A 55,516-nucleotide genomic window follows, 5' to 3' on the forward strand; every position below is an offset into this window, starting at 1 on the left:
ATTCAGCAATGGGAGTGGGATGAAATGTGTTCTCAAACATCACATCAATGCATCACTCTTCTCCTTCTTTAAGACATACGTCTTCTATTCTACTGTGTGGTCAACTGGAAATATTCTGTAGGAATTAGGGCTGCTTTGTGAGGCTTCTAGAGAGGGAAGTTACTTAAACACGAATAGTCAAGAAACAACGCCAGAAGCAGCTTTCAGATGATGTAATAAGATGAACATAGTTTTAAGTCTATCAATGTTGCTTCTATGTGATAAATAGTTTTAGAGTTGAAAGTTTTGAAGAAAAACGGTTTTAAATGAATGTATATTGTACATCTGTGTATTTTCCTTGGATTTTTTTTTTTTTTTTTCATTCTTCATTCCCTTCCACCTCAGCTCTGTGCTCCTTTTTTCATAATGAGTTTATACATCTTAAATATTTCTGGATTTTTAGGTGCACTTTCAAAGGCCAAATTAGACTTACTTGTACAGAACCAAGGGAGTATGCATTCTAGTTTGGAACAAAAGAAGTGAGAAGGTACATAACTTCCTCTGAAAAGGGAGCTACTTGCCTCTCTGTAGGGAAGTAGCTATTGATGACAAATCACTACTGAAGTATTGTTGCTGACAGATTTCTGCAGTCATTAATTCAACAGTGTGGACTTGCATAATTTAGGAATTTATATTCTGCAGACATCTTAGAGAATAATTCAGGAGGTCTCTACGCTACGAGGATGGAGACCGTGCAGCTTTGCTGGGCAACCTATTCACTGTGCAACCCTCTTTGTGGTGCAAATTCTTCCTTGTGTAACACTGTAACCTCCCATTTCTGTTTGTGATCACTACTTCAGAAAGAGCCTGGACCTGCCTCTTCAGGGATCTATCTGTAGGTATTGGGGGACTGCCATCAAGTTCCCCTGAAGCTGTCCCTTCTCCAGGCTGAACAAGCTCTGGTTTCTCAGTCTCTCCCCTCCAGGGCAAGTGTTCCAGCCCCAAGCAACCTGGTGGTCCTCCACTGAACTTGGCCCAGTTTATCAATATCCTTCTTTTCATGTGGGGCCAAAAAGGGATGGAGTATTCTGACTGTTAAGTAAAGGAAAACAATTTTTTTCTTGGTTTGCTGGCTACATTCCTTTCAATACAGCTTGGTGTGCTGTTGGACTTCCATGCTGCCAGGGTATGTTGACAGTAAAAGTACACTTAATTCTACAATAAACTAAACAGTAATGCCTTATTTTTCTCTAAGATCAGTGTAAAAAAATCTAAAGTTAATATTATTAAAAATACCCCTATCTCTCCTTCCCAGTAACCTAGCTTCCAAAGTCATAAACAACCAGAAATCACACTTTTTGCCTACTGTAGACATCCTGTGTTGATGCATATGTGTTTATATAAAATAGAAAAAAAGATCATTTTTGTTTCTGATGGATCTTTGCTATAATGTCTATTTCTTTGTATATCCATTTTATGACGATATCCGTTTATTTCACAAAATATGGTAGAACTTCTTCAGTGCTTCGTTAAGCACCTGTATTTGAATGACCAGGGTTGTAGCTCTTTGTTTCTGAAATAGGCTGTGATGGTTTTTAGAGTAGGTTAAGAAACCATTCCTTTTTATTCTGTGGTGTGTATTTTCTGGCTGTGTGTACAGAATTACCTACAGAATTACAGCATTGTATGTATACAGTAATTTAAATGGGTAACTGTGGTTTAGCATGTTATGCCATCATTCTCCAGAATACTGTAACACTGTCATATTATAACACATGCATTTTAATGCAGAATATATAATACCTAACACCACCCTGCGTACCAGCTTCAGGATTAGTAGTTTTCATATCATGGTTATTGTGCATTGTGTGTTTTTATCACCTTTTGTTGTTTGTGGTCAGAACTGAAAGGAACACCAAAAAAAAACCCCAAAATAACAAAAAAAAATACCCAACCCATGTCTCTAATTTTAGATTTTAGCTGCAGAATGAATGTATTTACTCCCGAAGACTAAATCAGTAGTTTCTTCGCCATTTATAAATACATTTTAGAAACCATTAAGTACTTGCTTATGATACGTGTTAGAATTTTAATTGCGAGCATATTATTGCTAGACATTTATGATTAAGGTGCTGTGTTGTATGAAGTTACGAATCTGTATTGTTTTCCTAACATTCTTTTGCTAATGTGTTGAAAAATGTCCTTGCATATAGATGACCAACATGCAAATCTTCTTTCAGGACTGCATTTACAATATGTCACAAGAGAGTACAGAATGCTTAAGGATATAAAGCCCTGCTCCTGCAAGCAAGCACTTTTGTAAGTACTTCCCCACAAGCTTGACAATATTCCCAGTGATCTGAATGAGTCTATTTAGCATCTTATGTGAATTTAAGTGTGTTCAGCCATTGCAGAAGTAGGGCTTGTATTGGATTTGTTCTGTTTAAACCCTACTTCTGGAAAAAAGACAACTGGAGAAGCCCCTGCATATGCACAACTGCTGTGAAGGACTAAAAGTAACTGAAAACAGGAATGAATCTAGGTGAGCTTAGAGAAGAAAAAACCAAAGCCCAGGCCATCACAATTTTATATATAAATCGTTGGGGTTTCTTTGCAAGGAGTGCCGGTAATTCACATTGTGTGCAGTGACCTTTTGTTGTTCAAGTCTTCCTTTTAGAAATAAATAAAAATAAATAAAAAACATTCTGAAGTACTAGGGGAAAAACACTTTAGAGAAAACTATCAAAAGCATCAGATAGTGAAGGAAATGCTGGTTTAACACACTTTTCATTTTTTATTTAGCCTGTAAGTTTAACATCCCTGCCAGGATCCGGCTATACAATAACTAAGCACTTTAGCATCTGCAACTTCTTAAACCCCTGTTAAACAGATGTAATTCCTGGCATAACTTAGTTCTCGCTAGCACTTCTTGCTACATTCCACTAAGACCAAACAGGAAATATATTTGCTTCAGTCTAAGAGTTCAAGAAGAAAACGAGCCTCTCTTTTGTAGCATGGGACAGACACAAGGAGACCTTCATTGCTTCATCATTTAACAGATCAATGCTAAAGTAATGGGCAGTACTCTTAGTGTGTCAAAGATGTGACTGCATTTATTGATACCAGTTCCTTTTACTTTACATATTTCCTAGTTTTTTCTCTCACAGGCTTTAGGCACGTGAGCATTAGAACGCTTTCTCTAGTGCCCTTATTTTTGTTCAGTATAGATTCACAATCAACATCTCCAATATACATTTTGTAAACAACCTAAGCTTGGGTTTTAATGTTATTTTTATTGGTTTTGTGTGTGAAAAAATGCAGAAAAATGCCTAGAGGAGTTTTTAAAAGCACTTTATTGTTTAATGTGCAGTCAACACCAACTGTTACAAAAACCCCCTCACAGATCTTACACACACATCTTCAACACAGATCTCATGCATGGTGCGTGCTGTTTTGGGGAGATATAAGGAAATCAGCACGGAAGGTTCAGAAGGAACTTATCCCTTCTTATAAACCTGAAATGGAACCTTTTTTTCAAGGTTGAAAAAATTCATTCGTATTTTATTTATTTATTGTATTTAATTTCTTCTTGTGGCTCTGCCCTTCCTGGTTTGAACCAGGCCTGGAAATGGAAATACTGAAATATTTGCAGAAATGTTATTCTTTAGTCTATTTTTGACTTGGGGAAACCGCAAAGAATTGGAAATCCTAGGAGAAAACCAGGTCTTGCAAAACGTTGTCAGCCATGTTTCCAGATGCAGAGACTAAAGTCATTAAATAAATAAATAAAACCAAGTTTTACCCAAGTTTATGAGCTTTAGCTAGCAGTCATTCACTGGGAAGCAATCGAGTATTTCTTTTGGCTTAAGCAAATCAGTAAAAAGGATGTACTGCCATTTTTACAGCTCTTGATGTACCACCACTAAGCAGCAATACTAATGTACATGATGTTCAGTTAGTATTTCCTTTATTTAATAACAACATTAGTCTTCAGGTCCAGTGTGCTAAGCTGCACCAATTAAATGGTTTTGTTTTTGCCTTTAGTCCATAGGTTCTAGTAAAGCTCACTTGCAACTGAGGCAGTTAAATCCGTTTTCCGTTGCCATCATTTACATAATTGGCAGACATTGTTAAGAAAAATCATTAAAACTTAGCGACATTTATAGTTAACTGGAATCTTTCTTACAAGACTAAGAGGGGCTGAATATTGGCTATTTGACTTTAATATATTATGAAAGTAGCTTTTGTTTCTTTGCACTTGTTCTTACTTCATTTGGATCAAAGCTCTCAGAAACACTGTGCCTGGAAGAAGTAAAGAATTTACCATTACCTCCTTGAAAAAATCTGTTCTATCTGGCATTGAAGTAAGAACATGATCTAACACATAACACAGTTGATGGGATTTCTTTTCAAGAACTGTATGTTATGACCTGGGCCTCTGGCAGTTTCTCTCCATCTCTGAAGCTCTTAGCTTTGCCACACACACCCTTCAAGGTATAAATAATGTTTTTTTTTTTGGCTTCCATATGTGATGAGTGGTCTCTTTTCAGAGCTTTCCATTGCCTCCCCTCAGATGACTGGAGATGATCAGAAGGGGCAACATGGATTAACTTTTCTCTTGGATTTAGTTCCTCTTGCAGTATTGTCAGCCCTCAATGGCCTAAAAAGAAAAGTACTCATTTGAGCCTTGCAGCTCCGATGGGTAGTGAGTCTAGTATCTATTATCTATTTCTCATTTTGGAACTGTGCTGTAGATGGTTATATTAAGTCATAACCAAGAATTAAGGAGAATGATACTTGCAGTAATATACATAAAATTATTAATGCACAAGAATTAACCTGGAAAGATCTTATTTTACAATTTTATAAGCCCACACTGGTGAGACTGGAACATTTCATCCTGTATGAGCTCCAAGCCTCACAGAGGTTTTGCATTTGTTTGGTTTGTATTCGTTATTTCTCAAGGATGTTCAAGCTCCGTAGAAGGTATGGAGATTGAATTGAAGTAGAAAACATTTTAAAAGGGTCTTAATACCCCACCAGCCTATGAAAGGTTAGACATTTTGAAGTAGTTGTCATATACCAGTTGCCCATGTGAAAAATAGGAACCTTTCAGGTTCCCATAAGCTGTCTGGAGAAGCTGTGGCTGCCCCATCCCTGGCAGTGTTCAAGGCCAGGTTGGATGGGGCTTGGAGCAACCTGGTCTAGTGGAAGGTGTCCCTGCCCATGGCAGGGGGTTGGAACTGGATGAGCTTTGAGGTCCCTTCCAACCCAAACCATTCTGTGATTCTATGAATCAGTGGAAAATACTTGAACAAAAATTAGTGTTTTCATTATTACATTAATATAGGAATTAAGTTGTTAGAAGAATAAGCTCCCTGTTTTGGTTTTGAATATTTCTAAAACTATGACTGGGGGTGATTTGAATAAAAATCAGTTTCTGGAAATTAAATGAACCCTTCATACTTTGAGAAAGAATAGGGGAAAAAGAAGTGACAATATATATGTATGTCTCTATAGATGTACACACCAATATGAATAGGGAACACATATTGCAAAATGTATTTTCTCCTTTTTTTTCCAGTACTGTATCAGATAGATTCAGCTTACCCAGTTAGTGTGAGAAATTCCATCAACTTCTTGGAAGAGTTGTAGTAATGCAAGTATGTTTTAAGCAGCTGGTTATAGGAAGTGGACTTAGAAACATTCCATGCTTATCTTGGCAGGTAATCATATGCTTTGGCTTTAATTTGAGATCAGCTGACACTCAATTCTTTGGAATATTTAAGAAAAACCTGAGCTATACATAGTTACATTTACTCCATATTTCTTTTTTTAATAATACAAAAAAAAATAATTTACTGTTTTTTTTCTCTTGTTCATGACTTGTAAAAGTCATGAATAAACAAAATTGGCTTAGTTTTGAGGGAATATATGAACTGAGAAAACATCTCCCGGGAAACATTTCTATCCCCAGTCCGTTACCTAGAAAAGCGTCTTCTCAATGCATCTGAACAAGGAAGTCAAATTCAATGGATGTGAGCAGTGGTTTCTGTTCTCTTAAAGCTGGTTTTATAAGGTAGAAGGTCTAGATGTTGAATTTTTTACCTGCTCAGGTATGGTTTATGTTCTGTGGAAAAAAATTGTGAGCAATATTTATGGAAGAATGTATCTGACAGTTATTTACTTAGCGAATTATTATCTGCAATTTGTTTCTTCTGTTTATGATCTATTTAAGTAGCCTCCACGAAGGAAGAAAACCCTCCAAACCACAAAAGAAATCTATTTAATTAAACTGATATGTTTAAAAATAGATTCTGCCCACAAGAAGTTTTTCAACTTTGGTTGACATTGAGGGGAAAATCTTTACAAGTTTTATTTAAATATCTATTGCTAAAAAAAGGACGTGACATGAGGTCAAATTAAAATGCTGTAATTTGTTTTCTAAGTCAGGATTGGTTTCCAGTAATTATCCTAAATCCAGTTATTATGGTTTTAAGAACATTTTACCCTATTAAACATAATCTTTCCTTTTTACTCTTTCTTACAGGGCAAATCTACTGCCAAACAAGAGAAAAAAAAGTCACATCTTGAAAAAATATAGATGCTTGAGGAAGCCCATCTTATCTTTAGACACATATCAAGATCTTTTTCAGACTGGCATAAGAAATGCCATCAACCTTCACATCTGCAATTCTCATTTCTAAATTCATAGTTAAACAGATGTGGCGCTTGGTGACATAGTTTTGTTTAGTGGTGGACTTGGCACTGTGTGGCTAAAAGTTGAACTTGATGACCTGAAAGGTCTTTTCCAACCTGAATGATTCTATGTTGCCTCCTGACCTTCACTGGGATAGCTTCTCTTTTTGAGGATTGTCATTAGGATATTGAAAAATCAGGTCTTTAACAGGACTTGGATGGGGTTTGGAGCAACCTGCTCTAGTAGAAGGTGTTCCTGCCTGTGGCAGGGGTTGGAACTGGATGATCTTTAAGGTCCTTTCAGTGCAAACCATTTTATGATTTTAATAATGTATCAGGTTTCCCAACTGGACCTGATTGCTACTCCTACACCACTTACATTTTTTTGGAGTGGTACAATAGGAACTAAAAAGTTACTTTTAATATTAAGATTGAAGGATGCAGTTGGAATTGAGTGAGTAACTGCTGACATTTTTTCTATCCATGTAAAAAACAATGTGTTGTGACTTGAATGTATCTTTTTTCCTAGTTGAGAAGGTAACTACGTACGGTGGTACAAGTGTATTGAAGCTTTTACAAGAGTGAGAAAGTACAAAGAACTGATATTCTAGAGTGCAACACGTGAGGGGGCATGAGAGCCTAAGGGATAGTCTCCACTTGGAAGGTGAGAACAGTCCAGTGTAACAAGCAGTGCAGCAACAGCAACTGTGTGCTTTGGTAACAGAGCAGCTCTCAGTGGCTTAACCTTTCTGGAGTTCAGCTGTCCCAAAACGGAAAGCAAGGCACCTTGAGGCCAGTGAATTAGAGTACATTAGTTGAAGGTAGGTTCCAATGATGAAGGCTGAACAAAACCTTTCCATACTCCTCTCATGTACTCATATGCCATACTCATACTAAAATAAGTTTAATAGAAAAAAGCACCCTTCCATGGTTTAAACACAATGGGCCAAGCTGCCTGTCGTTTCCAAAGGGAGCCTATTTTCCATGATGGATTTATTTTTATTTATTGCATTTTCTATCTCAGTGGAAGAACTGTACATTTTCAGTTGTGTGACTGGCTGCTCTTATTAAAACAAGTTCTTTATCTGGGTAAGCCGTCGTATCACTTACTTGAGCACTACTTTTAGAACTCTGGCTTCAATTTATTGTAAAAATGTAGCATACCATACTGGTGTACTAACTCAGAGAGTCTTTTCCAGGTGCAAGTACACTGTGTAGTTGTCAGTTAGAGACAGGCAGATTTCCTGTACTCAGAGGATTGCTCTGTGTTTTACACGTTACTCTGTGTGAAGACTAGCTTTAAAGTACGCTGGCAGAGGTATAGTTCTTCCTGTAATCTCTTTTGCTCTGATGTTGATGAGATTGAGGGAACAATTAACTGAAGCCCTTTCAAAGGAACAGCTCATTTCCCTACTTGCTGTTTCTCAGGAGAGAACACCACTGTTTATTTTCTGTTGATCAGTGAAATGGAAAATGAATTGTTCTCACAGTGCTAATTATGATTTATGTATTTAATTTTGTATTAGATGCTTGGGTAGCTCAGAGGATAGGTGAGAAGATGGTATTTTCATTATGGATAATGTGTTCTTGTCTGATATGGTATTGGCAGTGTTTTAGTGGAAGCAGATGCAAAACTACTGCTAAATAGATTGAATGACTTTCAGGTCCCAGATAGCATTGTAAATATCATAGTTTTGTATCTGATGCTATGATGATATAAACTATTGTCTTACTCTAGAATGGAACCTGGTTTATTTCATTAATACTGCTCATGTTGGATTCATCTCATTTGAATTCATTGAGATGATACAGACCTGCATTTATGTTAGCCATGTTAGACTGTTCTAATGCTGAAGGAGGCAAATAGGAGAGAATAGGCACTTGAGCTATTTTAGATGACTGAGTTTGGAAGAAGAGGAGCTGCATGCTGGACATACTTCTTTAAATTGAGTATAAGAGAACACAAAGGAGCTATAAAGGGACTGTGAAAGAAAATTACTCTAGCTGTCTGCACTTTATTAGCTGGAAAAAGGTGAAACAGAACTAGGCACAGCTACAGGTTGGGCAGAGAAGAGATTCAGAGCAGCCCTGTGGAGAAGGACTTGGGGGTGCTGGTCGATGAGAAAATGAACATGAGCCGGCAGTGTGTGCTTGCAGCCCAGAAAAGCCAACCGTATCCTGGGCTGCATCAAAAGGAGCGTGACCAGCAGGTCGAAGGAGGTGATCCTGCCCCTCTACTCTGCTCTTGTGAGACCTCACCTGGAGTATTGTGTGCAGTTCTGGTGTCCTCAACATAAAAAGGACATGGAACTGTTGGAACAAGTCCAGAGAAGGGCCACGAGGATGATCAGGGGACTGGAGCACCTCCCGTATGAAGACAGGCTGAGAAAGTTGGAGCTGTTCAGCCTGGAGAAGAGAAGGCTGCGTGGAGACCTCATAGCAGCCTTCCAGTATCTGAAGGGGGCCTATAGGGATGCTGGAGAGGGACTCTTCATTAGAGACTGTAGTGACAGGACAAGGGGTAATGAGTTAAAACTTAAACAGGGGAGGTTTAGATTGGATATAAGGAGGAAATTCTTTCTTGTTAGGGTGGTGAGGCACTGGAATGGGTTGCCCAGGGAGGTTGTGAATGCTCCATCCCTGGCAGTGTTCAAGGCCAGGTTGGACGAGGCCTTGGGTGACATGGTTTAGCGTTAAGGTGTCCCTGCCCATGGCAGGGGGGTTGGAACTGGATGATCTTAAGGTCCTTTCCAACCCTAACTATTCTGTGATTCTATGATTCTAACTATTGGTAGAACCTTTGCAGAAAGCCCACTGGTTTTAGCGTTGCTGCAACACTCAGGTTGCTTTAGTCATACCTGTTATTTACTACATTAAAAATCAATTTGCCATTTTTAAAAGGCTCTTTTTTTTTTGGTGTGTGTTCTGTTTGATGCCGACTATAGACCTATGCATCGTGTTCCTAGGGAGTTAGAAAGGCTCAAGAAACAGAGAAAGTACTGAAAAGCTTTCTTAAACCATGCTGTTAAAAGCAAAATTAAAGCATTCAGATATGGGTAACTGTTACTTGCTAATCTCTCTGTAACATAAATATTATCATCACTGAGCTTTGCTTTTAATCTTCTCTGTATCTTACTGAAAAAAGTCATCATCTGTGATATTATTTTCATATGTGTATCTAATCTTAATCCTGGTAAGAGGTCACCAGATAGAAGTTTAAATGCATGGACAATGAACTTTTTTCCAAGTTCAGATGAACTACCCAGCTGAGGCTACTGTATGGATGTGTATAAAGTCATAAACAGGTAGGCCATGTGAGAATCTACCATGTTTAGTGACAGTTTCCTGTATTTCCTGTAAAGCATATGTAATTAATTAATATCAGGGAAATTGTATTAATTTGGCCATCGGTTACTTTGACAAAAATAGTAATCTATTTTGTTTTTCTATTTATACTGGAGGCAACGGGAGAGGACATCCAGGAAATGTTTAGGGTGGTAGAGGTGTAACAACGTTAAATCGGTGCCTACATTATTTGAAGAAAGGTTTGTGTTCTTGATCTCTTGCAAAAGAGATCTTTTCACCAAATCTGTTGGTTTGTTAACTAAAAATCAGCTTCCCCAAGACACCTTGCCATAGAATCATAGAATCAACTGGGCTGGAAAAGAGCTTTAAGATCAAGCCCAACCATTACCACAGCACTGCCAAAGCCACCACTAACCCATGGCACTGAGGCCTTGTCTCCATGGTGTGTGAACACTTGCAGGGACGGTGACTCCAGCACTGCCCTGGGCAGCCTGTTCCAATGCCTGAGCACCCTTTGGGGAAGGAATTGTTCCTAATCTCCAGTCTAAACCTCCCCTGACGCAGCTTGAGGCTGTTTCCTCTTGTCCTATCAATTCGGACAATACACATCTCTGTAGACCACCATTACTACAAGTGCTTCTCATTCAGCATAAGAAAAGGAAAAAAATTTACTCCTCACTGTCATTTCAATCCGTTTTCCTCTGCATGTGTTCAACGCTGAGGTAACACTGGGAAAACTTGTGGGAATCCGTGGGCATCTTCACCATACTTAACTGGCCTTTTGGAACAAATGTGGGAAAGTTTATTACTGGTTCTCTTTTGCTGGCCTGTGTTATCATGTGGTAAAGCCTAGCACGTTGTCTCTCTTCTTCCATACAAATGGTGAGAATGTACTGCAAGGTTTAAAGAAGTGCCAGAGAATCTGAGTACTCCAAGAGCATAATAAGGCAAGTACAGTTTAGACAGAAGCTTAGCTAACTGTGGTCATAGAGAACAGTCAGACAGCACCTTTCCCTCTGCTCCCACAGTATATCCCAAGTGACTGCAGAGACTCAGCCTGTATACTGTTTCAGAAGAAGGTCATATACTGATAGACAGTTCTAAAACTATACACCTTAGACTTCCCACTGGTGAATTGTTGTGAACTGATGTCAATTGTTCTTGCAGAGCTTTTCATTTATCCCCTTGTAGTTTCTTACCTTTAGAATTAAAAAAACCCTTAGGAACTGCAACTGAATCTAGCTAGCAGAACATCATTTCTGCAGCAGAGTTATTAAAGAGCTAGCTCTGGGCTAAATTTACATCTTCTGTGTAAATGTAAAGAAACCACATAAACCTCCTATAGATCTGTTTGTTGTAACAACAGTAACCTGAACACCTTCCACTTTATTTTTCAGTGGAAGGAATGCTAAAGAAATTAAACAAATGTAGTTCCCGTCTACCAAATTAAATGGTGCTTTTTAGAGAGAAATAGGGAAGGGATAGCCTTTATTTTCCTTCAAGATTTCCTCAGCCATGTGATCAAAATGGAACAGGAACTGCTGTAATAATAAAGCAACAGCTTTTTTTAGCTTTTAATGGTGCAGCTTGGAGATTCGCAACCTTGTACTCTTCAGTACCTGCAGACAGGCTGCTGGCTCTCTACAGAGAAGAAAGGAATACTTATTTTCTCCAGACCTGCTGTGGTTGACAGAATTACGACACACTAAAGCAAGGTTATATGCTCTTCAAGATCGTCTTTAGCCTGTAAACTGTTTCCCTTTTCCCTTCAAATGTGCTGTGATTAGTCAGCAACTTTCCCAGCAAAAGTAGATCTATAAAAGAAAAAAAAAACGGGAATGGTGAGGAACAGGAGGCTTCCTGGAGAAACTGAGCAACATGTTGAGTGATGTTAAATGTGTTTAAGGATCTTGGCTTGTTTCTATATAGAATTTGGGGCAAAACTGGGGAGGGAAGGGAAAAGAAGGGTCCATGAGCTTGCATAAATGTTTTCTGCCTTGGTGTTCCTTTTCCATGACAATGATGTCAGAGAGAATATGTTCCCATATGTGTGCTAGTTATTTGTTATTAGTACTGATTCAGAGCAGCATGAAAAATGCCACCAAATGATGGAAACCATTATTTCTTGCATCTTTTATGATGTTTCAGAAACATTTAAAGTCCTCCAATGAAATCAAGTTTGTCCTGTACGTAAGCAGTCTTAAACCACATCATTGTGGGTCAAAGCCTGCTCTCAAGAAATGTTAGCAGAGCCTCAGGTCTCTGGTGTCCCACTGCAGTGCCCTAGCAAGGCTGCCTCTAATTACAATGTACACGAGTAGCATTGCACTCAATTAAACTTAGAGTTAGCATAATTCAGAGCATTCAGAAAAGATTGGGTTCTCACTTTATAAAAGCAGGCAAGACAATGGGCATTCTTAAATTTATTATTTTAGCTTTACCAGGATTAGAATGACCCTGACTCTCAGCCAAGAACATTCCAAGTGAGCTAACAGCAGGAAACACATCCACTGTTGAGATCATCTTTGCAATCAGATAACAATTCGTTTCCATTTGTGTAAGACACCCAGCCTTATTTAAGGACAATATTAGTGTACAGTATGTTCACAAAGTGTTTTAATGTCACAGTGTGAAGGACATGAAAAGAAGTTCAAGTGCCAGGATATATCTACTTTAGAAATTGTTATAAAATAATGCAGTGCTATTTTCGATAATATCATAGTGAAATGTCAGCGTTCATAGTTATTACTCTAACATTAAAATCTAACTTGGTGTTTCTTCCATTTTTCCTGCCAACTTAACTCCGTATTTTTGTCCACTGTTATACGGGTGCCTGTAGTACAACCCCATCTTAATTTTCAAGTCAGAACCGTTGCTTGAGAAGTCAATCAAGGCATTATCAAAGAGCAGTCAGATTTGACTAACTGGAAATCAGAAAAACTGCATTCAGAACCAATTCTGGATACCAGTGCAAAAGAAGCACTCCTTGGCAGTGCTGGGGAGTGGTTGGACTTGATCACCTTAAAGGTCTTTTCCACCCTGGCTGATTCTGCGATTTTGTGATTCTATGAATTTATGCTCATTTCTGCTGCTGCTGAATGCTCACAGTTTTTAGTACAGCTAGTGCTGATCATTTTAGCATCTGAAAGAAAAATATAAGTAAACTTCTAGATCTACAGACAGGCAAATATTGTAGATTACTTTAGATTGACAAACAGGCCTTACTGTTAAATATATCATGTACTATATATAATTGAATGAATCAGGTTTTGGAATCTCTAGTATCTGTTTTGCAATTATTTTGTCTGCGATTTCTCTCTTTGAATGCTCTTGTCAGACAGTCTGAGCAAAAACTCTTGAAGATACAGAGAATACAAACACCCCCCAAAAACCCCACATCTAAAAGTCTTTGTCATATGTGCATGATGTTTAGAAAAGGTAGAGCTCAGATTTTGTCTTTAGGTTTGAGGTAACTGCTGAACTAGCTACTGCTTTTGGTTTGCACTTGCATGTCCTGTGGTTTCCACAGGAACATCTGTCATGTTGAATTAAGTTCTGCACTGACAGTAGTGCTGAGGAAAAAGGTGATAATAGGAATAAAACATCTTGCTACTCAGTTTTAAGCCAAACTTAGATGAGATCAAGACTGTGATAGCTCAAATTGCATAGAATACTACATTGCTTACAGAGTAATGTAATGTAAAGAATGTAATACTTGCATGCAAACAGCGTGATGGCCCATGGTTGTTTTTATGGAATTGTATCAGCTATCCCAGAATATTTGCAGTAAGAGCTTTGGGAATCTCAGCCCTCAATGTCACCTGGTTGCTTAAGTGATCTATTTCACTTGTGCATATTTATAGTTAGAAAAACAAAAGTAGTATTTCAACAATGTGCATTAAAAAAGAAAAAAGGGAGTGGAACTTCAGGCATGGTATCCCTTTTATACCTTGAAATTATACTCAAAGAACATGAGGGGGAAAACAAAATTATGCAAATTGGGCAGCCCCAGCCTTTAAATTCAGGAATTATCCATGCCTCTGTAGTTGGAAGTAAAAGAGAGAATGAAATATATATGTGAAAAAAATGGAATAGCCAGTCGTATAGGTTGATGTGAATCATTACATCTGAGTTCTTAGATCTGACTTTTACGGTCTATGTTACAGGCAGCCTTGATTCTTGAATGTGAAACACAGATGAACTTGAGAGTTAGTGTAAGCAAAGTGATGTGACACTAGCTTGGGCTTTGATATTGTAAATGTTTCTTTCTGTGAAAGATTTAAGGGAATAACTTACATGAATATTTCTTTTAAGATTGTGGGGGTGTGCTAGTAATTCACATAAGCTGAGCATTGTCAATGAACTGCCAAGTCAATTAACAGGGCATCTTTATTATCAACCCTTCACTATAACATCCTGTATGTGCACTTTATGCCATTCTTTAACAGAAAGCTGACATGTATCCCATGCTTATGTTTTTCTATATATAGTACTGCAAAACTTGTGTACCCTAAGATTTCAGAAAAGCTTTTGAATGCATTTGAGGATAGTGACGTAGGCAAACTGTAGTTACTGTCTAATGCACTAAAGAATGGTAGTTAAAAAAAAACACATTTCAAGCTAAGGTAGTTTATTTGCACACTTGACCTTCTAAATGCTTTAAAAATCATATCTGTCAGTATTTGGACTTTGTGAATTAGGAACAATCTCTAAGAATTTCAGGTATCGTGAAAATTCATATAGGGGCAGCTTTCCCATTGGTGGATATCTTACATCACGTTGCAGGACCTGAGGAAAGAGTAGAAGTTTTGAGGTATAGAAAGAACAATAACTTAGTGTCAGTAACATATAAGCATGTTTTCCAAATTTCATAGGATTTGATTTTCCAGTGAAAATACACTTGTATGTTGAAGATGTCAGAGCTGGACCTGTCAGAGCTATGGCCTTTATTCACACAAATACATCTTCAAAGTAAATGGATCTACTTGATTGGAGAAAAGCTGAAAGTTTGGACACGTACGTTCCTCAAATTGCCATCTCCAGAATAAAGCAGCCTAAGCACAACAAATGTATTTCACTCTCCTAAATGCTTTGCAATCAACTCTTCCAAAACTCATCCATTCTACTTAAAATACCCCCCCCCCCCAAATAACCAAACCCACCCCCAACCCAAATAAATACAAAGCAAACCAATCCACCTGCTCCCCCCTTCTTTAGGAAAACTTTAATATCTTAATTGCTCATCTACAGAATGAGTTTCTGACCAAAGCATAAATTTTGGCTTCACTGTGACTGTCTAAAATACTTAAAGTCATTCCAGACAAGGTTTTCTTTATTCAGATCTTTCCTTCTTTGGTTGCTCTATGATACATTGTGTTTCCATGGAAGCTTGAAGATGTCAAGTTAACGCACAAAAGAATACATAAGCCATTTTTAATACGTATGTTTTTAGATAGTGGGGTATAGCTTTCATGGCCAGGAATGTAGGTGGGCAGATGAGGTTCTGCTTAAGGTGTTTAAGTCTTAGCTATATGGCCCAAAGTACAAACTCAATTTTTCCACACCATCTGCAGGATTTCAAGTAGACCTTACTTACACAGAGATCTGCAAAGGTAAAGTGAGCTTTATTTTCATGTAGAACTCATGTAATTCTCAATTTGATCTTTTTTTTGTGGTCTGTTTTTCATTATAACAACTTAGTAGAACAGCATTAAATTAGTTCTGCCCTATCAGAAAATGATGGTGGGAAGTTGAGCTGAACAGAAATTCTGAAGGCAGACCATATGCAATTAATTTTTATTTTTAATTGCTTCCATAAACACAGAGATGAAATCAGCAAAGCTGGTGTAGGTTTTCTGGTTGCATGCTGTATTTTAACGAAATACTGGGGCATCAAAATGGAAGCCAGCAATACCCAGGAAACCCACAGGTTTTAATTTAAAAGTTGTGGGCCAGCAGCATCAAAGAAATCCTGGATCTTTGAGATGTTTCTTTATGGATAACAAGCCCTAAATTGCTTTCTACAAAAGAAACATCATCAAATGCTGAAGCCCAACTAAACAGCCAGTACTGGGAAAAGTACTTTTACTGCTGTTTGAATTCAGTGCTTTAAGTACTTTAATCCGAAATAATTTACCTGAATTACAAAAACTGAATTAAAAGTAAGTTGAAATAGGTTCTGAGTATTGTGTAGAAAGTAATATTTCAGGTCTCAAAATAAAAGCTATGAGGCAGGCTAGTACTTAACATGCTATTTTCCTTGTACATTGTGAAAAGGCATTAACTACAGTGTTGAAAGATTGAAGGCTGTAAAACAAGCTAGAAGAGGAAAACATTTCTTTGCACCAGAAGTCCAAACACACGTTTGGTCGCTTCCATTCTCTAGGGTAGTATTTTCAAAAATGATAGTGCACGTTTTTCTTGCTAAAGGAAAGGGGTTTGGTGAGGTTTTCTTCTTTTGTATTTTTTGGTTTAGTTTGGCTTGGTTTGGGGGTTTGGGGTTTTTATTTGTTTCGTTGGGTAGTGCATCTGCAAGCCATAAAGAGGCAGACAGCAAAGAAGGCACAGACCTGTGCTAGAAGTGCTGGGGTTGCACAGGTGCATTTCTGGTCTATTAAGATACAGTTCTGTAGGGATTCTTCAAGTGGTAAGTTAGGGTCACAGCTCAGTCTGATATTCAGTGGCCTTTCTGTAATAGAAAAGGGGTAGTTTCATTTTCTTTTTTTGCTAGTTATCTGATAACATTATTTATACTGAGCCGTCTTCTATTTTCTAAGTTGTATTTTCTAGCTTGTTAGAAGGAAGACCTGCATGTTTAAGTGAGCTGGAGACCTGGACTTGTGTATTTCTAGCTTATGCTCTACTCAAGTATTTGGCCTAACTCTTACTAAGGGAGTAGGGACCATTCATAAGACAACCAGTTATAAGACACAAGTTATACCTATTTATTGTATATAATAGGTACAAAATAAAATGAATTACATATAATTTTCAAATAAAATGATTTTGGGCTGTTTACCAGCCAGTAAATAATAGTTTGGGTTTTTTTTTTCACATTTTCTTCCCTGTTTCTCTTAGATTGAACTGGAGTTTCCCTTTGTTACATATTTCTTGTGCTTCTGTTCTTTGGAGTTGCTGGTGCTGTCTCTTTATCCATCCTATGAGATGGATAATGAGAAATCTGAAACATGCAGTTGTCTTGCTACCTCTATTGTTTAGCTCTGAGAGCACTGTATTAAGACTAAAAATAAACTGCGTATGGCATGAGTACTCTGAGTAATAGCTTTTTGCTTCGTCTTTTTCAGGGCTACCAATGCAACTGGTTGTACTGCCCATTACTTTGAAAGAACGGCTATGGTGCCTGTTGGTCTAAGTGCAATACAGAAGGAATAGACTGGGATGATGGCAAGGATCTTGAAGACCCTTGGAAAGATTAAAGAAGACTACTTAGTCAGTTTTTCCTGACTGGAAGCATTATTTTCATATTTACTCTTAGTGTCTGCCATCATATTTGATACAGTCTTAAATCAACAGGTAAGCCTAATTAAATTTTGCTGTATTGGTATTTGGTTTAATTGTCCAATATAAAACCTGGATGACAAATTCAAAAGAGTTGAAGATTTACAACAAATATTCAAGGTCTAAAAATATAAGCTTTGTGGTGTTAGACTAAGGAAAAAAAGAATTTTAAGAGTTGCCCTTGTCACAGACTAAAAGCATCTCCATTAAACAAAAACTGTGTCAGTGAATGAAAGCATACTGATAGCTTGGTTGGAACCTGAAAATTGATGGAAGAGATGAGAAACAGTGTGCTGCTTCTCTCAATCAGGTAACCAGCAGCTGAAATAACTTGACTGAGGAAGCAGTGAATTTGTTCTATTACTGGATAAAACCCCCCAAAGTTAATGTGCTTCTAAAAAGATATAACCCAACTCAATCAGAAGGTTTAAGTTATGGTAATAACTTCTGTTGGTATAGTAATAACACCTTGAGAGGAGTCCGCATGAAAATGATTGTGTTGGCATTCAGAAGTATGAATCAGTTTCTATGTCTAAATTGATTTTTTTTCTTTTTGTTACTCAGAATAATGTTCACTCTCTGGATTTTCAGAATATTAACATCTAATGGATAACACTCCTGATTTTTCTATTTCGTTTTAGGAAAAGTTTTATCCAACTAGGGAAGGGCTGAAAGAACAACTAGCTTTTATAGCCATAAACAGATTCCTCAAATTGAATATGATTTTAATTTCTCAGATCACATTTTGAGATTATTATGACAAAAGAATTAGATTAGTGATTAATACAGGAAATTCAGAACCATTTTAGCAATTAAAATCTAATATTACATACTTTCAAAACAAACTAGTTCATACCAAGTGATGACATTTTCTCACGATAGAAACTAATGGAAGGAGATAAATCTGAAACCAGAATATTTCTTTAATATTATAATTTATTTTTTTTCCTCAGGATAGCTATCATATAAATCATGTAATTTATCAGTGGGAACAGGGTAGCTTAAATGTTAGGTTTATTATCTGAAGCTATGTCCACCCAAAACCATAAAGGTGATATATGGACAACCTTTGTTGTTATTTATTATAAACATATGAGTTAGTTATGTGTGTTCTGGAAAGTTACTATAATAACAATAGTTAAAACAAATACTATGAAAGTTTCTTCATCAGAACTATTGTATTTTATATTATTAAAAAAACAGGTTTGAAATCTCAGATGCGGACCGAAAGTAGTCAAACTATATTCTTTATAGCTCAGCAGTTCAGTTAATAACAGTAATATAAGGTATAAATGAAATATTATAGTTGTATTTGTGTACATTGACTATGACACAGTTCCAGACTCTGTAACTGGAATATCTTTAGCTCAGTCTTGTAACTATACACAGTTTTCAGTTCAGCACTAGGAAACATTTTGTCAAAATCAAGATTTGTTAACTAAACTGCGCTATTTGTACTTTTCAATGCTGTAGAAATAATAACCCTGTTATAACAGTTTTCTTGACAAGCAAAGGCCAACAGTAGGTGTGTGCGCCTGAGCTTGCATGGAGCTGTTATCTCATTGGCATTCAATTTGTGTCCTTGAGAGACAAACCAGTGCAGCCAACAGAGTAGTGCGTAATTTCAGTCTTTGCTATTGGCATGAGAGGAGGATCACTCACAAGGGTTTCATCTCATACAAGCTTGTGATGTGACCCACGCGATGATGAAAGAGGCAGGAAGACTGAAAAGCAGCATGTGGCAATTGAACATAACAGAGGCCTGTTGCTCTGTGGCAGCTCGGCTGCATTTTGAAGAATGCGTGTTCTCTAAGGAGTTTCTGGCTTTTACAAAATAATTTGGTTCAAGAACTGTTGCTATGAAAACCAATTGATGGAGAGGGACACAGAAAGTAGAAGAAAGGTTAAGAATAAGTTGTGTTTGTGGGGTTTGGGCTTCTTGTTCTGTTTTTTCATGTTCATGTGTAGCATGCTGTAGCATGAGCAAACCTTCCTCTTTTTTCTGTATTGAGGCATACTTCTGTGTTCAACATGGTAAGGGCAAAGGTTCTGTCACTGCAGTTCTTTCAGTTTTTTCGATATTCCAAAAAGGATCCCAGATAAGTGCCAGTGATCATTGTCACAAATTTGTGGTGCCATTACAAAACTCAAATGAAATTGTGGTGAAATGAAATTGTATCTTTACTGGGCTTGTAGTTTTTCACCTTCTGTGATTCTTATGTCTACTTTATCATTTAGAGGTTTAATGATAGAAAATAGTATTCTCCCAATAGATTGGTTTTACTTTTCTCAAGAAAATCTATTTTCCATATATGAATATCGATACAAACAAGTTTGTATTTTTCTGAAGTTTCAAGCTATACCAAAAATCTTACATTGTACTTAGTTTTATACATCAAGAACTTCAACTGGTCACATCTAGCAGATGCCAGTAGTGAATTTGATTTGAGTTTTGGAAACATAACAAGTTTCCCAGCTACTTGAAGCTACAGTTGTGGCCCTGTATCCTTAAACAAGTTTAAAAGCCTGTCATTATGCTTACTTACATTTTTCAGACTATTTAGTACTTTGCCTTTTTGTGTGAGTTACTTGCTACAAACTGGTCAACACTTTGATAGGAATGATGATTCTTTGGTGATTGAAACCAGGCAAAGGGAAGTCAGACAGATACTTGTTTATGGTCCAAGGCAATTTATTATTTCTTAAATTTGAATTTGGACCTGAAATCATAGAATCTTATTTTGGTTTTCATATTTTGAATGTTTTACAGGCAAGTGAGCATTTTGCAAAGTGCTGTTTTTTTCAAATAGTAATGGGTTGTTGTCTTCAACCAAGTTTTTTGCGGTGTTTCCACTTTAGCACTTTTTGCTTTATGATTAATAAATCATTTTACAATAAATTATTTTGTAGGCTTTGAATTTAATGGTATGTTCATTTTTGGATGGGTATCATGGCAGCACCAATATTTACTAATTTGCTACTGAATTTTATTGTTAAAATGCTAAAATACCAATTAATACTATTTTAAAGAAGAAGCATGTCTTCTTCATTTATAAGCAAAGGTGTTTTAAGTCTCAAACATTTCTTATACCTCTACAATGTCCACCAGTGGATGCTGTGATGAGACCAGTGTATTTACTGGTTTTTACTTCATATTCAGCTGGATAAGTGCTTCTACAAAGCTTCAGAAAATACCACATCTGAATCCTAATTCATCTCTAAAAAAAGCAACAAAATCTTACATGCTTAAGTATATGCATACATACAGATTATTAGCCTGTAACTGGTTGTGTAAATCTATTTTTTGTTTGTTTTTTTTGCAATGATAATCATAACATTTATTTCTCTCATTTCAAACAGGGCCTCATTTTTACTATGTTCAGATAGCAATGATGACCAGACACTGTTTTCATGACTGTCTCTGCAAGCTATAAATGTAAGTACCTTCCCTGAAGATATTATTTCTTCTGTCTCTTGCCATGTTACAGGTTGACTGTCTATCATGTGCTTTCCGCATTGGCTCTGCATACATTTCCCTCTTTACCCCCATACCTGTAGCCATTCCCTTCACACTCCCTGTTAAGTCCCCAGGTTTAATATTCTACCAGCCAATCTTGGTCCCTTTTTGCTGTCAGCTTTAGGCTGACCACTTCTGAAAAAGTTTATTTTGCCTTGACCAAAGTTGGCTTGCCCTCCTACTTATATTTGGTAGCCCTGTCAATGTTCTGCACGTTTCTTTGTTGTCACTGGTTATGGTGTGAACATGCAAAAGATTGTGGTTGGTGGGCTAACTCATGTGTTTGAAATTATATGTATTTTAAAGCATTTTCTCATTTGAAGACAAAAAAGGTTGGTTGGATTATTCTCAAAAGGTTGAGAATTAATCATGTAATTACAGTTGTGGGTGGAAAAACAAACTGGAGATAATGATGAGGGGTTGTCACCCTCAGTGACCAGCTGGAGCGTGCAGAGCTCTGCCTGGGGATGGATGAGGAGCTTAAGGGTCAGATTAAAGGCATCTGCTACAGGCCACCTGACCAGGATGACCAGGTGCAGGAGGCCCTCTATAGACAGATAGGTGCAGCCTCACATTTGTTTTTGAGAGGGTATCACTGGAGCACCAATACACATTTCTCACCCCTAACTATATACCACAAATTATTTTTGTTAGTGAAAAATACATCCTGTCATATCCAACAGCCCAAGAGAGGCAAAGCACCTCGTGTGCTTAGGTTCTGAAGTAAGGCTGAAGCAATGTTCTCAGAAGGTGTGCACACACACAGAGCACACATATACACTATATATATATATATATATATATTCACATATATATCTAGAAACACAGATTTGTTCCATGTGCACTCCTGGAAAATCCATGTTCTCTTCACTAGGTTGTCTGGATTACCCTTAATATGGTTAGCACATAGAGTCCGAACCACAGAATGGCTTGGGTTGGAAGGAACCTTAAAGATCACACAGTTATTTTGCAAGGTTTTGGCCTTTTAAAACCTTTTGAGGGGGGTAGCAGAAGTTTGGATACCTTGGAAAGCTTTTTTTTTTTTTAAATAAAGACATTAATAGCTGTTGCCTTTATAAGTAAGCCAACATACGGATGTATAACATGGAATAGGTTTACATCAGAATGTTTTTTAAAAAGAAGCTGTGAACAAATTGCAGTGGTTTTGTTCCTAATAAAAACATGTTTGTGTACCGGATTAAATGTTTCCAACTTAGTTTCCATCTGTGGTAAAGAGGGAGGAAATACTGAAGATTGTAAAGTTCGCTATTTTTATGAAACCGAGACCTTGCAAAATATTCAATTTGATGGTATATCTCTTATTTGTATCTAATGAAAAGGCACGCAATGACTGAATGCTTAAACCAGATGAATCTAGTGAAATGCTTCTATGTTAAGACCAAAATGCCGTTCAAGAACAAAGTTATCTCTAACACAAGCCCCAGCAAAGAGCAGACCCAGTAGTAACCAAAAACCTGCCATTAGGACTGCCAAAATAATCTGTCAGGGAAGCCAAGTAATATTTTCCAGAGTTTGGCATATGAATTCCTCACCCATATCTGTATCCTCATGGATGAACATCCAAGGATGCAGAAGGGTAAAACGCAATCATCCCTTGCTAATGGCCTTGTGGATTGTGAAGCGAGTACTGAGCACGCTGTGTCACATACCACAAGCTACATAACAGATTTAGAAAATGATTCCAAGACTAGATCTTTCTTCAGAAAATGACTAGTATTGTAGCTGCAGTTAACAGCCAAACTCTTCCCATACAGTCTAGTTTTCTCATACCTTCTCCAGATAGTTTTCCTTCTATCAACATCAAAGTACGTGAAGTATCCTCCGGGTTTTGGACATCTCCTTCAAACTTTCTATGGACTCATTTGTCATCAGGTGTTGCCAAGGAAATGAATTTCAGTTAAAGCATGAAAGATATTGTTTTCCTTTTTATTTTTTGCCTTTTTTTTTTTTTTTAAGATAAGTCATAGGGTACAGAAGAAGTTCTGACCCAGAGTAGTTACCGACACTGAAAATTAGGTGGGGTTCATTCACTTTTATATTACGTAGCGGACCACGGTTCGTGTTAGTAACACTGAGTAAGGCTCAGGGCTATAGTTTCTTTTCCTTTATAAATTTTTCATTGACCCTAGGTTCCTCGGGATAAATGCTGCTATAACTCCTAAACCTGGTATTGCTGAGAACAGCTGGTTTTGATCATAGTAATTACTACTCCAGGCTACTGTTCTGCTACTTAGAACTTTTTGTGCAGGGTTTTACTCGGCAAGGTACTGAATGCAAGTCTGATGCTTTTGCTAGTTGAAGGGATAATAGATACTTCCTGGAGCAGGCACAATTTAAACACTGGTGTCTTAGAGAACCTGGAAGAGAGAAGTGAGCCGTAGCATTTGTTGTGGGTATTTTCAGCAAATGGCAGTGACTAAATGTCACAGTTCTGAAAAGCAGCTGAGTTTTGATGTCCAGTCAGTCAGCTTCTTAGTAAGTTGTTAAAATCATTTGGGATCCAGTCTCTGGCTTCCAGATAGGCTGTCCAGACCTGTTATTTTGATGGCTGATCTTCCTCCCCATCATTTTATTGATCTCACCGGCCACATGATGGCAGCAAAGCATTAAGGAACCCCACTTGCCTCCTTCACCATTCCATAGCACAATAACTGCCCCTTCAAGATTGTAGCCTCGTGAGAGCCACAGACAAACTGCATCCAACCTAAGTACAAATAATTATGCCCAAGGACTAAACCCAACAGATGTGCATCTGTGAATACTGCCTTGCTGCCTTCTTATCTAAAAAGCACATACTTGTGAATTGCATGTCAGCTTAGCTTAGAAATAACAGCTCAATGCAGAAAAAGAAATTAATCAGTTTACTTTATAAACACTTGTTTTGTTGTAATTTATGTAATCACCACTCTCAAATGAGAATGGAATTCAGTACAGCTATATTAATCTTGATAAAACCCAGAGTATATCAAATTGTGATCTCCAGGCTTAAAAATTGACTAAAAATACGGAATAGAAATACCTTACTGCCATCATTAGGCCTATGTGCTTTAGGAAGTTTTAGATACTGTAGCTATAATATGCAAAAATAAAAAGGCATAAGCAGACATAAGTGAAAGACCATAGCTGGAGAGAAGAAAGGTCTTGGCACAAAATAAAGGGAATAATAGAGGAATTTAGCTGAAGACTTAGTATATTTTTCCATAACTGTCTTCTTTTTCTAGTCAAAAGCTATATACTTAAAAATATGCGTATACGTATGCGTATGTATGTACGCTTGTATTTATACATCTATATGCCATAAGCAGGGGTCACCAAAGTGATAAGTGAATTGTTTCCGACCTACACTTTTGCTCTGAAGTGTTATGAAATTTTTGATTCCATTCCATGAATAATATTTGAGTTGAATCAAACAGCTCCAATGTCACAAATGGAAAATGCACAACTGGTGATTTCTGACTGTAATTCTGACTCAGCTCACTTATTAACAGCCTCTGTCATTAATAACATTATCTGAGTAAAATGGCAAAAATCCCATTTTGTAGTGACATTGTAAAAATCGTCTTTAGCCAAATAGCATATTTGTGACCAATGAAATGTGAGAAAATAATTGTTTATTTAGTCACATTGCATTTACCCAACAATGTATTGCAGCAGTGCATTTTCACCAAGAGTTTAATTTTTTTCTGTATCCGTACATTTTAGCTATTACAGATATTAAAACATCATACAGTGTGCTGTATTCCCACTATTTTGCACTTCATGAAGAAGCTTGTAGAAATTGATACTTCAAGTAGGACCAAGCCAGGCTGCTGACTGCCTGAGATACGTGTCTGAACAGCTTTACTTCAGGGAATAAATACTGCCATTGCAGACGTGACTCCTTGTGGACAAAAAAGCTTTTTCCATGACCCATGTAGCTCATTTCCCATAATACACGTGCTTTATTACGCAGCTGTTCATTCATTATGCCTCCAACTAGGTGTGACATTTTTCTTAATCGTAGACAGATTAAAGTGGAACATCGATGTATTGAATACAAATTGCTTTTAACCCCTTTGAAGAACGTGCAGGAACCACCCCTGTTTTCATCCCAATGTAACAGATAACAAACACACACACAGAGGCAATCTCAATATCTAGATATTTAATTTAAATACCGGAGTTATTAATTTACATAACTATCTTCCTTAAAAATGTTTTTCCATGCCAGTACTTTTTGTGTATTGATGATAAATTAATATCCCCTTAGGGCATGTTAAAACTTGTAACTTCATCTTTGCAGATCCCTAATCAGCTTCAGTTATTAAAAATGATTGCTTGGAGTATGACATAGCACTTTTTAGGTTATTATTTTAGATGTGTAGAGTTTGCACAGAAGCCTGTTCCGATTCAGCAATTGTCTATCTGTATTAGCTAAAAAGTAGGTCAAACAGACCTGCTAGCACAGGCTAACAGAGGCCAAAGCCTCAAAGGAATTGCTGCTTGCCTTGTTTATCATATGTTTCTTACTACAAAACATCTTTAGCTTTTACAGACTAGTCTTTACATTCTGCTTTTTCTGAACTACTTAGAGGTTAAATAAAGAATTAGTATTTTCAGTAAATAAAAATTATAGCAGCTGGTCTGTTAAGAGTGACTAAAATTAGATAGCCTTTTTTTTTCTAAACATAGCTGGGTCATACAGAGTTGTAAGAATTATACACATACACTGTATAGTGTAAGTTTTCAGTTTGTCAGCTTTAAAATGTTTATTATCATAAAGTATAAAATATCCTCACACTTTCTTATTCCTTCCATTGGCCTCTTAAGAATCTTTGCTGTTAGAATATCCAGGGAAAGGGTGGCAAAAGCTGCCTATAAAAGCAGTTAAAAGGCCAAAGGGTAATGGAATTAATGCCGGTGACCATTTTGCTGTTTTGAGTTACACTGAGCATACACATGATCAGTTCTAAACATTATCTTTCAAAATGAAAAAAAATCATCATGATGGAGAACAGTTCAGAGTTAATCGCATCCTTCCCCTTAAACATATGTATTTCCTAATTTAGTTTTATTGAATACATCCTTAACAGACCCAGGTTTAGTTGTCTTCTAAGCTCATAATGTTAGGCTTAATGAGTCCACCTCCTCCATAAAGCCTCAATTACAAAGGTACTGCTGGGGGTCAGAAGCCTTTCACCAAATGTACTCTACAGTCTTTTAGCAAGTTGTTGGACTGAGCCCCCAGGTAACAAAACCATGAACTTTTATAACTTACTTTGCTTTGTTCCTTTCATAGTATTTTTAATTAGCAAGAATATTTTCAATACAAAGAAAGATTAAGGTAGGGTGTTGTGGGGTTGGTTTGGTTTTTTTTTGCTGTTTTCCTTACCCAGGGGAGGATCATGTAGTCTGTTGTACATGCTTCTCAAGTGCTCACAGTCAGCACTGATGGGAACCACAACTCCATGTTTTGTGGAAACCCTGTAAGGTAAGATGATGGCAATCCACATGAACTAATCCAAGTTGAATCAAGTGCCAGAGCTGTTACCGTGGATGTGCTTTGAGTTTTGTAGCCACCAAGTGACACCTTCCCACATTATCTTGTGGTAACTCAGGACATATATATTGTTTTTCTTGGATTTAAAATCAGATTTAAATTTCACCATTTTGGGTGTGGTTATAGAAACATTTTTCATTGGTATGTCTGAATCAAAAATATCTTTTTCTGTTTTTTACTGGTTTTGTAGTCCTCAATTGCGCCCATGTTGACTGTAGGGAAGCCTGTGCTAAACTGAAATCAGTAGCTTTCCAATAGAATTTGGTAGTTACCTCTCAGAACAATGAGCTGACTTTAATTTGTCTGTGTTGTGTGTATGGAAATTTGAGGAAAAGGAAATAGCTGTTTATTGGAGTAAACAATTGGTGTTATCAAAAGTCCTGTTTATTTCTTATGTCTCAAACCAAATATACTGTGATGCTATTACATGTACTTTGGGCAATATGCTTATGTTTCTATGTGCTTATATGGGCAATCTGCAGATTTTAATAATAGGAGTTTTTGGTTTCAATGTCTTTGTAACATTTCTTAATATTCAAACATATGTGTAATTCACACACTTAGCTGTCTGTAACAATCCAAATCTGAAAAGGATGTCCCAAAGTTAATGCCATATAATTTTAGACCTGTCTAATTTCCAAACTTTTATTTTGGGTATCTTATGTTTTGGAAAACTTTTTGGAAAATGGGAATTGGAAGAAACATTTTTCAGGAATTTCTAAATGCAGTTGTATTAAAGGCCAGGTTGGACAGGGCATGGAACAACCTGGTCTAGTGGAAGGTGTCCCTGGCTGTGGCAGGGGATTGGAACTGGATGATGACCTTAAGGTCCTTTTCAGCCCAAACCAGTCTGTGATTCTATGATTAAAATGTTAATGTTGTTTGTGCAGGGGGAATTTTGAATGTGTGTTTCTGTTCACAACTATAAAGCTGTTTCTTATAAAAAAACCTTTGCAAACCCTTCTCTTCACATTCTCTTGGAGAACATCAGAGAAAAAATTCTTATTGATTCTAATTCTAATCTATTTTTAAATATGACCCTTCACATTTCCCTTTTTAAGGTGGGCCAGGAAAAGCAATTAACTTTAATTAATTAATTTCAAGACATTTCAAATTATCTCTAAAGGATTTTTAAACATACTTGCTTGTGTGAGAGTTCTGTTTTAATTTGCTGTGAATTACAGTAGTTTATACATACCGGCTTCATCATTCTCAAAGATTAAACCAATGCTACCTCTGACTAATTCTGAGTTGTGTTTCTTGGTTATTGCTCAGAGGAACTGTTAAATTAAAAAATCAGCAGCAGTCTGATAGCTTGGTGACTGTAATATTGTTTATGGATATAATCACTAAATATGCTACAATAGTGAGGGAGTTCCAAAGACTGCCAGAGAAGGAGCATGACACTTCTAGAAAGGAATAAAACCAATCACCTTCTTTTACTGCTGTGGAAGCAGCTATTCAGTCTCAGCAGGAACTCTCTTCATTTCAGGTTTTTCGTAGCAAGATGTAGTGTACCTGCAGGAAGTAGGAGGGCTTAGATGTTTATTCTTTTATTCATTTCTTTATTTTAATAGATGTGGCTCAATAGACAAAATTGTAATGGTTGTGAATTTTCCTTGAGCAGATTAACACATGTGAGACAAACCATCAGCAAACTGGCTGTGAGGAAAACTGTGCAGATCTTCCTTTTATAACTTCTTTGGCTTCATGTTTTTGAAATGGCTCAGAGGGTGTAGCTGATTTAGACTCAGAATGGTGGTCACTCACTTTACATATTATCTACTTGAAGGACTGCACAGAAACATAGTGTTGCTAACAAGTTTTCAGTAGCTTAAAATTAACCTTTGGTCCTTCAGGTAGAGCATGTTTTTCTAAATAGTAAAGTACCTTGAGCTCTAAGAAATGTAAGTCCTGTCAAAATGGAAATTTGGCCTATTCCTTCTAACGAGCAGTCCCCTAGGAAGGCTCACTAACTGTTATATGCAAAAAAAGAATATTGATGTACAATGTGTAAAAATACTATGTTGTGAATAATGACTGGATGCAGGTCAGTAATTTCATTTAAACTGATTACTTCAATTGTGGTTCTTCCACTAAAGATGGGGAAAGAAAGGGTAATAATGTGACCCAGGAACTATACCAAAATTGTCTAGCCTCAGCAGGAGGCAAACTTCACCGCAATTGTGAAGGAAACATGGAAACCAGGAAAACCAAAAAGTGGTACAACTTTGCCAACTGCAAATCAGTACGTATGTGGTGAGCAAATTTATTTCATTTAAAACATCTGATTGTCTGTAGACAGAAATCTGGGGGGAAAAGAGCCAAAATTAGCCTTCTCTGGTGTATTTGTGATGTATCTGGCTTTCAGCACCACGTGAAACTACCACGTAGGATGGGGAATAGTGGAATGGTAAGAAATATCTTATGCTGGCAGAGGTTAACAGCGTGGGACGCTGGCTTGTACTCAGTCTGGCTTGGGTTTATAAATGGTGAACCTGAAGGAAGAGTTTTGCAAACATTCTTGTTTCATAGTTCTGTTAATGACCTTGGCATTTAAAAATAGACACATCCTGATTAAACCAGCGGTCAGTACAAGGAGCGAATTCAAACGACTGAGGACTGACATAAAAGGAATGGGTTAAGATTGGATAAGATAAAGCTGTTTTCTTAGAGACTGGCAGTAAGAATATCTGCTGTAGGCTTAGTGTCAGAAGCAACTAATATGAAAAAAATGTGTGTGTTCAGCACAACCTGAATGTGAGTAAACCATGAAAATGTGATTTAGAGTTTACTGGATAAGATACTGCCATTGGAAGTTCAGGGCCGGGCAAAAGCTGTGTGCAACTTGAATAACTCCTGTGGAAAAGGCATGCCGTGTGAGAAAACGATATGGATGTACTTACTGGAACTATAAAGGGAATGGAGAGATGATTGTAAAAGAATGGAGCAGAAGACATTGGCTTGGTTGGTCTGGCAAAGCTCAGCAAAGAAGGGGGGATATATTTGTGTGGATTAGACAAAAACTGAATGGGGCGTACAACATAAAAGAAAGATATTTACGCTAAAGAACTGTATTAACACAAGAAGAAATAAGCAAAGAGGCTACTAATGCATTTATCTCAAAAATTAAAGAAAAAATTAAATGCAAAGAAATTGTAACCTCATTGTAAAGCAATCCTACTTGGAGTGATTACTTTCATATTGCAACTCAGATTATCAAGGGAATTCTACAGAGCAATAACTGCAAAATATGGGATTGTGCTAGAAGAATTAGAGAATCCCTAATATTATGCTTATATGTGTGCAACAAAATAAGTGCTATTGTCAGTGTATTATCTAATAGAATTTCAAGTTCCAGCATAATGTGGAAGATAAATGACTGATCAGGATGCATGCCCTAAGCAAGTGTTATGGAATTTTTTGTGTGCTTTAAGTTTTTACTTTTTTACTTAATTCATCTGGATGTATGCTTTTTCTGATTGCACCGTAATCCATCTTGATGTAAGCCACCTTATTTTCACTTCAAGTTGACCATTTTTGCTGTCTTTAGGAGAAAAAGTGTATTTTTGTTGCCCTATAAACTATTTGCATGTAGAGTTGTGTCAAAAGAAAATTGTAGATTGAGTTACTTTGGTTCTTGATAAATCCTAATTCAGACAAACCATAATGTTCAAAACATCCTTGCTTGGTAGCATGCCACCTCAGTCAGCAGCCATCATAAATGGAAAAGATAGCAGTGCTAAACTGTTTTGAAGTAATTCTTTTTCATCCCAGATGCCTTTCATTTATCAGCTCTGTAATCTCAGCCCGTAAATATTTCCTGTTGAAGGCTTAATTGTTTGACCTGTGTATCAAACCTCCTCTCCATTAGTTATTGAATCCTTGGCTCAAGTGGTCTGTCTTTAGAATTACATTTTCAATATAACTCTAAGTCTCTCTCCTGCACTTCCTTGACATTTGGCCAGCAGTTTGCACATGAAACTATATATACAGTGTCTTTCCTAACATGCCATCTCTTTATAGTTCACAAGGTGTGCAGTGCTGAATAATTTTCCTCCCCTTTTGCAGGTTCTCTTCCCTGTTCCTTGCTTCTAATCTTTCAATTAAAAAAAAAAATTTCACTTCAAACTAATTCATTGGGTGGGTCTCTGTTGGCTTGTGGGGTACATGCTGAAATCAGAAGCAGTGACACACCAGCCTTTGAGGGAAATGACAGAGTCCATATTTTACACCAAAAGCTTTTTTAATGCTTACAGCATTTCACATTAATCCCTTTATTTATAGACTCTGCAATTCCACTGACCTATGATGATGCTGATTCCTTATTCCCTCTGATTAACCTTGGATGATGCAAACATCTGCTGACACAGTCAGTGATCTGACAGAATTGAAATGACTCCCAGAGAACAACTATAAACCCCTTCCTGTAATGTCTTTGGATCCTGTGCTTTTACTGGAATGGGAATAGTGAAAGTAGTTCAGAATTACTCAGTTCATACGTGCTAAACTGAAAGGGTTCCCCATATTGACAACACCACTGATTCATTCAAAGTACAGCTCCATGCGCAGAATGTTAAATAGTATTTTATTTCTAAGCCTCAGGAGGCTATTTTATGCACAAGCTCAAAAGCCAGCTTGTATAGAGTAAATGAAGTACTTCTGAATGCTTCAGTATGTTCTCTGCATTAATTCTGCTTACCTGTCCTGGCAGAATATGCATTCTGGGCTGTTATTTGGAGCCAAATGTTGCCAGACATACCAGCTTCCAGACAGCTGTATACTGCATTTAAAGATGCTGACTGGGGGATGCCTTTATGTACTGATGTTAGATTTCTAATACGCTAGCTTTGCGTACTTTATCCTACCTTAAGGAACTGCCATTTGATGTGACATTGTTATCATTTCACTCTTGCAATGCCCATTTCTCTCTAGTTGCTTAGAATATGGTAGAAAAAAGATGCAGGATATTGTTCTTTGGTAGTTATTCTTCATCTCCTCAGTAGCTTTTGAAACCACTGCCTAGCTTGTGTCAGTTGTAGAGGAGAGTGATCTTATAGGCACAGCAGCTGGTAAAGGAGGGACACTCTCCAAGTTCCCTCACTGAAATGCAGGTGAGATTGCAGTGAGTATTCCTCTGGCTTCGTCATTTCAGGAAGCATTGTTGGCTCACGTGTCTCAGCTCACAAATCGGACCATATGTGTGCTACCCCTTGTCCTGCCAAAAAGATGGAGAGCTGCAAATACTTCAGTGGTGAAAAGGGAAGTAAGGATTAAGGACTATATTAGGTATTGACAGGTATTGCGGCAGCTGAGTTACAGGGAAAAGGAAAGTCATGCATTTAGGTGGGATTTTAATTACAAGGAGCTGTAAATTAAACTTGCTTCATCAAATGAAATGTAACATTATTTTATTATCAAATATTGGAATGTTTGTGGGGTTATATTAAAATGAATGGTGTGACAATCTGTAGGTACCTAGCTCTATGTAATAGGCTTTTCATTGTTGGATTCTGAAGCACTTCATAAAAAAGTGCTTCATGTAAGATGCCTTCCATTTTGTGTTGATAAACATAGGAATGTCCTAATGTAATGTCCTGTGGACAGCTGAACACATGATAGTTCTTTGGTTTTGGTTTTCCAGAAAGGCAACAAGCCCACTTTTGCAAATAAAATAAATCGAAGCAAGGCTCTGAACTTCGAAAACCACCTTCTGAATAATTGGTTAGCCATGTGGCCAAGCACATGGACAGATTAGATGTTCATGAAGTGGCTACAACATAAGCTTGGCTGATTGGCAGAACCTTCAAAACCTCTTTTTTAATGTGATTTATGGCAGAAAGGAAAGCTAAACTATACTTCTGTTAAAGACCAGTTAAAAGATCTTTCCTTCTGTGCAGTGTCTGGAAGACAAGTTAGTTCAGAAAGCAGAAACTAATACTTCGTAGGATTGACATTTAGGAAATCTGAAATTAGAAGTTTTGTATTTCTCTTTGACTGGGTTGTCATTAATCACTGCATTTTCCTTACCTACATCTCTGCCTTGTTCCACTAGCAGTGAATTGTGCATCCTGCATCTTTCATGACCCACTGCAGTCCTTTTGTGTGGAAAAAGTGCTTGCCCTGGGTGGCAGAGCATGTGTGCTGTATAAGGAAAGGGAGAGGGAAGGGTCAGTGGAAAAGGGAAAAAGAAGGTGGATCAGTGTTAAGGAAGAGCTCCTTGAAATTCTCTTCAAATTTCTCTGATTTACATTGATACCTACAGTGGAATCAAGCTTTATGAAAAGTCACCTTTGGTGAGTTCACACTAATAGAGATGTAGAGCTGTTAGCTGCAGCAAGTTGGCACATGCGAAGACTATAATTCATGGTGGGATTAAGCCTGAGTCAGTCATGTAATATGTGTAAAATATTCATTATACAGCAACTAATGATTTCTTGCCAAGACAGTCTATCCACAGCCTGCCAGTGTTGTTAAATAGTTACCTGTAAGAAAGCAATTATGAACAGCCTCAATAAATGTTATGGATGTCAGTCAGAGAATCACAGAATGGTTCAGTGGATTTTTATCCACATATATACGTGTTAAAAAAATGTAATGGCCTAAGGCTGCCGTGTTTCCTTTAACATTCAAATCTTCATGGACTCTTAATTTCTTTCTTACATTCTTTTTTACTCAGCAGCTGGTGGAAATGGCAGAACATTCTATATGTGAGCAGCATACTTTTTGGTGTTGCAAAATCATCTAGTTAGCCATTGACAGTTACCAAATTTCTGTATCAGATTTGGAGAAGGCCGCCAACTTGCAAGTGAAATACTGTACTTACATACACAAATCTTAATGCAGTAGAAATGCTTTAACTTCCTTTTATTGTAGCCTTCGTTAAATGTGTAATTTAGATGTTTCAGAATAACAAGAATAGGTTTATTGCCTTGATTTCACATCTGTAGATCCTCGCAAAATCCAAGCCATCAAATTTAACATAACCCTTCAGTTAGTTCCCGTGCTAAATACTAAACCCCTGCAGGAGCAGATATCACTTGCATCTCTATTTAGTGGGCTGCTTTTTTCAGGTTTATCTAGAATCATCTCTCTTTTCTGTAATGATGCAATAATTAGGAATTGCTCCTTTATGTTAAATAAAACCCATGCAGCACTATCGTATGTGAGTGAATGAACTCTGGATTTTCCTTCTCATTTATCAATCACTAAAATCAAAGGTAAGTCCTTTACTGTGGGTGGTTGTGTCGCAATGATAGAAAAGTCTTGCACTTGTGTACTATCATAGGTTACTGATGCCAGTTCTAGTATTCTTTGTACTTCTTGTATATTGTTTGTTACAGAAATATTTTGCTTTAAAAAAAAAACAGTAAAATAATTCATAATATGAAAGCTATGACATTAAAAAGTAGAGTGCCCTTGAACGATGCTAAATACTGAAGCATAAGGAAGGGCAAAAGAAAAACAATCAGTCTGAAACAGGTAAATTGAAATGAGTGATAGTCATTAGCTTCAGTTTTTAGATTCCGGCTGGATCATGTTATCACAGAATTAAAGCACCTTCCAAACTTCCGTTGTTTCTATCCCTACGATCCCTTTAAGTTTTGGAATCATTATACTGCCTTTCAACAGGAAAAACATTGGACATTATAATGCTTAGCACGGTATTACTAAATTTTCTGGTATGTTTGTATTTAAATCCCTGGTTTATGTGCTTCCTCACTACATAGGATGCATGAACAGCGTGATCAGAAACGACTCTCGAGAAACACTGTCTACTTTTCAAACTACTTTGAGTTGGCTTTGGATAAAGTTATTATTCCCTTATGTTTTTCCTACTTCTGCTTAAAAACCCCACCAGTATGCTGCTAGGGAGAAAAGGAAGAGAAAATTTTCCACTCATCAATGATAGCCAACACTTTAACCTCTTTTTTTAATTCTCCAGCAGTTTCCTATTTATTTTTTGATATTTGCCCTGTGTGGTTTTTTAATTATTATTATTATTATTATTTTATTGATTTAACAGGTACAAGAATAGAAGCCTGGAACAAGAGTCCAGTGCAGTGCAACGCTGGGACAGATATTCTCATTTCTACCTCTCTAGTGCTGTCGGCCAGAAAAGGACTTGCAGGCCTATGGGATGAGGAAGCAGCGGAAGTAGCCAACAGGAGGAAAAAGAGAGGGATACCTGACGTTTGGACTGGTTCACTTCCTATCTGGTTACGCTGAGGTATTTCTCAAGGCAGTAAGTATGGCTGCATCGATTCATCAGTTCCCTTTGTAGCTTGCCAAAAACTGGCACAAACCTCCCCCAGTCCTTAGTAATATAAATCAAATGCAAAGTTTCTGATCCAAATAATGTGTCATAACTCCAAGATTTAGGAAATGGTGAAATTCTTTCTTTTCAAATCACATGTTCAATTAATTTGAAATTTACCAATGTCAGTTATAACTGTAAGAAATATAAAAGTCACCACCTTGGGTTTTAGGTCCCTTCAGTAAAGCTGATGGGAGAGGAGAAGTGAAGAGGGTAAAAGTATTTTCTTACTGCAAAGTAACTTTCCAGTTATCACCAGAATAACATTTCTGCACTGTGTAAATTCATGCATCAGGAATAGTTACATGTTTTCTAAAGTATTTAATGAATTTAGTCTTGCATTGCGTTTTGATATATTTAAGTAGCATGATAAAATTGACTGATTTGCAATAATGAGGTTAATGAATCAAAATAGGTAGTGACAGACAGCTTATAGGCTTCATATTAAACCAGAGCAAGCAGAGACAAAAGAATGAATAGATTCACCATCACGTGATTCCGAAATGACTTTGCCAGCAGAAATAAATTTCATCACTTAAATAGACATTTTATCATGCAAGATCTATCTGAGTTGTACTAATAGCTTTGTTTTTTTGTGTGCCTGAAAGATAGTGGATAATATGATCCTAAACATACTTTTACTTCCAGTTGTCTCAAAGCTAGTTACATGTGTTCCATATTAGAAAGAAAAATAGCAAAAGAGAGGTGGGTAGAAATGTTTGTTTATGAAGTGCAGGACTTGACTTGTTTAGACTAGTGCTGAGTGGGTTGTTTTCCTCATGCAACATTCCTTAATTTTTACATATTTAAATGGCTTTGTTTAGCCCAGCTAGAAACATACAGTCCTAGAAACTACAAAAGATGTGGGTAAGAGAGTTTGTTGAGAAAAAAAACCCAACGAACCACAACAGAAAGACCAAAAAAGAGAGAAGCCTATTTAAATAAAATTTCAATGTAAGTTTAAAAAACCCCAAGAACCCAAAAGACCTCTACCTAGTGAAACCATTGTACTTTCATTAACTTGAATTGCATGTAACAAGAAACACGGCAACATTTGTTTTCTGATGAATATCACCTCTAGCATTTTTCTTCCTTACAGCAAATTCATACCCATGGCATATTCTGAGATCTCTGCCACATATAGAAGCATAATAAAAATGTGTCTTAAAATTATCTGCAAGATAATGAATACATCAGATTTAGAGCCATACCTGTAGGCAGTGGTACATCAGAAAAATGTATAAATCTTCATATAATGCATGTTATTCAGCTGATAAAGCTATTCTTGTAATGACTGATAAAGCTATTCTTGTAATGACTGTGGTACACTTGACACTTGAGCCTTCAATCATTAGTCTTTGGTAGAACTAATATTGCCAGTTTTGGATAAGAAAACCATTTCTAATACATGACTGCAGAGTGGAGCACTGCTGCATTTTGGGTTAGATCCTGACTTTGAGCAAATGGCAAAATGAGGCAACAGAAGGAGCAGTAAACATAGGTGATTCATTTATACTGAAGCTGGACTGAGACACAAGTAATGCAAACCATATTTTGTGATATTCTGGTTGAAGGGGAATGCGCTGTGGAAAGAGGAATTTTTAGCTATCAGACAGTGGTTCACATAGAATCACAAAGAACTTTAATGGAACAAAGAATATAGCTTGAGAAAATAGTCAGGTTTCTTTAAGTATCCAAAAGATGTTTGTGCCAAGGAAGCTATTGGAAGAGGTAATAGTGAGCCAAGAATAGGCAGAGACTTTGTGAACTTTTTTATGTAGAAATTAATAATAGTAATAATAATAAAAATCTTGAATAGAGTGGAATCTCTTATTGAGCTATAGACAAAGCATAGGGTGATCTGCTTAGTGCAAGTTACACAAACAGTATTCTGAAATTCATCCAACTCTAATACTTGAAGCTGTAGGACATCAGTATCAGAATTTTACTATTAGGAAAGAATTATTCTGCTGATTATTACTGTGTAATTTAATTGTGGTCGTTTTGCAGGTAACGTTAACATTGAAGATGGGCAGCCTTAAGGTGGGCGAAGCACAGAGAATACAGAGTAAAAACAGATTGTTCCAGGAAACAAGACAGAGATCTCCATGCAGCACAACAAATTATATGCAGTCTGATTAAGGTAAAGCTCTTACACCCATCTAAAAGTGTTTTCTCAAATAAGTCACCTAGGTAATGATAATTTGGGAGTGTGTGAGAGTGGAAGTGCTGTACCGCACTGCAGACATATGCAAGTGTCTGACTGTACCGCTCCATGGTAAATGTGTCTTTTGCTTTCAAATGCTGAAAATGGCTTATATTCTAAACATCTCTTAACACACGTACTCAATCGTAAGTACATCTGAGTTACTCAGTGACTTCAGGATAAGTATTCATGAAGGAAGGGAGCCCAAAGGTAATGTTAGCTTTCTGTTGTGTTTATGGAGCACTAAATCCAGAGGAATGTCACTTGTTGCTAGCTTTTGAGTTTCAGATTTTATTGTAAATCTGTAGTGATCCTAAATTAAGTAAGAAAAAGAAAATGTCATTTTTGTAGTGGGAGATAGAAAAATTTAGTCACCAGTGAAGCAAGGGAAACATTTTAATCTTTTACATGTATAGACGATCTCACAAACCCCTCAGGGATTTGCAGACATGCTTTCTTATTACTGGGAAACTTACTGTACTGTCTCTCCTGCTAACCCCACTTCAAACACAAGTGCTTCAAAAATCAGTAATCAATGAAGATTTTACTTTAGAGACAAGCCTGCTTCCTATTCAGTTATCCTTAGCTCATAAAAATTGTGCTGACAAGTGGCTGAGTCATCTCTTTTATGAGCCTGCCAAAAGCCACGCAGGAAGCACAGGGAAGGAAGATACAAAGTGAAACCATGTGCACTAACTCCACAGTATAACCAGATAACTGTTCAGAACACTATTGGTATGAATGTACATTTTGAAGCAGTAGGTGTCACACTATGGATATTAACGCCTTGTGAAAGGGTCTGTTAAGACTCTTGGAAGTGAAGTCAAAGGCCTACAATGCTGCCATGGTGTCATTATCAGTTATGATCTTTAGGGAACTGGATTTCTGTAAGAGCATTAGAATAGCTCTTCGAAAAGAAGCAGGACAGGACCCTCTAAGGTAGACCACACATAGGCTGTAAGCCTGAAGAAGACTTCAGTAAAGTTGATGTTGGTGGGTGTTGATCATGCCCACATAGGTTAACTTGTGAGTGGCATCCGTGTTTTGGTTCTTCCCAACTACATGAATAGAGATCTACTGCTGATAATGAAAGTGGTGCTGTATTGGATACAGTTACTCTAGGTGCCTTCACTTCTTCCTGTGCATCTGAGGATCTGCAGCTTTCTCCATGAGATCCACAGATGTAGCTTGCAAATTCAGATAATCTCTGCTGCCTGAACTTTTATTTCTCTTGATTATGCAATTGCTCACTGCATGTAATGAATTTAGTACAAAGTTTAGACCAGGATGAGAAATACTATATTTAGTAATGCAGATTTAAATCTACAGGACTCCGTAAGATTTTGTGGTATAGCAAAGTGAGATGATCTTTTTAATAGATACTGATGTAGCCTGTCTCCCTGCTGAGAGAACCACAAATCTGCCCCCACACATGCCTCACTATGTTCCTCCAGCAGCAAATAACTCATCACAGAAGAGATAAGCAGCTTGTCATGTTTCTCATTTCTGATAGTCTCCCGCTGGCAGATCTCAACGTTCCTTTCAAATCATACAGTCAAACAGCGTATCGTAGACAAATTGTTCTCAACTTGTATTTCATTTTGATGTTAGAAGTTTCCATTTGTAAATAGATACGTTTTATTTTTTTCCAGCGGGATCTGCAGCAGGTAAGAATGCATGTGAGCCTTAACTCTTACAGTTCCTTATGCTGGACTACTTACCTGTGAAACTCCAGTATCAACAGAGGGTTTTTAAGGGTTAAGAGTGTTGAATGACTTTGTCTTCTTTCAATGCTAACAAAATGCTTCTAAAAGAATGTCCAGAGCAAACAAAACCCAAAAGAACAACCAAACAAAACCTATTCAGTGACTATATGAATGCACACAAGGGGTTTGTCAACCACTGAATTCAACTCGTTCACAACAAAGCTGAGGTAACTTGAGGGGGAGTCTGGTTGCTTTCTGTTTTTAATGTTGTCAGAGATCAGGATCATGAATATCTTGACTTTTCCTTTCAATCAATGTTATGGTTTTGTGACTGAAAACACCCTAATATTTGAAAATCCAGAAATTAAAAATCAGTATGAAATAATTTCTCAATAAAAAAGATAGGCATTAGCTGACGTCTACATTTTTATTGCATTTTTTAACTTTCAGCATATATGTCACTGCAGTTGATAACTGTTTACGTGTGTAGATACACACACACAACACAAATCCATTTTCAAACACTTTGGAGTCATCCTGTTCTTACCTGGCTTAGTAAAATTCCAGGCTTAACCCATGTTGTACAACAGAATATCTTTAGCTCAAGTAATCTTTGCCTTAAAAGACATCTGCAAAGAAAAGTCTGCTTGCTTTGTGGCAAAGCTGTCTCAGAGAGAGTTTCAAACAAGACTCAGAGCTAATAAGCCTAACAGAGACCTTGTGGTTAATGGTGGGTCTTTGTGGCTGAATCTGTTATCTACTAAAATGTATTTATGTAGGCTTTTACTGTCGGTTCTTTCACGAATCAAGGAACTGAACTGTCTGACTTTGAAACTAAAACTAAAAGCTCCACACAACAAAGTATATGTTTAATTCAGAAATAAACTTTATGCTGAGCTTGAACTGTCATTATTGACAACTCTCTTTGGCAGACAAAGGGGAAAGAGAATACACTAAGGGTTTTTTAGTGGCACAGTCACACATACACAGCTGAGTAACGCTAGGATTCCAAAAACCAGCTTGATTTAGATTTTTTGAGCAGGGAACGCCCTTTCTTCATAAAGAAAGACCACTTTCTGCTTCAGTGTTGCTGTTATATTTTTACTTCAACTCTTTTTCCATAAAAGGCAAGGAAAGGCTAATAAAAAATTCACAAAATGGTCAGACGACATCAGTGACACACCAATATCAGGATGTCTTCAGTCAGTCAGTCCAGTGGTCAGGGCTATCCCGTTTATCCCAGCCATGAGACTACAATGCAAATAATTTTCCAACATGTTGAACTGCCAGCATACATTTCTCATCCTAGAAAATGGTCTAGTGCTGTTTTACAAGGTACAGCACAGATGAGAATGTTCTCAAAACTCCTCCCTTAGGAGTGCTCCACTTCTCTGTTTAAATACTCCTTCACCCATGGGTTCTTTGTTGGTATCACTATTGCCAGATCATAGTAATAATCTGCTTTTGGGTCAGAGTGCAGTTTCTTCTTTGAACCAACCTTAGACATGTGTCCCAGTCGTGGCTATTAAGTCCTTGTTGCCCTTGCTTCCTATTCTGTTCATCAGGTATTTTCCTTTTTAATTGTTTGCTAAGAGTATTAGCAATAATTTTGAGAAGAAAGAAATATGCCAAAGATCAGGGCAGCTGATGATAATGGATTTAGTTATCACCTCAGCTGAAAATACATGAGATGTAGTAACTGGCATCTTAAATATTCATAGAATCATAGAATAATTAGGGTTGGAAAGGACCTTAAGATCATCTAGTTCCAACCCCCCTCCTATTTAAAGTTGGAAACATTTCTCATGATGTTTATTTCCTCCCACTGACTTTTTTGCAGTAGATTTGTACTTAAAACCAAGCTGGGGAATACGTGACAACAGTACCACAAAATGGATAGTGGCAGGTGTACTGTAAACTGAATATTTGAAAGGGAATCATGTTTCAGAGTCTGACCCAAGAACCTGACCTTTTTACGGCTAAGCTTTGGGACATTTCACCCCTGATCAGGCACGAGGCCTGTACAATTAGGCATGAATGCTTAATTTCATAGGAGTTAAATGCAGGTTTAGTAGCTGTTTTAAACTGAAACACACAGATAAGTTTAGGTAACATTACATACTCCAGCTGCTGTGGTGGAAACCAAAAATGAGTTTATGTTAGCATTTTATGGTGCTGATTTTTTTAAGTCCTCATTTTTCCACCCAGAAAAGCTATAAGGAACAATAACTACCACAAGGAACAAATATACTTGAAAATATTTTTGATTGAAACCAGACTGAGTTATTGCATGGACTAAGTTGTAATTGGGAGGGTTTTCTTTGTAATTTTGTGATATTGTGAGTAGAGCTACTGTGAATATACATCTCCCACAAAGCCATTAGGCATTGAACTGGGTATGATTTCTGTAGGGGACCTCAGTATGTTTGATAGGTTCTCTGATGTATTTTTTTTTATTTATAGTAAGGAAAATGCCTGTTTTATTCATGCTCTTGTCTGTGAAGTTTTTCAGGGCAACAATGAATAGGTTTTCATCTCTATACATCTTTAAAAATCAGAGGGAAAGTACAGCCCACCACTGTGTGTTATCTGTCATACTAAAACTGAGAAACCCATTGTCCAGGCAGAACAGGGCTTTTAAGTTATGTTTTCAGAGTAGTAGGAAAGAACATCAGCTCTCCTTTCTTTGGCCTTCTGGGACTTCTCTTGGTCCCATTCTGCTGCTGAGTGGAATAATGTTGAAATGTTCTGGTTTTTGCAGGCTGGTAAAGCCATTTCCTGCTCAGTTCCAGCCTCTAACTTTGTTCATTGGAGACGGTGCCCCACATGTTCTCTTTGAGGAAAGATCACTAATGTATTGAGAACAGTCTGGCGAGAACAATGTATCCCTTTAACCAGTGGCATATGCAGTTTGTTGTTGTTGTTGTTGTTGTTGTTGTTGTGTTGGAAGGATTTTAACCTTAACTCGGTGAGTCACTGCTAGAGTGGTTGCAGATATTTCCATGATAGGCCTCAGGACTGATGTGAGCCCAGAAGAGCAGTCTGGGCAAATGCCTTATCTGCTGCTTTGTCACACTTGTTCCACTGGAAAATCAAAACTGAAATAAGGAGAAAGCAGGTAAGCTGAACAGTGCATATCCTGTGGTGTGCTTTTCAGCCTGGTACTATGTGTATGTCTGACAGCTATAACCTGTATATGCCAATAGATTTTCTTGTGTGTTGGTTTTGCCGTGATGGAATGTTTAAACCTAAATCAGGATTTTTGGATTATGGCCATGAAGAAAAAGCAGGAAGGAAGAGAAGTAGACCCTATTGAGTTTCTTCTGTCAAGTCTTCTGCTGCTTTGCCTTCTGTTTTGTGACACTTTCAGCTGCTGAACATGTCTTAAAAAAATAGCATTTTACACTACCGCTACCTTCCTTATCCCACAAGTGGAACTGCCCTTTGTGGAAAAAGACTTGCCCTGATGACAATCCAGCATGTAAAACTTAAGCAGTAATGCAGGAAACACCTCATATAAAAGATGCTTTTAGGAACAAAATTAATCAACTTCAGGCTCATCATTCTGTGTCCCCATTAATCTGGAAGGATAGATTCTTGTGCATCTGGACTGGGCATATCTTCTTCCCTGTACGAACCAAGCTTCTCTGTTCATAGATCATATGTCCTTGGAAATCTTTTTTCCTAGCTGTTTATTTTACGGCATTTTCTTAAAGCAGGGTTGGTAACTGTACAGACTCCAGCACAGTTTAATTTTATCAGAAGTAGGCAACTAAGCTTCACAGAGATAGAGATCACAGTATCCAAACAATGTAAACTTAAACCCTTCCTGTCATCATCAGAAATAGTAAATACTTCGGCTATGCTTCACGTATCTGTGCCTGCAGTTTATGGCCTGTGGTTCCACCTCAGACTCATTCCTCCCCCAGCATGCCCTCCAAATCCATACTGTCTTGGTTGTGTGGCTGTGTTTACACCATGGTATATTTGCAGTACTGATACCGTTGTAAACATTACAAGGTCACATAATGCACCACTTAACTCTTTCTATGTAGTTTGGATAATTTTGTGTGTGTCAAGCAAGGATTTTTGGAGTTTTGGCATAATGCACTCATGTCCTCCCTGCCTCGCCTCAGTTTCAAGGTTACTGGTGACACTTTGAACCCAATCCAGAACTGTTGTTTCATGAATTTATCATCACATTTTAGGAGCGCAGAATTAACAACGCTATCTTTGTTCTACTACTGCTGCCAGTTTCATTAGGTACTGAAGGAAAATGTGTCCATTATTTCTCCTTTTGCTCAGTTTTGTTAGTCACGGCTACTTAGGCTTTGTTTTGACTTCTTTCTTTTTTTTTTTTTTTCACTCCTCATTCATCTCTCTCCTCCTTCCAGCCTAATTATTACCACATTTCTGGGAATTGAGAGGATTCAATTATTCTAGTGACATAGGACTTGAAAAACAGCACAGCTAGAGCCTATTTGCATGATGACTAATTTCCAGCCTTTGTTTTAAGATTTGGGAGCTGAAACGTGCTTTATACTTATACTTGCAGGGAAAGGAAGAGCCCTTCCTTCTCAATGAGCGCTTACAGGAAACGTATCCTGAATATCTTGCCCTGCTGAGAATAGGAAACAGCTATAGGGACTGATTTAGTTTGGGTAGGAGCACACTGGGGGAGTACTGAATTATGAATCATCCTCATCATCCATGCAGTGTGAAATGTGACTGTGAAATGTCTCACAGCCAAGGGGGGTGATTCCAGGATAGGGATCAGACGAGCAAACACCAGCAAGAATCAACGTTGTGTGGAGAGAAGCAGATAGTGCTGACGCACGCTGTGATGCTGGTAGTGGTTTCTTTTTGTGAAGGAGCGAGAGAAGGGAAACCTGCACAAGGACTCTTTTCACTAAATGATTGATGTCACTGTTTTCAATTGTTAGCTATGGTTTAATATGTTGTGAAATGGTACAGCACAAGCCAAATTCAAGTCTGTGATTATATTTGAAATGTCACTTTTTTTTTCTGTTAGTTGAACTGCATGAATATAAGCACCTTTTCTTTAACAGTATTTCATGGCTTTCCCCTCAGTGTTCTACCAGTAGAAATTAAGAGGTATGTTGTGTGCATGCACCTGTGTAGATGTAGGTAAAAACCTATCGTTGAGATGTATTTAGTTAGTTTTCACTGGGAAAATGTTGATTCTCGGAAAGTAAACTCTGGGGAACACATCACCTCTGGTAATGACTTTATTTTGAGGGGGGAGCAGGCAGACTGATGAGAATGAGGATTCTCATTTGCAGACAGGAATATCTGATCCAGGATTTGCTCTCCATTTTTGTGACTTTGCATTCACATCCACTTTGTGACTTGATATGAGACAGGTCTGACTTGATTAAACAAACACGTTTGCATATAGTTGTGTTTGTGTGTATATATATATATGCATACACACACAGTATAAAGTATTACACAGCCATGTGTAAACCAGTTCAGGATTATCTTGAATGCATTGGGAAAGTACACAAATTAATATTTACTTTGATAGAAAGTTATGTTTCAACCGTTTCGGTAGAAATTTGCAAGTGACCTCTCACATTGAAATATCACTTTAGATGCAAATATACGGACGTTTTGTTAATTTCTGGTCATCTACTGTCTACAGCCATCAAAATGTCTTGACTTGGTATGAGTTACGTAAATGTCTACTTTACTGTATACAGTATTTAAAATGCTACACGAAGAATTGGTTTGTGGGGTATTTTCCACCCAGAGCAAGAAGATACAGGAGTTTCAGCTGGATATACTTGTAGAAATGAAGTGGGCTTTCTGTAACTATGGGATGAACCACCTGATATGAGCACATCCCTTTTGGTAACTCAGCAACTAAATTTCTCTTCTTGGAATTTTGGGGTGCATTTCTCATTGAAGATTATACTAGTTCATGTTTCCTGTTTTCTGAAGACTTCCATGGCAGAACACATTTTGACACAACTTTTTGACTTAGGTGAGGCCTCAGAAATTAAGCCCTTCAGCCCTGTGTCATCTCCTAAATAAACTGTCTGCTTAGGGCCACTCCTCTGTGTCAAGGAACAGCAACAACCAGACCAGTACAGAAGACAATTCCTCCAAGTACTCTTCTAGCCTCTATTTTCACTGCTTGGGATTTCCTGATCCTGCTTTGGTTTGGTAGCTCTCACTGGAATTCCTCTCTTAAGTACTTGTCTGATCTCTTCTGCAACCCATGTAAGGTCTTTCAAAACCACAGTATTCAGAGAAAAAAATTCCATAACTCTGTTGCCTGTTGCATGAAGAACAACTTGATCTGTTTTACTGTTTTTACCTGCTTTTAACCCTGACATGTCAATACTCCTGTTGAAAGCCTGGGAGAGGGAAGGGAGCACGTAGAGACATAACCACTTCAGCTAGCTTTGCTGCCTAATAGGGTATGTCATGGAATTAGGCTTTTCTGTTCCAATGTTAAATACCCTGAACCACATCCAAAGTCGGATGCTTACCATATCCAGGATGCTTCCTGCTTGAGCAAGGGGAAAATCATGAATACCTCCCATTCAACCTTTTGATTTGGAGTCTCCCATGTCTACTTAGTGACAAGATACTGAAACTGAGACAAAAGTTTTTTGAAAACAAATGAAATTGAAATCACCCTGAAAACCCAGATCTACAAACTTTGTCTGCTTCAGAGGGAGGGAACAGTGGAGGAGAACCAGAAACACAAAGCTTGAGCCATTATTTCTCTCAGAGCCACTTGTGGGTTTTGATGTTTCGTTTTGGTTTGGTTTTCTTCCCTTTGAGGCATTCATTCATTACACAGAGCAGCTTTTGTAAAACATACATACTTGCTTATTTTCAAAATTCTATTTTCTTTCCTTTGTCAGACGTGGAAAATAAACCAATACCTGTTAGGGGAAATTTGGGTTGGACCCAACAGCGCAAGAGAGGCAAAGCTGCTGCTGCTTCACTTTCCAGTAGTGAGTCTAAGCATGCATTCCTGGTAGGCACACACACAGACACATGTGCATACCACACAGATACACACAGCTGGCTACACAGAGCAACACAGACAGACACAGAGAAGCATCCACACAAAGAAAGACGGCACTAATAGCCTGATCCTGCTTCCCTCCTTGGCTGAGCAGGATGGATGTCCACTGGTGAGAACATATATACACATGTGTAAGGTGGATTTGCCCAGCAGCAGAGCTCAGACAGTCTGCCCAGTAGCTGTCCCTGGATCCCAGTCTTTCCTGGGACAGCCCTGGGAAGGACTGAACAGGGTATCCTTTCCACTGAGTTAACAGTTCAGGTTTCTGCCTACTTTTGTGCCCTGCACTCCTCTAGCCTTGTGCAGTTGGGTCTGTGATGGGCTGATGACTCCTGTCCCGGTATTATTTGGGTTCTCCCCACATGCAATTGCCTTTCACACACAGCCTGATAGTATTTGTCAGGGTCTAATGAACTTGTCAGAAACTGGAATAAAACAAACAGATGGTATTGTCTTTTTCAGAAAGGCCACTTAAAGTGATACAGTGTTATGTATGTTTTCCTTTATGCTTCTTTCTGCTTACATGTAAACTCCACATCTGGGAAAGTTTTACCCTTTTAATCATTTTAACCTATCCCTTCATTTGCTAGTAAAACAAAAACCAACCCTAATGTTTTCATTTCATCAGATCTGACCACTTCAGATTTCTCAAGCTCGCTATCTCAAATGTCAGAGCGTGGAAATGTCAGAGCTCTTGCGATTATTCAAGTTGGCAGCTGAGTATCGTGTCAAAGAGCAGTGAATGAAATTTGGCAGGTCTTTTTGTTTGCTACAGGAAATGTATAGGAAAGGAGACAGTTAATTCAGAGAGGAAGATTTTGCAGGACGCAAGTGCATAAGGAGAGCCCTTCTTTAGTCATTAAAATCTTTCAACCTACTCTACTCTCTTGTAACTATACAGGAGCAAACATTCTTTCCACCTTATGCAGTTTAAAATACCTTCTTTAATACCCACAGCAGGCTTCAGTTTATACAATAAACACAGCAGTACAGTTGGACAGTATAAGCTATGCTTAAAGCTATTTTGACTTATGTCGGATTTTCTTCCTGACTATATTAGGGAAAAAATATCTATAGAATAAAATGACTTATTTTAACTTTGTGGCAATTCTGATTTGATCTGAAGTCTGATTCCTAGCATAGGGATACAATAAGGTTTTTCTGACGGCTTCTGAAAAACATCTTGGAGGAAGCGGCTTTGATTAAGCTCATGTGTATAATTTCACTTTCATTGTTCTAATTTACCTCTCTGAAGAGAAAGAGAGGCAGAGATGGAGCTGTCATGGTTCAGTGACTTACTATCTGGAGCCACATTCTTGTCTTCAGCCTTTCTTCTCTCTATAATCTGTTGTAGATGAATTTTCTGTACCAATATGCAAACTATAAATCCAGGATCTCTTATATATTATCAGCAAACCATCAGCAGATTTGAACTGCAGTGATGTGATCAAATCTGTGTGTGTAATTTTATGTGTGTGCTTTAGTTACAAGGGATAGGTGAAGATGTCATGGTGCTTTTTTAAGTGTGATGCTGACTGCTGAAAACTAAACTGTTTTGCACAGTGTGAAACTTTTGTGACTGTAAATAATGTGACGATTTTGTGTGTACATCCTGCTCCTTTTTATCAGAATAAGCTTGGGGAAATGCAGCTCTGGAACTCAGAACTATCACATGTACTATATAAAGATGAGGGAAAATTTCTACTTTACACACGGAGCCTGTATAGAGCTGACATTTGTTATTTATCATGTACTGTAAAAACAATTATTTTGCAGAGTGACACAGTCCAAATATATAAAGTATATCTTAATGTATTCCTAAAGGCCCCAAGTGTTGAACGGCACAGCTACTTAAGCCAGTATGTTCCAGTGCTTCACCTTTCTTAAGGCTTTTTCTCTCCTAAAGTTTAACTTAAATCGGTCTTTCTGCAACTTAACCCATTTCTGCTTACACTTTCTACAACAAAACTAAAAAGGTGGCATTTCCACCAAAGCAAGGCCTTTCTATCCGTCCAGGTATCAGAGATAACGTTTCTCATGCTTTCTTTCTGCTTGTGAGCCTTGTAAAACCAGCCCTTTCTACCTTACAATGTTTCCTTATACCCCAAAATTTATGATTTCTGGGCCTTTTATCTGTCTCCTCTGAATTATTTTCTATTATTTTTCAGACCATGCCTTAATTTAGGCCAAGTAATTTTGAATTCTATTCTGTTCTTCAGCTTCCCTGCACTTCCTCCAACCCCCAGGGTACTCATATTAAGCACCCACTCAGCATTTTATATTTAGTTCATTAATGAGACTAGTACAGCACTTAAACTTGAAGAAGCCCTTTTGTTAGGAAGTAATACTTAGTTCTTATTCTGAATGCAGCCATTAACCATTTACAGTAGATTAATCTGGACTGTGTTTTTCTCAACGTCTTCGTAAGCATGTAATGAAAATAACAAATCTCATAAAAATGAAGGTTTCTAACTGTAGTCGCCTCTTCTCTATTCATACAGCTTGACAGCATGTGTTAACTGGGATAGTAGATGGATTTCACATTCCCTGTTCTTCCCAAAATACAGTTGGCTCTTTGCATGTCTCCTTGGAGTTTTTTCTAGGTCTTACAAAGGATCTGTTTCTTTGCCTCGGTGTTCTTCCTGAGGGTTGAAATTGCCTTCTTCTGTCCCAGTTCAAAGAGTCATGCTGCATAATTACTTCCTTTCCTCTTTGATGGGCTTTAGAAAAGAACTGCTAATGAGCCTGAGGTTGCTTTATTCCAGTTTACACATTTTTTTGTGGTAAATTAGGGAATATGCAGCTGACTTGGAAAATGTAAATATTTTCTTTCCTATTCTTGTTTGGGATCTTACTGTGAAGTCACTAACATTATATTACATCAGCTGTCTGAGTTGCATTTGCTGTTTCCCAAGAAAGAGACGAGCAAAACCATTCACTGTTTACCTTTCTTAGTATCATCACAGTTATACATGATTCTCTGAAACTATCAGCACTGAATTAGAAAACTAATGCTCATGGTTGCAAAGAACATCCTGGAAATGTAGCTAAACTCATGATGTGATCACATCTTTGAGTGTGAAGGCAGAATAATAACTCCTAGAAGCTGAAATCAAAGTTTAATCTCGTGAGACTGTGCATTTCTAAAATCACTGCAGTGCTAGCAAACATGACCTTGTCTGGAAATGTCATCTAATAGAAAGAAATTTATATGGAGTTTTTATGTTCTGGGACAAAGTCTGTGTTGTCAAAGAAAGGCTGCTATGCTGAGAAGGGGTCTTATCCAGTCCCCTTCTCAAGATCACCCATGCGTTGGCCATGTCACCAAATGTAGTAGTACTGTGTGTTTCTACTCACTGCCTTTCTGGTGTTGAATGTAAAACACAGTCTACATTTACAGGTACAGTTTACTAAACATAAAACATGTTTAGTTCAGTGCTCTAGCGTCCAATTTGGCAGGCAGTGATGTATCTGAAAAGCTGAAATACATGCTTCTTTTCCTTTTTACTGGTTGATAGTCAAAGAAATAGCAATCTTGGAAGTACCAGGAACTGAAGATTCCTTTTAAGAACAGTGCATATAGAAAAAGGTGCATCAAAATTTGGTTTTAGAAATAAAAAGGTGGAGGCAAGTTGCTTTTTAGGTTTTTTTTTGATTCCCCTGTATGACAGATTCTTGATTTCTTCTGTGCTATTTTGTGAGGTTTTTTTTTAGTATAACTTAAGTAAGGATCATAAAAAAGTCTTTCAGCATAGACAAGAATTTTGTTTCAGATCCATTTTTTTAAAGGAAGTCTGTTATTCGCATGTCAGAATTCATACTTGCAGACTAGGGCTTGAACTGAATTAGGAGAATTGCACATAAACCCGTTGTGAAAATACATTCTGATGAGAGCTTCATGCTGTGGATGTTGTGATGTTTTCAGAGAGTAACTGTGTTATTCACAAAGTGATGCACTTTGAAATACGCTGGCTAGGCCTATGAAACCGAGTCAGTGGAATACCAAATGATGTTGAACAGCATGTAACAGTCATCGCAGCAATCACAAACTGGAAAGTGCAGCTGCTCTTACGTTAGAACAGCACAAGTGCTTTCTGTTTTGTCAATAAGGAGAGATGCTGTAGCATTTGTTTTCATTTGGGAACCTGTTCAAGTATTTCCTCAAATTAATATTATAGTTCTACATTAAAAATTGTAAAAGAAGTCATGTTTCTTAATGAATTAATTTTTACATTGCGTGCCATAATTAACAAATTTAGCTTTGGCAAGCAAAAGGGAGCAGAAACAGCAGTTCATGCCAGCTGCAGTGGCAGTATTTAACTAGAGATGATTACTGTTCAACTGCATCAAAATACTCATCAGCACTGAAGGATGTGATCTGAATCTGAACTTACCGCTTTGGGTCCGCGTTGCCACCTCTTCTGAATTTTCTTTCCATAAAGTTAGCTACGCTAAACTAGAAGGAGAGCAAAAAAATGCTCACTTGTCATTCAGACTTAAATGTATTTAAATGAATGGGACTTTAGGACTTTGCTGAAGGGAAGGGTCAGCAAATGAATCAGAAAACAAGCAGAAGGAGAAAGAAAAGTAACAATGAAATTGAGATGAAATAAAAGTGACAGGAAGAATTGGTAACTTCAAAATTACGTATTTTTCTTCAGAAGCATTTGCAAAACATGATGGACCAGCATTTGTTCACCATTCAGTCCCCAGGCAGTGGAATCAGTGGTGCGCAACATTCAGAATGAGTCTGATTAAGTTTCATGTAAGGGAATTCCTCTGTGAATGTCTTTTGTGTTGCCTTCACACCTGCTGAGCTAGGAGAAACATAACAGCTCCTTTCACTGCTCCAGTTAAAGCCTGTCACAAGGCTGACATCATTGCTACCACAGACATTTTAACTTCAGGCTCTGGAGCCAGCCTTTCAGAGGAATATCTGAACATCTCTAGCTGATTGTGCTGATTAACTTTCCAGGTTCAGTTTGCAGGTATACAGTAGGTTATATAGCTCCTTCAGGAACACTGCCTAAGTATTGTTAGCCATTTATTCTTCAAACAGAGATGTGTTTCTCGTGAAAAGTGACTTCATGCTAGTCTGAGCCCTAGCTGAACTTCAGCAATACCTCTGGGATTTGAGTCTCAAAGACAGGGTCTGCAAAGCTTTGGCTTCTTCTCAAATCCCCAAACAAAGAACTCCACAGATGGCCCTAGGGAAGCATGAGTTTTCAACTTTTTGAGTAAGCAAGAGAAAAAAAGATCATTAAGCGAGACTTATGAGTACAGATCAACAACAGCGTATTATTCTTGGCTCTCAAGACATCTTTGTTCATTGTTGCCATTGAAACTCTGCAAAATAGGAAGAAGACTGTGTGAGAAGGAAGAAGGAGAAGTTGAAGAGTGAAGTGGGGGTGGGGAAACCCCATTACCTCTTGTCTAAACTACAACTTTCAACAGAGTAGAAAATGTACTTTCTTAATTCAGGCATTTCTTCTTCATGGTGTTTTTGTCTCTGTGTGTGTGTGAGAATAGCAGTTATGAGAGTTGTCATTATGACCTTTTATCATCATGAAGAATTCATTTCCATAAAACAAAAAACTTGGATCACATGGGGAACAGCAGCCTGCTTAATTACATGGTAAGTAAATGAAAGCAGCAGATGGGTTTAACAGGAATAGTGAACTGTGCCAGGAGAAAAATTCCAAACAATCAATCAGTCCCTTTCCTAATAGAAGGACATGGCTTCCAGCTCAGGTTTTCACTGGTGTGGGGGCAAGGGAATATTGTCAGTGCCTGTAACAGAATTCAAACCATACTTTTGTCCTGTACAACAAAGCATTATTAAGTAGAGTAATCAAATATTTTAAACAAATCTCTATAAAAGAGCAATAATCTGTCAGATCAAAACCACTGTGTGCTTTTATTGGGGATGTTCTTATGAGAGGTGGATTCTTCTTTGGCCTCAGTTCTTGAGGGAGTCAGTGGGAATTTATTTTCATTTTGTTTAATGTGAATTAGTCATTAGCGAGCAGGAAGAAGAGTCTGGTTTCATACAGTGCCTTATGCGATTTGTGCACACTCATTTGTGTGCACACTCTGTGTGTGACAGCAATGTCCAGTTTTTGTAATATAGTTCAAAGATTTCCAGAATTAGAAGTGAGGGAAAAACTCTCTAAACTTTTATGTGCTTCTGGGACCAAGAGATGCTGTGTATATTGATTGTCTTCACCGCAGATATTTGTTTTAACACATCGTGCAAACCCCTTCTTGTTGCATCACACAGACTGTGATTGGAAATGGCTAAGGGGACTACACTTATTCACTTGCTGGGCTTCCTGTAACTGTCACTCCTGGAACTTCCTGTAACACCCAGGCATGCAATAACGTATACAACATCCTAATAATGGGTGCAGAAGCAATCCTTGCTTTCAGGACTGGTATCCAAAATCCATGGGTTGCTCCCCTCCCTACCCCTCTCCATTAAAACATTTTCTTTCCTAGCAAACCCCCAAATGATAGAGAAACCTGAATTAAAAAGAAGACAGGCAAAGTTTATGACCAGGCTACACAGTGAATATTTCCGGCAGAATTTCTCTTACCTCCCTGCCTCTGAAGAGTTCTGAGCATTTTATACTGAGCTATGCTTTGTTCATGGAAAATATGTTTCTTTCTCAGTTACACTGCATTCAGCATCCTTAGTAAGTATACCCTGTTGTGGATGCTATCAGAAACAATCACATACATAGTTCGGAAAAGATAACAAAACCCTCTGAAATAGAAAATTCTCTTTGATCAACTATTTTTTGAAGAGTGCTTTCTCCTGCTTGCTTCCATTCTGCTTCCACAGTGGCTGTCAAAGTCGGATGCCAGTTTCCATACTGAAGCATTTAAAGTCTGAGCATCGTGGCTTTGCTTGACTGTACTGAAAAACAGCAGAGTCAGAGATCTTTCTTCTACACATGGCTGTGTACCAAAAATTTGCCTGAAGTTGAGCTCCCAAATTCAGTTACTCTGAGCTTAAGCGTTGAAGTTAGATCACCTGTTGAGCACAAATGATTGCATTCAGAGTTATGAAATCACATTTTCCATATTCCATTGAAAAGCTTATGAGTTCTCTGTGAAACTTCTATTATCTGATTATAGGAAATGGCACAGACAAATAAAAGAGCCACAAAATCTTGAGTATCAATGTTTTCTGAGGCTTCTGTGCAAACAGAAAATGCTAATCCTGAACAAATAGAGGTTCTCATGTGTTAGGCTAGACCATGCTGACATTGGTCTAGCTCCACCATAAAGCTGATTTTAGGACTGCTTAGCTGGGTCCCTTCCTGGAGTCTAGTTCCATGTCTTCTACAAATAAATGAGTTTTCTTTAAAGTCAGGATTCAGAGGTAAAGATTTAGATGTATAGTTTGGATGCAGTTAAGACTACAACTTCCAAAAGCAAGGCACAGGAGTTTCAGTAGGAATGAAGCATACAATCCTTAGAACAGGGCACCAATGTGAATATTATTTTATCAGAAATTATCAGAAAAAGGAACAGTGATAAAAATAAGAGAAGAACTTGTTGTGAGCAGACTTGTGGGATATGGTCCATCTACATCTGTTAGGTGCTCATCAGCTGAAACTGAATTTCTTAACTTTCATCCTACATGATACGCATTTGACTCCCAAGATGCTTTAGCTTGCCTTCCATGCTGATCCCTCAGAAGTCATAGTTTGGGATTACAGCAGGGCTGTGCTGGATGGGCAGCTGCTTCTAAATCTTTCCCACAAGAGGGGTTTCCCAGGGTCAAAAGCTTGCCATGAGCCTTTGCTTCTGTCTGCAGCTGGAGGTCATGGGAAGCCCTGAAAGTGTAGTAGATGTGAGGCAAGCAGCTGCCCAAATTATACATCACATCTTTCTGGAGACTTGCTGGAGCTGAAGAGCTAATAGAAATTTGGGATGTGGAGGAGAAGTGCTATGCCTGTTGGTGGGGCCTTGAAGAGCCAGTTGCCAAAAAGCAACACAGAGGGCATGCAATGCATGACCCAGTCCGGGCTGGGTTTAGTATGCAACACTAGCCAGAGAGCCCAGAGGTGAGCAGGGTATCTGAAGTAAATTGGAAGCGTTAAATGACACGAGCAATTATGCATTTCACCTCTTAACTCCTGTTTCAGTGGCAGTTTAAGACCTTAAACAGGTGTCAGAAACAGAAATACTATCTTAATTATCTCAAATTCAAAAAGTCTGGTGGATACACAACTAAAGATTTTTACTGGAGATGACTGAAGTAAAGCTTCACATCCAAGCTTTTAAAACTCTTCAAGCTACATCTGAAAGCTGGAATGTGGCTTCTGTTTTGAATAATTCCCTTCCCTTCCAATAAACCCCAAGCCTGTGGTCCAATAATCTGTTACAACAGGGCCCTTTGCTAGTTAACAGAAGAGTTTCTAGTGCTCCATGGATCCTTGCTGTCATATAGTTTTAGGGCTGATGTGAATAGGCGTGACTGTTATGATTCACTGTGATTTACTGTAAGGTTAAAATGCAGTGAATGTCTCCATGTAAATTAGCTATCAATATATCCTGTAGTGCAATTCAGTGCAATTTCATAGATGAAGGCAGATACGAGTTCAATCAAAATCTAATCTGATTATAAGATTTTGTTTAACCGCTTCAGTGCTCCTATGGATGGTGTATGTCTGTGCTCTGTTGAAATTAATTGGACAGTCTCACATATCAACAATTCTGGGACTAAAAGAACACAATTGAGTTGAATGCCATAGTGGAAAAGCATTAATGGCAATTAGCATTTTAGTCTGACTGCTATAACATAAGACCATTGATTGGTGGTCTGATAACTACAGCATTCAAACCCCAAAGACGTTCTGCACCTGTTGATCTCAGGACAATGGAAGCCCTTAGTAATTCCAGCCTGATGCCAAAACACAAGAACTACAGTGTGTGCAAGCAGCATTCAGCAGAGAGCAGCGCTGCTCAGCAGCAAGGCAAGGCCTTGACTCCAGAGGTGACACTCTGGTTTCAGTGGTGTAAGCAAATACAACAAAGCACTATGGTGTGCTCATAGACTTGAAACTGGAGGAAAGAAAAATCATTGTGAAGGCCAGAATTATAAACCTGGTATAAGTGCTGTAATGGGGGCACTGACAATGTAATTAGATGCTGGACAACTGGGCTAACATTTTGTTCATGTAGTGTTTTCACTTCAGAGACATTTATTTAAGTATAATGTTAAACAAAGAAGTGTACTTTTGCCTTCCTGCAGTCTAGTATTGGTCAACAAACTACTTCCTGTCACAATGCTACTATAGTATTCATTCTGACTTCTTACTTGCAGTCATATTTAACACATCTAATTTATAGACTGAAAATTCCTCTTTGACTAAGTTCCTTCAAAAACAAAATTCCTGAAAAGTTAAAATAACTGAAAAGTTAAATAAAGTGAAATTTGCATTTTTCTTTATTTATTTTATAATGCTTTTCTGATAGAAAATCCAGGTAGTATTTATTTTTCTATTTTGTATTCTGAATGTGACAGATGATAGACATAGTGACGGAGATGATCTCTGGATTTTTTAACACGAACCACCTTTTTTTTTCCATGATGGAAATAGGTGAAAAATAAGATGCTCCTTGGCATTT

The 55,516-nt window shown here is 37.7% G+C and overlaps 1 long non-coding RNA gene across 2 annotated transcripts; it reads left to right on the forward strand.

Moving 5' to 3' along the window:
- The first annotated feature begins 20,861 nt into the window (after positions 1 to 20,861).
- On the forward strand, positions 20,862 to 35,410 carry LOC134167073 (uncharacterized). Of its 2 annotated transcripts, none has more exons than XR_009966061.1 (3): positions 20,862 to 20,938; positions 22,820 to 22,912; positions 34,613 to 35,410. It is a non-coding gene; the product is annotated as an uncharacterized LOC134167073 (long non-coding RNA). The 2 variants fall into 2 exon arrangements; XR_009966060.1 differs by lacking the exon at positions 34,613 to 35,410 and adding an exon at positions 24,743 to 26,337.
- The last annotated feature ends 20,106 nt before the right edge of the window (positions 35,411 to 55,516 follow it).

Source organism: Pezoporus occidentalis, unplaced genomic scaffold (assembly GCF_034315485.1).
Source record: "Pezoporus occidentalis ecotype Australia unplaced genomic scaffold, CSIRO_AGI_Poc_V1 ctg28, whole genome shotgun sequence".
In the NCBI taxonomy this organism is placed as follows: domain Eukaryota; kingdom Metazoa; phylum Chordata; class Aves; order Psittaciformes; family Psittacidae; genus Pezoporus; species Pezoporus occidentalis.